Source organism: Antedon mediterranea, chromosome 5, assembly GCF_964355755.1.
Source record: "Antedon mediterranea chromosome 5, ecAntMedi1.1, whole genome shotgun sequence".
Taxonomy (NCBI): domain Eukaryota; kingdom Metazoa; phylum Echinodermata; class Crinoidea; order Comatulida; family Antedonidae; genus Antedon; species Antedon mediterranea.
The window spans coordinates 20442133-20514221 of record NC_092674.1 but is presented as its reverse complement, the minus strand read 5'-3'; the positions used below and the strand labels follow the sequence as shown (position 1 = coordinate 20514221).

At 33.5% G+C, this 72089-nt stretch overlaps 4 protein-coding genes and 2 long non-coding RNA genes across 6 annotated transcripts in view; 3 read left to right on the top strand and 3 right to left on the bottom strand.

The window, feature by feature from the left end:
* The window catches only part of LOC140049401 (lysosome-associated membrane glycoprotein 1-like), a 10643-nt gene extending 910 nt beyond the window's left edge, over positions 1 to 9733 (bottom strand). The window contains exons 1-8 of the mRNA XM_072094274.1: positions 9593 to 9733; positions 4517 to 4617; positions 3865 to 4081; positions 3227 to 3394; positions 2628 to 2926; positions 2123 to 2351; positions 1150 to 1308; positions 1 to 529 (exon numbers count right to left, since the gene is read on the bottom strand). The exon at positions 1 to 529 is cut by the window's left edge and continues 910 nt beyond it. Of these exons, the coding sequence (XP_071950375.1) occupies positions 384 to 529; positions 1150 to 1308; positions 2123 to 2351; positions 2628 to 2926; positions 3227 to 3394; positions 3865 to 4081; positions 4517 to 4617; positions 9593 to 9641 (1368 nt within the window). The 5' untranslated portion in view covers positions 9642 to 9733 and the 3' untranslated portion in view covers positions 1 to 383. The remainder of the gene's footprint in view (positions 530 to 1149; positions 1309 to 2122; positions 2352 to 2627; positions 2927 to 3226; positions 3395 to 3864; positions 4082 to 4516; positions 4618 to 9592) is intronic.
* Positions 9734 to 17829: 8096 nt separating this feature from the next.
* LOC140049398 (WD repeat-containing protein 44-like) lies at positions 17830 to 36394 on the bottom strand. Its single transcript, XM_072094272.1, has 16 exons — positions 36107 to 36394; positions 34890 to 35094; positions 34357 to 34440; positions 33144 to 33500; positions 32213 to 32416; positions 28600 to 28833; positions 27906 to 28042; positions 26760 to 26846; positions 26308 to 26434; positions 24912 to 25037; positions 23849 to 24130; positions 20954 to 21076; positions 20487 to 20780; positions 19779 to 19894; positions 19002 to 19129; positions 17830 to 18138 (listed from the first exon to the last, which is right to left on the bottom strand). The coding sequence occupies exons 1-16, from the start codon at positions 36175 to 36177 to the stop codon at positions 17834 to 17836; spliced, it is 2880 nt and encodes a 959-aa protein (XP_071950373.1). The 5' UTR covers positions 36178 to 36394; the 3' UTR covers positions 17830 to 17833.
* Positions 29904 to 31146, top strand: LOC140049399 (uncharacterized). The gene is made up of 2 exons (XR_011845246.1): positions 29904 to 30142; positions 30752 to 31146. It is a non-coding gene; the product is annotated as an uncharacterized lncRNA (long non-coding RNA).
* Positions 36395 to 39248: 2854 nt separating the features above from the next.
* LOC140049366 (uncharacterized) lies at positions 39249 to 41287 on the top strand. Its single transcript, XR_011845238.1, has 3 exons — positions 39249 to 39831; positions 40364 to 40574; positions 40680 to 41287. It is a non-coding gene; the product is annotated as an uncharacterized lncRNA (long non-coding RNA).
* A 12992-nt stretch (positions 41288 to 54279) lies between these two features.
* On the top strand, positions 54280 to 56075 carry LOC140048699 (F-box/SPRY domain-containing protein 1-like). The gene is made up of 2 exons (XM_072093469.1): positions 54280 to 54861; positions 55350 to 56075. Exons 1-2 carry the CDS (start codon positions 54280 to 54282, stop codon positions 55533 to 55535), a joined length of 768 nt encoding a protein of 255 aa, XP_071949570.1. The 3' UTR covers positions 55536 to 56075.
* A 13906-nt stretch (positions 56076 to 69981) lies between these two features.
* LOC140049469 (uncharacterized) overlaps positions 69982 to 72089 on the bottom strand; it is a 3473-nt gene continuing 1365 nt past the window's right edge. The window contains exons 2-3 of the mRNA XM_072094359.1: positions 71802 to 71940; positions 69982 to 70994 (exon numbers count right to left, since the gene is read on the bottom strand). Coding sequence (XP_071950460.1) covers positions 70538 to 70994; positions 71802 to 71940 — 596 coding nt within the window. The 3' untranslated portion in view covers positions 69982 to 70537. The remainder of the gene's footprint in view (positions 70995 to 71801; positions 71941 to 72089) is intronic.

Here is a 72089-nt window from a genome sequence, read left to right as displayed (position 1 = left end):
AAATCACACAACAAAAATATCTGAAAATCATTGAAAATAAAGATAAAAATGTAAATTCAGTTTCAAATGATTGTAATCTGCATGAGTTTTCTCAGTAACAATAAAATACAGATTTTAATGCATAGTGTTGAATATAATTATTGTATCTTTTAAATGTTTTATAACTTTTGTAAATTTCAAGTACTTTTGTAATATCAAGTGATTTGTTAAAAAGAAAGGTTAGAATTCAGTTGGTCTAAAAATGATTGGATCTATTTATTTTGTAAAAAAATAATAAACGACATTCAAATTTGATTAACGATCTTATAGACAATAAAAAAAATGTTTTTAATAATCTGAAATTTTTATTGCAAATTTGATGTACATGAAATCAATTGCTTTAATTAGACTGTCTGATAACCAACACTCTTTGTTCTCTTGCGGCCAATCAGGTATGCAATAAGTACAATAACGACAAGCCCAGCAAGGGCGCATCCAACAGCAATTGGTACAACGTTACTTGATTTGTCATCCAACTTGCAATCTTGGACTAAAAAAAATTATGGAACATGTTATGTTGTAAAAACCATTTAAGAAGAATACTATTTTGCAAATATTGGAGCACACCTGGAATGTTACACACTGTACCATCTGGTACGTTTGCACAACTAAGAAAAAAACAATATATTAGGTGCGTTAAAACAGAGAAAAACTTTGATAAAATAGTTATTTAAAATAGCATTTCTGAATTAATTTTAAATAAGTCTATGGAACTACAACTTCAAAGATCTGTAGACATAGAATTCAAATATTTAGCAGTCAGATACAGTAATTAAAACTGCATCTAAATGATTCAATTTATTGGGTTTCGGAATAATAAAATCACCCTGTGTCGTAATGTGGGTAGTAGTAGTTCAGCAGGTACTCTTAAAAGTTTATTAGCGAGATATTCGGGTGCTTTACCAAGCAAAGCTTTAAAAGCTATACACCCAACTTGATAGCTCATCCATTGGCTCACACACATTCAGGACATTACCTTCAGAATGTAAAGGCCGGAAGATGATGATGATGCTGATGATGACGATGATGACAGTTGGAAGAGGGAGAAAATTGACTTTAATAATAATTATGATAGCAACATAACAATGACTGATGATTGAAATAACTTACGTTCACCAGGATATGATTGACCTTTAGCAAATGGTTGGAATTTAACATCAGTAAATGTGACATTCATCATCTCCACCTCAATATTGTCATCTGCATCACATTTGTATGTCATGTTCACATTAGTTTTAAAGTGTGTTCTTGTAGTGTTAACCTCGTAATCTGTAAGTAAAAATAAAACTAAAAATGAAGACAGTTTCAGCCAATAAGATATTATTTGATAGCATTTGCGCAAATGGGAGCAGATTCAACAGTATCAAGTTGGAGCACCAGATTAAAAAAATGAAGCTGGATTCATTTGAGAAATTGGTGAATAAAATTAATACTGTATATACTGATTGTTTATTTTTTGATTGAGAATATAATTTAAGGATTTAAAGATTGACTGTTCTTTTTTTTCCTTCACGACGGGAACAACCTACCTTTATTATTTCCACTCTTTTTCTTTTTTTTTCATTACTTCTTACAAATAAGTTGACACCATTAATAAGAATGTGTTAAAATGATAAAAGGTCTAAATACTTAATTTATAAAAATTGTATTCCAAGTAATGATATTAGTAGCACACAAAAATACATATATACACAAAATTGACTTATCAACGATACAAATGGTAACCATAACTGTTCTATTTAAATGAGGTAGAGCCAAGTTGATACAAACATCAATTACCTACTGTCAACAAGTAAACTTTTATTCAATCGTTTATTCTAGACAAGCACTGAGTTAGGTTGGTTTTCACTCACATATCACAACAAGTTGGTTGTTGATTAGTACCATTGACTAACCATTGAATAGTAGAAACTACCCAACAGCACACGATGTTCGTGTTATACTTATCACTACCAAAGTATTGGTTTATGAAATAAAATTGTAAAAAGGGCAATTTTGTAGTTTTAATAAAGTTAATAACTTCCGTAAAAAAAACCTCAAAAATATAACTTAAGTTATTAAAGTATTACATTTAAAAACTTACTCATAGAAAGTGGATCAGTGTAGTTTACAAGTAATTCAGTCATTTGAAATGCATTGTACTGTCCATCTACTTGGGTGTAGTCCTTGGTGTTGAGCAAATCAAACACCATCTCCATCATCCATGTGTTGTTTGAATGTTCAAATTGCAACACAAATGTAGAACTGTTTTCACCACAAGTGGACATACTGGGATCAGCAGTAAATGGTAGCATAACAGTCTCGGTTTTAGTCTGAAACAAAACAATTAAATTAGTCACCAAATTTATAATCCAAAAATTCCTAGAATATGCGTTCATTGTGAGGGCGTTTGGCTTAGTGTGTTGGATTACTGGAGCAACAATAATTGTAATATTCTAAAAGTTCAATGCTTAACTTTTGTGTAACTTGCCCCATAAGAAATAAGCAGTTGTGATTTTGGCCATCATTTTTGTTTCTCAATGCTTATTGTGACAGAGTACTAAATAAAACAAAAAAGAAATTTAAAATAAAGAATAGTTTTCTGTTACCTTGTTTTTAGCATCTTGATAGGAGTAGCTGAAGTTAGCCTTAAAAGCCATGTTCATGCAGGGTTTGCCCTTACTGTCCTTAACAGTCCAGTTGCCTTCAGTTGGTGGCTTAGTGGTGGTAGCCATTGTTGTTGGGCTAGCCTTGGTGGTGACGGCGCCAGTTGTAGTATTTATGTCCATCACAGTGGTCAATATTTCAGTTGACATATTGGTCATAGACATATTGGTCATCATCATAGTAGTAACAGCTGTTGTAGGCATAGGTGTAGATTTGGCCAAATCAGCTGTGCAGACCGATTCTATAAAGTAACATTTAAAAAAAATTATTTTAATTAATTTAATCCTGGCTAGAAAACACTTGTGGCACAGTCAATTAGAAAAGTGAATCACCTATTCTTCAGTAATTATTGACTTCAAGTTTAAGTTAACGTGAAATATTTAATTAAGAGAAATAATTCACTTAAGTATGATTAGTGAGTGTACATGAACCAGTGATGGTAAACTTGCATGTAATACCACCAAGGTACAGTACCATAATGTACTGAACTATAAATTTAAACTAAACAAAGCAAAAACATAATCAAAAATGGATAAGTTACCGGCACTAAAGTTTCCCTTTGTGACATTAAATGGTTGAAGTTTAACATTGCTGAACGTCATCTTTAAGTCAGTGATGGTTGTGTCCATGTCTGGTGTGTTACACCTGTATGAGTGACCAACATGTGCCGTAAACAAAGTTAGCTTGCCAGATTTTGTCTTTGGTTTACCTAAAAGACAGAAATAATGTACTCATTTTTAGCAATATGTGAAATAAGCCTTTATATCCAATAATTTAATTTAGAAATTTAGTTTTAACAACCCAATTGGGTTACAACTTTAATTAAAAAGAAATTTCTAAAATTAATTTTAATATTACTGTACAAACAAGATGAGCATTTACTTATAATTTCCAGTCATTATTAATAATTGTATTTTTTGTCAACAAATTAAAATGTGAAACTTGGTTAAATCTGGACAGTTGTGACTTTTTAATAAAAAGGTTATTACAATTTTGGTATTGCTTCTGATATGTTTTATAAAACCTGGTTTCCTAAACGAATGAAAGAAATCACTTTTATAGGCAATTTACATGCAGTAGCTGTGTGCAAATTCTTCCAAATCAATGTTTCAGATATTAAAGCAGTCTATTGGCACGGTCTTAACAATTTAAAAATGTTTTTAATATACTGTACTGTACCTGTATCTTTTGCATCAGGAAATCTAGTTGTGTCTTCAATATAGTTGAAATTTACTTTTGAAAGTTGATAGGTTTTAGAAAGAACCTCAAATGTAAATGTGACTTTGTAGGTTTCTTCAAAGAAGGCTAGGGTAATGTTGGCTTCTGTTTCTCCACATGAGCTTCCAGTATCATCTACTGATGCATTACCTGGTAATTCAAAGTTTGATTGCTTTGTCTGAAAAATATATATATATATATAATTTGATAATTAATTTGAAACGATAAGATGAGGAAATCTGTGAGAATGAGAAAAAGTCGACTTAACTGAGATTCTAACCCTGAACCTTCTGCTTGATATGTTGATGTCCTAACTACTAGACCATGGTATTGTTCAAACCCGATTGGATAGCGACACTTTAACATTCTTGGCGTGGTACAGTGGAACAGCATTAGTCCCTTTTAATTGTACGCATGGTTCCGGTCCAGCAAATCAATGTTAATGTTTCATTTTCCCAACGCTCCACATGGCCATTGATATGTGCGTAGCTGCATGAAAATGAAACATTGACATTTTATTAGTTTTGCTGGTTCAGGACCGTAACAGGTGTGAAAAACCCTTTAGGAAAGATGCAGTGAGGGAATGTTGCATTGTATGACTGGTAGCACTTACTCCGGTTGCTGTAGCATAGCCAACCGTGAAATTAAGATCCATGTCTAACAAGATACATGCTTTATCATTTTCCATCACTTTCCATGTTCCAGCCATTGCCCCTAAAAATAGAAATATTAATAAATATATTAAATTGAACACACATCATTACTGCAATGATACAAAAATATCCTAAATATGTCCTACTTTATACTTGAACAAATGGTGCGGTACATTGAAATTATTATACAAAAATGAATCTCAATGAATGGAATGTTACAAATAATTTCATGTTAGTTAAAAGATGAAAATATAATAACAAATGTTCATCTATTCTAAGTTCACGAAAAAAAAACCTTATTTTATAAACACAACTACTTTTAAAACAAGAGGCTACCATAGAACATGGCCTAAACCATTTAAAAAGGCAGCACTGCAATAATGATTTAATTTCATTTATTTCGTCAGAAAAGAACAAAAACGTAACAAAACAAAAAAACAAAAAACAAAAAAAAGAGTTCAAAATCCAAAAGACTGGTTAACCAAAAAGCAAAATGAATCACTGTCAAGTGGCTCACCAAAATGGAAATTGAAAAGAGTTATTTATACATTATAATTAAAATACATTAAATTCTAATAAAAAATAGATGGCGCACACTACAGGTTAATCAAACATGATCAGTCAACAACAGCATACAGTAGCCTCTTGTCGCGGGTGGTGTGGTCAGTGAAGTATCAAATAATTATTTATTTTATTTTATTTCAAGTAAATTTAGCTAAACAAATATTTTTTTAAAAAAGAAGACGTTTTCTATGATCAGATTCAGAGGGACAATGCCATTATAGGAATATTAAGTCTACTATTAAACTGAGTCATGTAGCTGATCCAGATTTTGTGAGTGGGGAAGACATGCAGGAGTACTATCAAGAGCTCTAATTGAAAGTGTAAATATAGCCCGGCAAGTACCAAATTTACTTTGCAAATGACATTCTAAACATTGTTATTATGATAAATTACCAAAATGAGAGTGGGAAGAATTAAACATTGTTTAAAGAGAAGATGGGATTGAAAGCAGAATTTAGACTTGAGAAATTGCTTTCAATACGATGTGTACCTGGTTATCAGATCACTCTGACCGCCATTCATTCCGTCCGCCATTCATTCTTGCCGCCACCTCACGATATTTATTATTGTGCACGTCGCTATTTAATATTATATAACACCTAAATAAATTCCTGTCATTTGATTGGACAATTGTGGGTCACATGGCGTGCAATAGTACGCACTATTAAACGATCGTTTAATAGTACTTTTTAAAACATTTTTGTGTATGAAAAAAAAAACGTTTCGCGGATGAAAAAAATCTAGTATACAAAAAGTACTGTGAAATACAACAGCGCCACCTGTTGTCCTGCCTCTGTTTGTAAACACCACCGCGAGATATGCAACAGCAGCAGATTTTTGTGTACGATTTGGAGATATATGTACTAATTTCATTAAAAAAGGCATTTAAATTAGCTTTAGATCGTTTTTAGGAGTTTGATTAATTAATGGGGACATCCCTACAAGACGTGGAATCGTTGGAAAAACCATAATTAGATAAGTTCCAATTGTCTGTCGAAGTTTTGCCTTTCAGCCAAGCTAGTACAACTACCAGGTTTAGCCTAGCTAGGCCTGTTAGTATTAGGCTAAGCCTAGGCGTTTTAGTCTTGCTAGGCCTAGGATTGTTTGGGTGTTTGTTGACATAATTAACACTAAAATCCATATAAATATAAAATTTAATATAATATTAAAAACCAAATGTTACTGTTTTAATCAATGTGAATGAAATGTAGGCCTCTTGGCTAGGGATACCTTTTATTTGATTCAAATGACAGGAATCTATTTAGATGATTCAGTGATTACTATTAAACGTGGCTTCCTATGTACATAGTAAACAAATAATGAATGTTTTATATTCGTATAATGGTACAAATAATGGCATTTGGTGAATGATGAAAGGTTATATCAACTCGGCATTGCCTCGTTGATATAAGGTATAACCTTTCATCATTCACCTCATGCCATTATTTGTACCATTACACTCAAACATTCATTATTTGTATACTATGTACTTAGGAAGCCACGTTTAATAGTAATTACTGAACTGTACCTTTGTCTAAAGTGCACTAAGAAAACAATGCCATCCGAAATTTAAAACAATATAATCAGTCTACAATGATAATAAGGATTTTAAAAGGTACCTTGACTTATTAGAGGCCCGATTAGAGGCTACATAATTGCGGCCAGAGTGATCTGTATTCTGTATTTGCACCATGCAAATACTGTAAGATGAGTTGCGAGGTAATGAATACAAGATCCAGGATTTTGAAATACTGTAGGGCACCACTAGATGGTCAGAAATGGTACTCTTCTAGCACACACAACTTTGATAAATGGCACTGGCCGGAAATGACTCTTATGTAGCGTGTACTGTAGCAATCAGCAAAACAATCATATTTTTTTCTCTCGTTAAACACATTAGATGTATGCGTTGTGTGGGAACCACATATTGTTTTTAATTTTGAAAATTAATTCATTAATTAATTTAGAGGGCTCAAGGTCCATCCATTCTTGAATTCGCCCCTGGAATAAGTTATACGAGGTCTATTAATCTTTCCACTAGTGTAACATACAGTGACTGTGAAACTCACCAAGCCAATGTGGGGACAGTGGTGAAAATTTCCTTACCAGAAGTACAATCTCAGTATAAAGAGTCGGACAACATTCATCAAAATATAAAAGAGGGCCCGGCTTTAATATATAAATATTAATCTATCATCAATTATTATCAATGATGCAATTCAACACACTCTTGACAGCAAAAACCGGTTACATCTGAATGCTTTCATAATCGCTAATTGTTCAGGTTAGATTTACAAAATATGCATAAAAAAGGCATCATTTATCACTAGCATGCAATAGATTTAAATGCTTAGTAAAATTTCAACTCAACTAAAATTGACAGTTTTTAAAACATTTTGAAGTAATATATCCAGTATATGTAAGTGCAAAATGAAATGACTGCAAGTGCAATGGTGAGATTTGAGACCCTAGTTAAAAAATAGGTTTTTCTTTAAAAAAAAGTATTAATTACATGACAAGTTCTGAATACAGAACATTTTAAATTTATTATAATTATTTAATACAAAAACATTTTTTGGTTTTACTGCTATGGATAACACTTTTTTTCTTGAAACAATCACAAAAAGCCATAACAATTGACAATTCACAGCTCGTTTTCACAGCAAACATTGTATCCAGAAGAGTTGATATAATAGTAGCCAGCATAAACCACATGTTATTTTTGTGGAACTTGTTGCAGTAACATGCCATTAATCAAAACTATACAGAAAAGGTCTAACAACAAAATCCGTTGACATTTTATAAGAAAAATACAACAATCACATTCATTCATAATGTCATATTATTAGAAAACATGGACAGGTAATCTACTTATCAAGGTAGTTACATCATAATACTGAGTACCCAATTCCAACATACGGTCATGTAATATTGACACACCGATAATAAACAAGATCAAAGGTTATTATAGGCATAACAATACAAGAACTGGTGTTATGGCTTTTTTATATTTTATAAATTAATTTTGAATTTATATAGTTATTTTTCATAATATACTGTAGCTAGGGAGGCCTATTGTATGTTAGCATTGGGCTAGGCCTAGGTTTGCAAGGCTAGTCTAGACGGGGGGAGGGGGGGGGGGCCAACAGCATGCTTTATGAAATTTCTATTTTTAGAAATTGCCCAGACTAACCAGCAAAACCCTGGTGGAGAGAGTAGGACAAAAAACCTCCATCCCTCATCTTTTTTAGCTGGGGATAGGGTGTTAAAATAATAAAAATTTTTTATGGGACCTAATATAAAAGACCTATCTGTTCCCTGTTTCTGCACCAAGACATACGGTGGACGCTGCTTTTCTTTTGCTGCATCTTCTCTTTGGAACAAACTCGATCATTTTGTAAAATTTTTAGGAGCTACGATTTTAAAACATCGTGTCTGGAAATTCCCTGAAAACGATGTTGTATTTTATTACACTTGGCTGGTCACGATGATTGCCATCTCTGCAAGATGGCTTCCATTACCAGCACAAAAAATTGTGTATAATTAATATCATAGTGTTGATTTTATTAGTATTTTGACAGTTTTTTACATTACAAATTTCCCCAAATAAACAAAAAAAGTTACGATATACGGTACAATACAAAGGCTTGTCTTCGGAGCTCTCTCTATTTTTATACCTCCATGGTTAGGTTAGGGTTCGAAACTCGTTTTTGGTATTTTTTTTTTTTTACATTTTTGTTTTACTCACCATCTTCTTTGATGACTATCATCTTTTCTATCATTTTCCTAGAGGGATGTTTTTTTTTTCAGGTTACATGAGGGCCAGAGGCCCAAGAAAGAGGGCCTTCTTGGGCCTGGCCCGATCGGGTCAATAGGCGTAGAATTTAGGTTGGATCTACGACACTAGGCGTTTGTAGATGCAGCCACTGCGATGTGCAGTCTTCATTAACTAGCTAAGGGCCTACCTAGGCCTAGGTTATTTTTTCTTCAAAATAGGCAAGTTAATTTCAAAATAATGTTTTTTCTGAAAATGTTTATGGCTGTGTGAGAAATAGCCATGTGCGAGGCATAAAATTTACATTTTAGAGGCCTAGCTAGGCCCTAGATTTAACGCCTACTAGACTAGGGCCTAGCCTAGTGCAGTGGCGGAATATTCAGACTCTTTTACTTAGTCTTACTTAGTATTGACAATATATTATAATATGAAAAAGTAAATCGCTATCATTAGCCTACGCCTATCTAGTATACTTAACATCCGATCCAATAAACCAGTGCCGCGTAGGCCTGGCTAACTAAGTACCTAGGCTAGTTAGTAAGTGGGCCCCTACCTACCTGCCTGAGTTTGGGAGGAAGTTCATTTTTTGTTGTACAGTAGTAACTGTACTGTTGTTGTGTAGACTCTCCTCTAACTCAAAAAGGTTGCCCTTGCCTAGCTAGCCTATACTAGATATTAATTAAAACAAATGCCTTACCATATGCTAGTAAACTAGTCAGGGTAAATATTACAATATGAGTACGCATACTGAATTGTTTTAGGGTTAATTTACAAGCAAAATTCAAGACAGACACACAGAAAATGACTTCACACGCAATGAGTGCAAAAAAGAAATTACGAGGTCATTGCGAAAAGACATGTGACCATTTCTAAAGGAATATCACGTGAATGATATTTCCTGTTGTAGTGCCAATGCGCATGTGTGTGTACAACCATTACGTCATCAATCCTTTTTGTGGTCGGATTGCGTAATGCCGTAACAATTGATTTATCGTAAAAATAAATAAATAAATAATTTAATTACCTTTTATTCAACTTTGAGTAACAACCACAGTTTTTAATCAAGTTATTCACAAACAAAAATAGTATCTTTCACTCTAAAAAGACCAAATAAATACATGTGACAGACAATTTTTAATAAATCAAGTTTACAGATAATCCATTCAACATTTTTTAAAATTTTTTTTAACGGACTAGACCATGAAAAGACTATTAATACGGTTCCGGATCAGCTCCATCTGGACGAAGTGTGCTGCAGTCTCAGTGTCTTCATTTTATTATTTAATTATTTGGTCAAAGATTTGGACGAGAAGAAACCAGCTTTTCAACACTGATGCGACGGAGACGGATCAAAAAATGGATCGGACAATTCCAGTTTTGTGTATTGTCATTTTCTTCAACAACAATAACTATCTGAACATTCTGTACGTACATACTCATTATCTCACGACGTGTCGAGTACTGTACTGTAGTGCAAGTAGACGAGTTCCCCCGGGACTAAGATATTTGTTTTCCTTTGTTTAGGAAACATCATTATTTAATACAATATAGTCAAGTTTGATAGTGTTAAAAGCAAATATTTAAGACGAAAGCCCGGACGAAAGCCAACTCTATGGGCTTGTTTCTGCTGCAACTGCTCAAAATACGGTATAAAAATACGGTATAAAATACGGTATTTTTTATACCGTATTTTTTAGTACCCCGTTTCTGCTAACAATACTTCTTGGGTGGTCGTGTTAAATTTCATCTTTTTTACCCAAATTGCCATTCATTTATTTGATCGATAATTAAAAGTCGCAATAAAGGAAGTTTTACGTCTCACTTTCAACAGCCTAGCCCTAGTGATAGAGATGTTGTGAGAGCACAGAAAACATCGTAATGGGGACAATTAATTCGTTCCCTCCCCGAGTTATTGTATTTTGCAATGTTGTACTGCTTTCGCAGGCTCTTCAGCTTTGAGTTTACTTTTGGAGACAAGTTTATTCCATACTCCTGCTTTATTTTTTTAGAAATGTCTTTATAAATGTGGTTGTCCCTTTTATTACCTTTTAGTTGGTCAGACATTTTAGCTTCCCCACACACATTTATTTAGTAAAACTGTGACGTCTTCGCTCCACATTTTCGCCGAATATATCTATACATGTGTGTAAAGCAGCTAACAGCGACAGAAAATAAAAACACGAATGGTGACCTTTTGTCATGTAAAAAAAAAATACGGTATTTTTTATTGGCAGCAGAAACGGGTACAAAAAATACGGTATAAATTTGTAAATACCGTATTTTATCCACAAATTTTGTGGGGAAAATACGGTATACAAAATACGGTATATTTTTTATGAGCGCAGTTTCTGCTGCCAAAAATATACCGTATATATACGGTATTCAAAAAATACCGTATAATATACGGTATTTAGTTGGCAACAGAAACAGGGCCTATGATATCACCATCCAGCTCCCTTCTGATACAATCCTAGGCCTAAGAATAAAAGTCCATCAGTGGATAAAATTGAATAATTTAAAGATACATTTAAGATCATCATTTTTAATTTATGTTCCAAAAGTAAATGGCTATACATCTGGTTGTATACAAATAATAAAATAGCTACTTGGTTTGAATTGAAGAAAAGCCGCGTATTGTATTTTGTCCATTTTGACATCCCATACTCTCTCTGGTGGTGGTGGTTTGTGTGGTGGATCGATCATGAACAACTGAAAATAAACAAATTCTTCAGACAGATCTGCAGTATTCGTTATCTTATTTATCGTATAAAATGAAGCCAAATTCAGATGTCGTTGATGAAATGTTTCCTGAAGGTTCAGGCCCTTATGTGGATCTCGAAGAAGTAAGAATAAAATTTGAATATTTTACTTTTTACAGATGGCTAGCCTAGCTAGCACCGATACTATATCCAGACAGTCTGGCTTCGCTAGCTCGGACGTAGCGTATTGACTCGAGACGTTTCGACCTACTTTCTATATTTTTAGCGTTTGTATTACAGTCTCCCTTATCATATGAACCCCTCATTCTCAGGTTTATATAAATATGATTTTTAGTTGATTAAATTCTGAAAATAGGCCTACAATGTCAGTGAATAAGTTTAGAAATCCATTATAGGCCTATATACCCAATTCAAATTGAATTCTGCATAACCATAATAACATTCAATTCATTCATGCCTATAATTGGAGATCTTTCAAATAAAGTAATGATTCAAATTATGGATTAAACCAATTTAAAAACAAAAGGTTATTGGAAATTGTTTTATTCTAGGCTGGTGGTGCAACTGGACTGTTGATGGATCTTGCAGCTAATGAAAAGGCAGTACACTCTGACTTCTACAACGGTTAGTATACCTTTAAGTTTATTGAGACTTTATGGATTTTGAAAATAATAGTTATCTCAAAAGAGGGGTTTTATTTCTGAAAGTGTAAACACAGTAAAACCCCTTGTTTTAAACAAACAAGAACAAATACATCATTTTAACACTGTAATAGCCATCCCCTCTCTATTCAGGGGAAACTCCTATATAAAAGGACACTTTGGAAATGTGATAACTCTACCAGAAAAAGTATAGGCACACGTTTGATTTGAAATATATCTAAAAATGTATTAAAATATTCACTTTTTTCTTCTTTTTTTTTGAAGATTTTGATGACTTATTTGATGATGAAGATTTATCATAACTACTCAATACTTCTAAGTTCATTAAAAAAAAGGAATTATAGAAAATATAAATTTATACAGTTGTACAGTATTAAAAAAAACTGAAATGTGTTTATCAACTTAAATTATGAAAGTAATAGTGCATACGGTACTCAAAGAGTGTATTATTGATTTTGGTATTGATCATATACATACCTTAATACTTCTATAATCAAAAGTAGTGTGGGGAATGTATGTTGAAGAAAGGGAAAACATTCATTGCAGTGCCTTTGGACATGTTTGTTTCCTTTTAAAGGGTTAAAATGTACTATAACTTAAATGATGTAAGCAGTGAGTTTATTATTTAAAGGTTGATTCATATTCAGTAGCGTGTCCCTTTCCTGTACATTAATAATATTCAATTAAATTATATTTTCATTGCATAATCAAGAACACTTTATGACAATTTCTCAACAAGTAACCGCACTGTATAATATTAATAACTGTTAGATGATGTGTATAATATTTTTTACTTCAAACCATGATGGTGTTTTATTTTAAGCTAGAATCATAATTATCAAGAGATTAATATAAGATGGGTGTCATTGATAAAGGTCATGTGATACTAACAGCGTATTCTTTTGTATACAGTTTATTATTTTTTCACAAAAACTAAAACCATTGTAGTAAAGTTTGTACAGTGTTTGATATTTTTACAACATTAATTTGGAAACTTTTTGAAGATTTTAAATCATGAAGGTGCATCCAAAACAATGGTTTAAATTATACTGCAGTTGTTTAATTTTAAGAACGAAAGTTCTTAAATATATTTTCTAGTTCTACGTACCATAGTCAACCATGCCAACCATTAAGTGTTAATTGTAAACATTGTTAATTTTGAAGATTTATTGTGCCAAGAAAACTCAAATAAAACACTTTGTTTCATATAAATATATCGATAATATAATATCATGTAAAATGATATAAATTTACGAGGGAGAACATCATAAAAAACTACTACATACAGTAATTAATCACGATATGATATTAGAAATATATTTTTTAAGTAAATGCATACATTGAAGTAAACCTATACGTACTTTCGTGTACTGTATTTACTTATACAGTGTACAGTGTATTTATGTGTATGTATCTTATTCTTCAAATAGTACTGTTACAAGATATACATTGTGTAGGAATCGATATATTGCAAATGAAAACATACATCTCAAAGTATTGAGTTGCCACAAAATTGATTGGTATTTAATTTCTTAGTGATGTATACTTAATTGATTTCACCTTGTAATATAGCATCCAAGTAATTACAAAATGTAAACATCGTACAACAGCCTTAAATTTGGTTCGAATAACGAAATTTAAACTATTTAATGCCGGCCATTTTTTTTTCAAGATTTGCTCATTATTCAAAACAGTGATGTTGCATTATTTTCCATGCGTTCGACCTAAAGCTTGGTTCACACTAATACACAACGTAATGACTTAAGCGCAACTCAAGCGAGTTGACCAATGACAAGCGAAAGTTCGAATAATCCATCACTTGTGATTGGTCAAATTACTTGCGCTGCGTTTTACGTATTTGCGTTGCATCCATAGTAAGCAATGTGTATTAATTACTAATGATATAATAGCCTGAACTTGGAATAATATTTAAAAATAGTTGGCGTCATTAAAAATCGGGATTCAAATACTCATGGACTGATTAAGCCAAACTGTATCTAATGATGTAGTAGAATTATATTACTATAGGCATTGTTTATCTGTAATTAGGGGTTAATTTGTTTTTTTGTATGAATTACCCTAATATAATTGTTAATTGATGGAAGAGGGTTCAATTAAAATCCAACCAGTTAATGTAATATTATTTATCGGTGGTTTCAATTAATGATGTTAACCTATGTATCGTAAAGTACCCCTTAATTAGGCTCATTTTAATAAAAATATATAATTTCTATGCTAAACCAATTGTTTTTTTGCCGTAATTGTTCATCTTCTGGAGGATTAGATCTGAATGTATTATAATCAGTACATCATCAATTCGTCGTCACAGATCAAGTTAAACATCATTCGTTCTTCTTTTTCCTTTCCAAGTTAATGTTCTTCCGCCAGTGCGCGAGGAGAGGAAGGAAGCGGATTTTGACGACCGGCAGAAAAAAACACAAATTGAGAGCACCACACACCGTATTATTCATATAACGGTTTGCACAAATTAATGTTAATTATCATACTCAATTTAAATTACTTTAATGTACTCTGAGTAGGATCTCACAACCATGTCAGATTATGCTTCACATATGTAAATACTAGCTACGCGCGCAAGTTTGGCGCATGACGTTAACCCAATCCTTTCCTCGCGCGCGAGGCCTCCATATATAATTGCTATAATTGACACACTTCACAAATTACCTAGCAACTTGTTGTTTACGTGTGCGCGCGCATCCCTGGGTAACGTAACATATTTTGTTACGTTACACACATCATCAATGTACTACTACTAGGAGCGAGTAGTGTGTATATTGTACCCGCATCCATTCCAATAAGAGTCGAGTATTCACAAAACACACATTAACAAGCAACTTATTGTTTACGCTTGCGTAGCGTGCTCTCGATCCTATGAACAACAGAAAAGTATGCACGCGTACGCATTCTAAAAGTATATAATAGGCATTAACTTGACAACCGTCGAAACAAAACTGAAGGAACACAAAATGTATACTGTAAAAGCAAACAGGAATTAAAAGTAACAAAGTCGTATTCTTTATATTTACTCGTCACTAACTTGAAGTAAGGCTTGATATAATTATACAAAATGCAATGCCTATATTGTGGGATAAGACCGATCGAACTGAAAATATGATCCATCAATATAATATGGCGGGCCAAACTGTCATTTAATCATTAAGATATCTCTATTTAAAACTAAGATATCTCTATTTAAAACTAAGATATCTTAGTTAATTTTAAATAGAGATATCTTGTTAATAATTAAATGAAAGTTTGGCCCGCCATATAGATGGGTAAGTATAACTCCATGTCGAATCCAATCGGTTTTTAAATGTGTTAATGGTTTCAGAAATGATGACTTCGGTTGGCAAATTATTCCAATTTCTATGTAATTACTCGTTAGTTCCATACATTTCCTGGTATCCTATTATTACGTCCGCGTATGTTGCATTGTACTTGAAAGTCGTATCGGTTGGTACGGGATACTGTAGGCCTACAGTATCCGTGTTTAAAAATACTGTAAGCATAGACTTAAAACGTTGGTCGTGAGGTAATTTCCTGAAATGATCCTATCTCGTTTGGACAAATGAAAAATACTTCCGAATTAGGAGAGAGTATTTCTCGTTCATTCCATAATTGTCATCTCGGATTACGACATTTATTTTGATTTTGGTGGCAGGTGGTTGTGGGCATCTTCTTCTTTTCTCCAGTTCCATCACAAAAATTATCTTTTCTGCTTCAAAATCCTCACTCTTTCCTATAAGATCCCGGAAAATTCTTCAGACTTTGACTTCTTGGCAAGTTTCGAGAATTTGAGATAATCCTTCGAAAACATCTTCATAATGCCATTATCGTACGGCGAGACCCGAAGTAACGTTGACTCGACGGTGGTGCCTTCTGAGTTTAATCCCGACGAGATAGAGTCGGGCGTAGTTTTTAGGTCATCGGAAGAATATAAAACGTTTGATTTTCTCCGTACGTATTATATGGGCTTCGTGGTACGACGCTGTCGTGAGTTGGCCAGTTTCCACAATAAATCAGGATTTTATTTATCAAGATACTTTATTTCATTGGACATACATTATGAGAAGGTGTGGACATAATATAAATGACATATTATTTACTGCAATTGCATGCGGTGAAGATACGAAAAATGAACCATTTTCATTTGAAAAATTGTATTAGCAGTATAGTAGTTGATCATTTATTAGGTAGTCAGAAAAAGAAAGATACTGTACTGCATTTTATAAATTGGCAATGGTAGCTTTATATGGTAGCATTTTGCTACGTTACACTGATGAAAATGTTGCACGCAGCACACAAAACCTTATGGAAAGTGAAAGAAACGAACTTCTCCAATATAATCATGAGCCTATAAGTTAGATGACCTAATTTATAGATCCATGGTATTATGGGCCTATACTTTATATCGCCACAATGTTAATTAACCCACCAATTACCTATTGAAACATTAATTTGTATAGGTATAGTTGAATAAATAATAGTACAGTAATACATTTATACAAATCACAAACTTGTTAGATGGAAAATAGTAAACACGGTGTTAAATAAATATCTTCTGTGTCGTCTGCTAGCTATCTTTCTACTAAAGTAATCACACATCCTGTTGTGGGTGGTTAATTGTTCAAGATTACATTATTGATATTTGATAAATAGTACATTTATCAATACTGCATAATAGAGATCAGTTTAGATCAAATTACAGCATTGTTTATCATCATAGTTCAAATTAGAGCCTTTTGTTATTGTTAGTTTTATAACCTATATCCAGTAAATTACCAGTTTTAAAGGCAATGCAATTTTTAGGCTACCATTATAAGTTTGAATCTATTTGCCAAATTAATGAACAATTTACAGTTCAGAGTTTTTTTTAAATATATTGTGTTTTTTATAATAAATTATCCAATTAAATTTATAATCTTTTGAGATAAAACCAAATAAAAAAAAAATCTACATTCTCTGCCCTTATCGAATTTTGGATACTTGTGGTAGGTTCATTCAATACAATAAAAACGGTGCAGTGTAGAACGGTGGTGAATTAAATATCATCATTTTCAGTTTGTTAAAAAGATAGCTAATAAAAAAGTCCAAAAACCAATTTCAAATCAAGTAAAACTATTAAATTTATTTTTGTATTGGCCTAACTTATGGAAGCACATGGCTTCATTGCCTTTTGAAAATAAGTATAATGGGGATGCTGGGTATGTTCAGACTCTCAGCATAGTGGTAGCCTACAAATTTGCATCACAGGTTAGAACTAAATTAATACACATAGTAGTAGAACAAGCAGGAGAGGCCAGGGTAACCATGGATTAATAAACGCCTTTCGTAATTAATCAGTGATTTTGACACCAGCTAATGACCAAACAATTGTGATCAGTTATTTTTACCCTGGCCACAATCAATGATTTTGACAATGTCGATCAGTGATGAGAAAACTGTCATGGGTAGGAATTGCTGTGCCCGACATAGCTAAACAGTACACTTTGAGTTGGATAAACAAATATTAAGAACAATCGGAAGCAAACATTGTTATTGAGTTGCAATATTTATCTTGGCTGGTACTTTAGGATAGTTGATAAAAACTTTAATTTGTCCATTAAAATCAGCAGATACCAGTAATTCTCCTTTGTCCATTCTGTCCTTTTTTAGAGATCCACTCCTCGATGACCCTTCACCTTTTGTATCAATTTTTTCCGGCCGTTTGAGAGGGACTGATGGCGAACCTGGTGATACGTCACGCTTTTCCGTGACATCACTCAAGCTTTCTGATATCGGTGTGATAACCAGTGTTGGATTTGGTGAAAAAATGGCTGTAGTAACAACTGCACTGTGAGCTGTAGAAATAAAAATGCATAATAAATGTGATATTGTATATACTGTAACATATAACTACAGCAGGATGTGATTATTGAAGCTGTAATAGAAGCCATTAATATTATTACTGTACTATAAACAAATATATAAACTGAAAGACACACAAATTATGATAAATAAGTTAACAAACTTTTTATAAGTAAACAACTTTTTTTTTTATTAAATATGCAATATATTTTGTAATAACAACAATAACATAAAAAATATGCAGAAAATAATGTAAACATTAATAATATTTTTTTTTTTAAGTGTAGTAGACAAACCAAATATATACATTAAGAAAACATTGGGTACTACGTATAAAAATATTAAAAGTATTATTAATATTAAAGAGGATAAAAATAAGAAAATAACGAAAAAAATGTAGAAAATGCTTAGAGATTCTGTAATTGTTGTTTATGAAACATTGAATGAATAAAGGTGGTGGTTAACCACAAAAGATAAAAAAAAAGCCATTATTATTAAATATGTTTATCCTGCAAGGCTATTAAAAAATACTAAACTATCAGAAATAAATACACTATAACAGCAGCTTCTCCTTTTTAACATAACCTTATGAAAATATCTCTAATAAACAGATAATGCAAAGAAATCTTTGGAATTGATAAAATGCATTGATTTCTAAACAATGAATTAAAAAAAATCAAAATCTTTTTTTTGGGCTTCAGTTTTATCAAAAAATACACCAATGAGAAACATGAAAAACGGAATGAAGGAAATTAAAATATCCAGCTATCACACAGTAGTACTGTACATGTATGTTTAATCTGATTAAATAAATAAAATGTTACTTTTGTAATGACGTCTTTAAAATACTACATACCTTTGATGGCCTCCCAATAATCATTTCTATCTTTTCGAACAGATGAAAATTTACCAAAATCATAATTGGTCTTCCAGATATATATATTAAAATCTTCAGATCCACAAACAATGTACTTGCGATTATGGCTAAAGGAAAAATAATCATAAAATATAACCTTTTTGTACAGAACTGAACATACTAAAAAAAACTAAAAAAACACACAAGTGACAATAATGACAAAGGATAATGGTCATGGTGACAATAAATAGAAGATGGAATAATGATAACAATGAAAATAAAATCGCGATCTGGTAGTGACATTAATAAAAACATTCATAAAGATGGTGGTGATGGTGTAAATAAACAGAGGATGGAATAATGATAACAATGACATTAAAGATTGTGATGGCAGTGACAATAATAACAACATTGATAAAAGATGGTATTGATGGTGACAATAAACAGATGCTGGATTAATGATAACACTGACAATAAAGATCGTGATCAGTGACAATAATAACAAAATTGATAAAAGATGGTGGTGATGGTGACAATAAACAGATGATAGCACAATGATAACAATGACAATAAAGATCGTGAGCAATGACAATAATAACAACATTGATAAAAGATGGTATTAATGGTGACAATAAACAGATGATGGAATATTGATAACAATGACAATGGTGATGGTGACAAATGAATAAACATTGATGATATATATATATATATGATAATAATAACAATGATTGAGGTATCCGCAATTTATCACGGATGGTATTTATTATGGTATACCTGAAGGAAGCCTTGATCTGACTGCTAAGGTTTGAGCAGCCCCTGTATTTACATGAGATTGACAAGTCCCTCAAATCATATACCCTCAATCTTGAGTCATTTGATGTTACAAGGATCTATAACATAGTAAAATAACACTTTAATAGATAAGAAAAAAAATACAATACAGTCAAATCTCCCAATGCCAGACTCTCCAAAAACCGGAAACTCTCTCAAAACCAGACTTTTCTTTTCAAAACATTAATTTCTACTCAAAAACATTTTGAATACCAGACTTTCCAAGAAACCAGACATATCTGGCCAGTCCAAAGGTGTATGGTATTGGGAAAGTTGACTGAACTGTAAATACTGTAACTGTAATGCTTATATAGTATAGTTTCTCCTTTATAAATGGTAAAAAAATATCATTTCAACAATAAGTCAGACCTTGTCAAGTTGATGTGTTGTTTGTCTGTTTAAAGTTGTGCATAAGTACTTATATCTTATAAGATTAAATCAATTAAGATTATTCTGATCAATACGATAGAATAAATCGTCTTTTTACCTTTGATGAAGGTAATATAAAACAAAGTATTTGTTTTGCATTTATAGTATCAATTGTTTTCTTTAGTATCAATGCAATTATTTTTTTAAAAAGCAAATTATTAATTTAAAATAAGGAATACATTTAAAATAAAGTAATTTATGGTTTAAAAATCTGACACCTACCTTATCCTCACCAGGAAGTGGTTCAATCCCAGTGATTTTACGACCTTTTGCATTACGACCTCTCGTTGACCTGACATGAACTTGGCAATAATATTTTAGATGTTCTGTATCGTAAAAGATGCAACGGCCATCATAAGTACCAACAACTGAGAATCGGCCATTTTGAATGAAGTTGGCGGCAGTGATAAGCTTTGTCTGACCATCAATTTCATTCCAGAGGGCAACCTTTTTGTCCGGTATGTTCCACAGACGTAACTTGCCATCTAGTGACCCACTGAGAAAGTATCGATCATCCTAAATAAAGAATATTAAATATAAGTATCGTATAAGTTACATGATGTACACTAGCACTGAAATGTACAGTCCCACTTTAGGGAATCACCATTAATTTAAAAGTTTATAGATTTTGAATTTAATATAAAAAATATAAAAAAATTCAATAGCAAATTCACAAACAAATGTATTACCCTTGGATGAAATGCTATGGCTGTAACAAAGTCAATGTGTTGAAAGCAACATAGGCACTCGCTACGTGAAATATGCCATAGACGCACAGTCTTGTCCATAGATGATGATAGCATAAAATAATTCTGTAAAATTAACAATACAATATTAGATTTCATAACGTAATTTATAAAAAAAATAAAATAAAAATGTAATGTTGTTAACACGTTCACTGCCACGGCGTATTTATACGTCAAAAATTGCGTGTCGCTACTTGCCAAGACGTAATACTACGTCAAAATCGTAGCACTTTTGTATTGTATATAGAATCGCTGGCAGTGGTGATTGGAACAGGAATTATCGCATGGCAGTTTATGAATGATGTACGTAAACGATAATCTAAAAATAAATGTCATATGTTTGTTTGTGTTTATTCCCTCATGCATTGAATATGGCGCCCTCACACTCAATATAATCATCTCAAACGGGACTTGGCACTGGGACAGAAATTACGGAAAATGCCTTGGCAGTCAATGTGTTAATAGATAAATATTAAAATGTAGATGTGGAAGAAACAGGTTTTTCATTTCACTTTCTGTTTGTCTGTATACTGGTTAAGTGGTCCCCCAGTATAAAGAAGAAGTAAACAAAACAAGTAATTATTGATCTAAACTGATTGATTTTAAACCCTAAACCAGTATGAGAATACATATTTATATTGGTCCACAATTAATATTTCCTCCTCGGTTAAAGAACCAAAAATTAAAATAAAGAAAAATCATGTATAAATATAGACAAACGAAACAACGTTAATAGCATAATAAAAGTTGATATGTTTACAAGAAACTGAAATTTATAATTGTTTAGTTTATCTAATCAAATAGTGCAACTAAAACAAAACTGTACGAGCACTCAATTTAAGTAAATTGATAAAAGCATTACTAACTCAAAGTAGGCTGTGTTTATATGCACTAGAGTAAACACCATTCTATGCATGCTTAAGCTCATCCGAATTATATCTGAGACATCGAATGTAAGGGCATGTGATCAATAACTTGCAATAATTTGACTTTGATAGGTTTCAGAATGTAATATTAGACATTTTAAGTGCTATCAGATGTTTAACCAGTGCGGCCTAAGTTTTGTTGGTAAATGCAATATTGGCCTATATAACTATGATGTACTCCAGATAAAACTTCAGAGGTACATTAAATTTCATATTTATTTTCAATTAAAAATATTTAACCGGTGTATACAGCAATGTAACTCTGCTAGACCGCAATTTAACTGAGAAAAATATCTAGCGTGTAAATATACAGTATTATATCCATTATAACACCTCAAGACATTAAAACAGGAAGTGTTTTTATTTAACAAGATTATTATCTGAATTGCACACATTTAATAATGCTTTTCAAAACTACAAGTGGCTTTAAAGGGGTATTTTGGATTTAACATTTCTATTGTTAATTGTTAATTGTTAACACATGCTTTTTATGTTGAGCAGTAAAGCAGAACAAGAATTGTTATATTAGCAAACTATGCAACAAAAGAAAAAGCCAATAAACTTTATTAGGTTATGAAATTGTGTCAGAAATAATACACAGTAGAAACAACGAATAATTATGATTAGAATAGAAAGAATATTTTCATGAGATGGACAATATCATTTTTCAAACAATTCTCTAAATCTTAGGTAGGCACACTCATGGTGGGTGCTACTTGTCGACACTCATAATTTGATGATACCTGCCTTGTAAGTATTTCTCAATTAACACCATATATTCAGATTATTTATTCATAAAAAAGAAATCAATAATACAACGGCAGCCAAAAAGCTGAAAAGTAGTATTTTACAATATTTAATAAAAAGAATATAAATCCAAAGGCAAATTACTGAAAAAATGACAATGCTGTGAGTGAATTAGTGGCTGGATCTCAATGGAGATACAAAATAATAATAATAACGATAAATAAAACAGCCAGAAAAGTAAGCAGAGCTTTCGGGCAACACTAGCCCTTCATCAGTGCAAGTGAAGGAATTTGGATAACCTCATTGTATAAGAGCAGCTGGCAAGTGCTGCCTGGGTGGACAGGAATAAAAGAAATACAACAAAAGGAGGCAGGGTGGAGTCTGAATAAGAGTAGAAAACAAAGAAGGTAGCTTGGTAGAGATATAAACAATTTTGGAATGAAACTAAAAAACAGCTTAAATGGTGGTTAATATTGAAACTTAAATTTAGGTAGTCAATGGAATAATTTTAACGATCTAGGAGTATGTTCCTAATGTTAAGTCCAAAAAGGTTTTGTGGTTTTAAGTTGTAATTCCCAGTGGTTTTCTTTGTCTTTGCGAGTTTAGTTGCTCCATTTGACATTATGGTCTATTACTATAACTCTGAAATTTGAGTCGAGTGACCACCTGAATTAAAATGTTCGGCTACAGGTTGATCAAGCTTTAATGTTTTGATAGCTGATCTGTGTTGTGTCATTCTCATACGGAGTGTGTTTTTTGTTTCTCCGACGTACTGTTTGCCACAAATATTACAGTATATGAGATGAATGAAGTTTTTGGTTAGAAAATTAATTGATTGTATAAATAGTAAAACTTTTTTTTTTTTTTTAAATTAACACATTAATATTTGTCCACCGGTATGTTAAATAGTGCCAGCCTATTCAATATTCATTGAAACATCATCATTAATGAGTCGGACTAAGAAAGGGATTGGTGGAAGCCACCTCTTATGACACTGGACCATCCTTGTTACAAAGGCTGAATGTACTATGGCCGTTATGACGCTAACTACTGTATGTGATCTTGTTTTACGATATGAAAGCAGAACTATAAATCTGAACAGAAGCTAAGCCAAGACTTTACATAAAATATGGCCCAGGTGATGGCAGACCTTGAGTGTACTGACCTTTGACCAGGAAACATCCAACACATCTGCAGTATGACCTGTGTACACACAAAAGGGTGCTTTAGCAAATATTGCCAACTGATCGCTATCATCTTCATCGTTACCATCACCAGCTCCCGAGCTTGACACTGATTCCTTCTCAATGGCATCCAGTATGTCCTCTTGTGAAGGTGTGGGAGAGGACTGGGTGTCTGCATTGTACTTCTGTCTCATGTCACCAAAATACTGTTCATGGTTCTTAAGAACCCATACCCTGAGAAGGTGATCTTGTCCAGCAGTAGCCTAAACAACCAATGAAAAAAAGAAAAACATGGAATAAGAGCCTCAGTCAATAAAGTGTCAAATAAGCTCAGGGGTATGAAGAAAATGTATGTAATCAACTTCATATAATTAACTAAAACATACTTTATTACAATTTACTTTTTCTCCAGGGGAAAAATCTGGACAACTTATAATCTTTGGATGCCTGGGCTGGTAATCAATCTTTGTTCTTAAGTTAAGATACAGTAGTTACAAGTAATATGTGATTATCATAGAGATATTATAGCAAATTTATTTAAAATATTTATATTATAATTGCTTTATGTTACTATCAAACCAGTTATTTTTATCATTTAATACCCTTTTCACATCTGCAAAATATAACAACTTGTAAACCAGATTTGCATAGTGTGATAACAATTTTGTGGACAATCACCCGAGATTTTACAGGGGACCACTGATGAGAGGCCTGTTTTAGTTTTGAGATGTTCTGACACGTTATTGCCTTGTTAATAAATTTACCAATCATATTAATCAAATAGTGCGCAACTGTGCTTTTCCCCCGAAATTTCACAAGGTTCACATACTGTATGTGTGTGATAAGTCAAACCCGATTACAACTTGTTATAAGTTGTAACAATTTATGCAGGATATGTATTAGATAAAGACAACAAGTATGTACAAAGAATTTCCTAGGTTATTTTGAAAAACTGACTGCAAAGGTAGAACAAATTTGTTTGCAAAGCATGTTTGTTAAATCTGAACCAAGATCTCACTATGTCATAAAAAAATATAAACATACCAATAATCGACCACATAATGAAAACTTCATAGTCCAGATGGCGCCAGAGTTTTCACTGCCAAGTTCTTGAGCTAGTTTCAATTGATCAAAATCATATGGACCTTTGTGGCTTGATGACGCACGGAACTGTAGGACATAAAATAAAGTACATAAATTAATTATGGTATTTTGTTCTCACATAGTAAATCAGCTACTTCTGAAAAATCTGTACAAATTGTGAAAATGAAAAATGTAGCTGTAGCTGTGTGAAGGTGGAGTCAATTATTTTATCAGAGAAATTAAGTAAATTAAAAGAGTTCTCCCATGAGACAGTATCAGAGTATTTTAATTGGTCAGATGTTTGCCTTACTTGACAACGTAATTGTACATATATACTGTAATATGAGAATTATGTTATCAACTGTTCTTATCTTCATCATTATTGAGTCTAAATATCTATGTGCAAAAAAGTAATTATAAGTTTTATGAATAACGTTTTATTTTATTCAAAGTGATTTTACATAATACGGTTTATATCGATTGTGATAGGAAAAAAAGTACACATCAGAATATTAATTTTTTGCCAATAATTCTTAGGTGGGATTCCCACAAACAGATCACTAGCCTGCCACTCATACCCCTTGCACTAAATTCTGGATCAAGATCAATCAATACATATTGTTACATTCAAATGAAGTACTTGGCAAAATATTGCGCATGTTGATATTTAGGTCCGTGTTAAAAGAATACCAATTTTTGTCTTTTTTTTTCATTTCTGAAGTTATCAATGAACCAAGATAAGTACTAACTATAGCAAAATTATATTTTTCCAAGCAATTAAAAATTGTTTGTCTAAAATGTATCAATTAATGCTAGTTTTAAATATACTCAATGTGGTGACATGTTCGGCGCCCCATACCTAATGCGCCATCTTTGATCATTCGTATCACAGTTGTTGTTTATGTTATGCTGTTTACATTTAGTTGATTAAAACCTTACACAGGTACATAAAGACTATTCTCTTTATTACTAATCACACTACACTCAATTTGTAAGGGAATATTCGGTTGCAGTATTATAAAGTGAAAGAGAGGTTTGAATGTATCATCAAAATTATAAACTTTCAATAACTACAAAACAAACTATAAAAGATCAACAAATCATTTCTTAATTAGTAAAATTGTTTTAGTTTCATTTCTTCATAACTTTTCAGAAGAGCAATGAAGATACTAACTAAACTAAATCATTATTGGGTTTTCAATTCCACTAATTTATTACTAATAATTGTTATAACTGTAAGTAAATAGTAAATTAATCACTGTCCTACCTGGTAGTGATTAATTTAATATTGGTAATTCTTGGCCAGATGTGCATCAAGACATAAAAATAACTACAGTAAATTGAAATGAACTCTGACCTTAACTGTCTTTGTATCTGGTAATGATTCGTCATCACTGGAAGCTTGTTCTTCGTGTTTAAATGCGTCGCCAGCGACTGTCTTCACTTTTTGGGCCATCTTTTTGGTAAACTTCTTTAACTTGTTCCTAATCGCATTAAAAATTAATGTAAACCATATGTTTGAAAACTGATCAATGATAATTTCTTTTCCCCCCTTTCATACCACCTGCTTATTATTGTTTTATGGATAGAAGTTTGGGTAAACACATTTTTAAAACCTTTTTTTCATACAAAAGTGTGCCGTCTACAATTATGAAACAAGAATGTACCAATAATATAAAGTATTTTGTTTGCATAGGAATATGCTGTAAAAGGTTTGTATTTTTTTTAGTAGGATGCCTTACAAACAGATACCATATTTAAACCTTAAGATACAATAGTTAAAAGTGGATATAAAGAAGTATGACTAACGATTTAATTTTGAGTTGTTGTGCAACAGGTGAATCTTCCTTTTTCTGTTCCGTGTCACTTCCTTCCATCTTGTCCAAACTTCCATTACTAAATAGAATTAATGGCAAAATACCAGTAAATATCTATCTAGAATTTGTACAGTTGTTATCATACCATTTGTGTTATTGCACACATCTACTAATACACATGAATATCAAAAAGAACAGAATTGTGTTTGGAAGGTTCAATCTGCCATTTTGGATCCAATATAGCAGTCACATTCTCAAATTTGTCCCCACGTATGATGAGTCCATACACATAACCGTTAGTGGCCGAGTGGTCAAGACAGTGGAACCGTAATTACGTAGCCATAACATCAACAAGGGTTCAAGGCTCACTCACTCCATGGTTCTGGTGGAAGAACGAGTCTTCTCGGAAAAGGAATATAAACGGTCCAGTGTACACATCTAGCTCATGTGCACTTTAAAGAACCTAGTACATCTTTCAAGACAAGTAGGGAGTTACTCCAGTGTACTAGTCACAGCCACTTATGATAACTGGGCCCACTGGGAGACTAGTTTTTGACTGAAGAGGTCACCCAGTTGAAATAAATAATACAAAACCAACGAACAAAATCATAATTGGAAGATTTTAAAGTAAATTTGAAAAACTTGACATGTCTGCATGGTTAGGTCATGGTTGGTTGGAAGCTGTCATTTGACGGTAATGGAGTATCAAAATTACCGAATTGTACTGTGGAAGTTTTAAACTATAATAAATACAGACAGTCTTATTACATTATATTTATACAGGTGAGCACATGTGTTGCACGTTGGAGTACTGATTGCAAGATTGTGGGTTCGAATCCAACGCTCATCGCATTGCTTGTATCCTTAGGAATGACACTTACGTTTACCTCTCTCCAACCAGGTGTACAAATGGATACCTGGTATGGTCAAGAGATCAACTTTGCACTGATTACTAGCTGCATTATGGGAGTATAAAAAATGATGTAATGTAATACAGTAATATGTACAGTGCTATGCTAAGAGGTTTCACAAGGCGCTTTATAAATCCAGAATGTTATTATTCTTTGTCCTTTTATCACGGAAAGGAAAATACAGTTTGCTGGTGTAATGTGAATAAATATATAGTACATAAACAAACCTGACATATTCTGAAGTAAGTCTCATAATGTGAAGTGATAGTGGGTTGATACAAGCTGGTAGTTTATCTTCTGCTTGCAGTAGTGACACCTGTTCACCTGTATCTAGGTTCTTAACCATCACCTGAGATAGAACTTCCTGTTAAAGAAGAAAAACTTATGCTGTTAACATAATTATGATATTTCAATATTATGCCCTCTCGCTAGTCTAATGGTAAATTTATTCTTATGCAGTTGTACAGTATGCAGTAGCCACTGAGATGTAAAGTCCACTATAGGATATTGCATCTCTGGGTCAATTAACTCTTTAACACTTTTGTTGGCCTCTTATAAGGCAACACAGAAGAATTTGCCTCTTTTAAGGCAACACAAAGTTAGCCTCAAATAGTTATCAGGGATGACACAATTTTCAGTTGCAGTTAACTTAGTTTGTTCTATTTTTTACTACATAACAACAATTTCCATAACTTTCCAAAGACTTTTACAGAGCAAAAAATTTAAATTTCTCAAACCAAATATAAACAATTTATTTATTCAAATTTTACATTTTAAAATATTTCCAAAAACCTGTATAAACACTTTTTGTATTGCATACACAACTAATTAATTATTAATTAAATTAGCTTATACATTTTCCGAACAGGTGCCAAAGTTATCAGTTCTACAGTAGCTTAGAGGACTTTTCTACCAACTTACGTCATCTGTTAAGATGTCTCCAGTACGGCTCTGTCCCTGCATCAGTAAGTGATACCGCAAAAGTTTCTCCATTTCTGGTGTGCTGCTTTTAGCTTCGTCCCAATGTTCTATTGAGCTTTCGGGAGGTAAGCCAACATGTACACACTCAGGTGGCATGTCTCCTAGAATATCACTGGAAAGTCTTTCTGGAGGATCTTGCTCCAGTTTAGTAGTCTTTTCATTAAGTGATGATTCCTAAATGAAAATAAATAAAAGTATATTTAATTTATTTTTTACATGTTTACTACAGACTAGCCTACAACACGTTCATTGTTGTCGTTTCTCAATCAATAGTTTTAATGCATTAATGTTTTTCCTCAGTTCTTCTTGTAATACATTTCTGCACATTTAGGCTCTGATGATTCTTCTCATGCACCCCCAATCCCAGTATAGCTTTGTTATGAGCTGCATGCAAAGGGGTCAACGCAACAAGAACATCATCAATTGAGAAACAGAGTTAGTTGGTTGGCCACCTGTCCAGAATATCACTGGAAAGTCTTTTTGGAGTATCTTGCTCAAATTAAAGATGTATTGTCCCTTTGACTAATTCCAACAAACATTTTTTTTTTTAATTTCGAAAAAAAGTGGGTCATTTTGAAGTATCATAATAGTTATTAACTTTCACAAAAAATTAGTCAAAAAAAAATAATTTAACCGAAATACAGATGTTTTTTTGTTCAAAAAATAACTTTGACTTCCAGTCAAAGTTTTCAATCAAAACATATCCCATAATGCAATGCACTTGTTTAGCTACTCTGTATGCATAATCATAAAACTTCCTCGCGATCTGTGTGAAAACACCTTCTCAACCGTGATGAGTTCTGTAAACAATCCTAATTAGCATCATGCATAATGCATACTCATGGTTTGAAATCTTTGTTTATTTTCGCTTGCGACGATTTCTCAGACAAAATGTAATCTAATTAATTTACCTGTTAATTACGTAAACTGTTGTTTTTGGCTCGAATTTTCGACTTAAAGTGAATAACTTTAATATTACTTTGATATGGCCAATTTAAAATTAGAATATTTTTTTTTTCATTTTTTGTGTTTCAAGGGACAATACATCAAAGGCAAAGCATCAATTGAGAAAAAGAGTTAGTAGATTTTCGTTAGATGTTTATGGCATCACTATTTATTATGGAGCATTTGCAAAGCTGATGAAGCAAGCATTGTTGTTATGCTGTCATTAAGGAGTCATACTGCCTGGGCTTCATCCGATATATCATTTAAACAAACCATGTAGAGTGCACATTCATTTAGACTAGACAAAAAGTAGTGAGCCCTCTAGCGGTCATTTGTGATTTCTGAGATTCATCGAAGCGCGACAACATCACCCGGAAATGATGTGAATTTAAAATGTTAATAGGGTTAAACTCTTTTAACCAATTGAAAGCCTTAAATTATAGTTCCTTATGAATAATTCATGACAATAATTAAAGCAAGGGTTGAAGAAGCATGTGACTTGGTTTTTGGAACAGGATAGCAGTTATGATCGTGTCAGGTAATCATTGAATTTGCTCTTCTTTTTGTTAGATTTTATACGGTTTTTATCAATAATAATATTGTACATTTTTACGAGACCATAAAAAAATTCCTCAATTTTTGAGTAAACGAGTGACTAAATAAAAAGTTACTATGTAATGTAAATATTCGTTTGACAAAAAATGGGCATGTTGATATTTTCAGGTATTTTTTAAATGGCGATTGAAATAGGTAAACAAATCACATGTATAACGGTGGTTTGTGCGAAGCTGGGCCTAGCCTTGATGGTCCAACGCGTACTGTGTGTTAATCAATGCGTATAGATACACACGTAGTCGTTTAGGCCAGTTTTTTACATGTTTATTTATTAATATTAGGCCCCATTCTCATTTATTTTAATTAATGTACTGAATGTACCACACTTTACAACTCTATATAAATTAGATTTTGTACATGTATTAAATTCAAACGTTTTATGGGATTTAAAACAAATAAGCTAGGCCTTGTAGTAGGCCTAGGACCACATGTTAGGTTTTTCAGCCTAATTTATCATGCAGTATACCTCTAGCCCATCTTTCAAATACATATTTAAATTAAGATACTTTTTATATTTCTATATTTTTTATAGGATCTGACTCCAGAAAACATTTGCATCACTTGAAAGCGGCTATTTATGGACAGCATGTTGACATTCAAAAAAATTTGACCAGCTCTTATTAATTAAATGTCTTTTAAATTAAAGGTTTTCATTATAATGAAATGTACGGTGACAGAAATTTAAATGATTCTCATAATTGAGGTTTCTCATAGATTTAATATTGAAGGTAAATAAATAAAGCTGTTTGTTATTCTTGCCTTTAGAAATAAACATGTTGTTAGTACTATATTATTAGGCCTAGGCCATTATACAAATTAAAACTAAAAAATACAATAATCATATTTAAGGCCTACACAGCAGTACCTTACTTGATTTGATTTTTTTCAAATATTTAATTGATGAAATAAATGAGTTTGACTTTTCAATTAGTTGCCATTTTATTAGTTTCTGTGTGTTTTTATTTATATTCTTAAAATAATTGTATACAACAACTTTAAAGTATTGCGAAGAAGTGATCAAATTATAGTAGGCCTATTTGTATGTTATTGTCGCTTAAAATTATGCAGTTAAAGTATTTGATTTTAGGGTGACAGAAACGGTTAGGCAAGAAACGAAATAAATTTGGGAATTTTGTTATGCGGTAAAAACAATTAAACATAATTTACCCCTAATGCATGTAAATGTAGAAAACATTGCTTATGTTAGCGCGACCGAAACTCGCTACTGGGAATAGAACCTGCAAAAGCGACGCGTACACACCTACTCGGGCACCGGCGGAGCGCGATCGATAGTAAATATACCCGATTTCAAATGATCATAAAATTCTTTTAAAAAATATCAACATTTTGATTTTTTGAGGATTAAAAGTAAAGATATTGAAATTTAACATGCTATTTACAAATATGTATTTAAAAATTCGGAAACAATTTTAGCGTGATATTAAAACAAACTTTTTAGAGTTCCGCGATTTCCTACGCAGGATTTGTTTGTTTTCATTGTTAATGGGCGAATGTTACCTAAACTAGAATCGTTATAAATCTTTTAAATTTGTATTATAAGTAATTTCTTTAGTATTCTTAGTAACATTGAATGTCTCTAATTAACTAGCAGTTATTTATACTAACTATTGTTCAATAATAAGCGTGTATGAAGTGAAAATCTATAGTAATAATGTTCTTAGTCAGTTCGTCTCGCTCGCGTGAAGTCTTCGGGTTTCTCAATACAATTCTCAGCGGTAAGATAGGCTTGCGCTAATGTTTAAATCAAAAGCGCTCTCAAAACACTTTTTGTCCAAAATTCGCAATATGACGTGAGTGTGAGTGAGTGATGACCCACAATTGTCCAATAAAATGACAGGAATCTATTTAGGTGTTATATAAAGGGTGCTATCTTTATAACTAAAGGTATTGGTTTGGTCAAGCCACAACTGTTTGTACCATAACCATTACTTTTTATAATAATTAAAACATTTTTTAAAAAGAATGGACTTACATGATGCCTAACATGTGAGTGACCACGGGAAGCACTCTCCAGATCTAAAGAATGTTCCAACTCTTTAGTGATACTAGCGATGGTTGTGGTTGGTGTTAAAATGCCACTCCCTGGACGACTACCACTACTAAGATCCAATGGCAAACCACCAACTACTACTGGTATATCATCGAGTCCTTCTGTTGTATCCATTCCATCTGATATCTAAAAGCAACAGAAACATACTGTTGAAGAAAGCAATTGCTATGCAAATTTAAATTAGTTAAAATACTGACTATCATTAGTGAGCTTTTGCAACAGGACAGTAGACGATAAATATGAAAAGATACAGTAATTTATACAAAATATTAATCTGTTCATGCGTGTAAGCCCAGTATACTCTATTCCACTCGTATCAGGATTATAATTGGTCAACTTAACGTTGGGTCCCGATAGATGGAGCAAAATTTATGACATCATCAGTACAAAGTGCATGTAGACGGTCGGCCCAAATTTCTCAATTTTAGTTTGAAAATTAGCTAAAACATATTTTATATATTATAATAGTATGTGTAGACTGTGAATTCACTTTGATTCTTCTAGATTCATGTTTAAAAAATATGCAGAAACTTTTCAAACACACACACCGAGCCTTACATACATGGTCTACATATACAGGGGTCTACGGATTATGTGATGAGGGGGCCAAATGCCATCGCTTCTGTCTTGAAATATTCATCAAACTCTAGTAAATTATCGTCCCCTTCGTTTACCGTCCAAATGCGAAACCTCCCAAAGGTCAAATGTTATAGAAAAGATGAACGTGCACTGAATCACCGAATTGCCAGGATGGATACCGATGTCATATGTGATATACATAACCAACCAACCAAATGGCAAGGATATACTAAGGTGCATTATAATTATTGCATTACAATGTAACATTATTAACCTTTTGTTCTGCACTCTTTGGATTCTTTTGTTTTTTCTTGCGTCGAGGAGGAGCCACAGGTGGTGCAGCTGGAGGCGGCATCTCCTGTGCAGCAGAATCCAGTGGCAAAACTGCCGGTCGTCCCGTTGTACTGGCAACAACATCTGGAATGGTGCTGGTTTTATGTTGTTCTACCTCTGGTTCTGCATCACTAGGTTCATCATTGGCAGGTATTTCAACTGGTGCTCGAGTTTCATCAGCAACAGGTTGTTGGCTTTCAGAGTCACTATCTTCATCCAATCCACTTTCTTCTTTTCTCCGTCGTTCTTCAAGTTTTTTCCTACGTTTTTCTGCCTCAATTCTTCGTTTTTCGGCTTCCTGTATTGTCAAAGTATATCATTTAGTTTTCATAATTTTTAGTCGCGTGGAAGCGACTCTATAGTTCACTATGTCGGTTGGTCGGTCTGTCGGTCTGTCGGTCCGGTATCACTATGCGTTTTATCGCTTTCTGACCTTATCTTGATATCAGTTTAATCTAGCTAGGTCAATTTTTCACAGTATATTCCTTATGGCCAGGAATCGATGTGGTTATGTTTTCACGGTGCGCAATAAAAAATTACGCGGTCTACGCATGATTTAACGAAATCACGTTTGTAATCATATCTTCACAACCATGAATCACAATTAAATAAAATTTGGTACTCATAAATTTCAGGGCATAAATCATCATATGGCAATACAATTACCGTAACGCATGCGTACGCGCGCTTAAAATTTTCAAAATTTATTTTCGATGAAATAAGAGTACATTTCAGGCAATTTTAAGCGTTTACAAAATTGCCATGAGTGCGCATATTTTTGCGCGCGCACTACGCGTTAAATGTTATTGCGCACTCTTTTTGCCCGATTTCTGTTTTCTTGACTTACTTTTCAACTCGAAATTACGTTATACAAGCACGTCAAAAGTGACAGGCTACGCACGTGTAAATTTAAAAAATATAAATGTTTTTAAACATTTCAACATTTTTAAACATGTTTAGTAATTTCGGTCAGTATAGTTCACTATGTCGGTCGGTCGGTCTGTCTGTCGGTCTGTCTGTCGGTCCGGTATCACTATGCATTGTAGCATGCGACTTAATGGCTGTTGGCCTTGTTTAATCGAGGAGCGATTATTAATTATAATATTGGTAAAAATCATAATAACTGTGGTATTGTTAGGAGTTTAAAATCGTACCTGTTTTTGTTTTTTCCATTCTTCTTCCTCTTTCTGCCTTCGTTCATCTTCTTTCAATCGCAATATCTGTTCCTCCAATAATTTCTAAAAGAATTTAAAAAAAAATTAATTTCAAATGCAAAATTTTTATAATCTTTAAAATAAACTGCAATCAATCAATCAACCTAAGTTGTATGGTCACCATGCATTTCTTGTGCAGTTATGGATAGAATAATACTTTAAAATTAGAAGACCTCAGAAAATAACAAAGTCTGAACCATCCACTGATTCTGAATTCATTGGTAAATTATTAGCAAATTATTATGATGATTATTATTTTTTTCTGTCCTAAATAATTGAACCAATCTAATCTATTTTTTTTTTCAAATGAATTACATTGTATATAGTAACTACACTATTTCATCTACATTATTAATTCTCTTGTCATAATGCAATAGTAACAGAAGGGTTTCATTTTCAGACAATATTATTATTGATTACAAAATAGGCTTCTTGTAAATAATACATTATAATTAAAATAATTTTAATTAAACCTTCTCTTCTTTTCTTTTTTTATCAGCTAGTTCATTTAATTTCCGTTGCATTTCTTCATCTTCATGTTTTCGCTTTTCATCCTCCTCTCTTCGTTTTATGGCAGCTTCAATACGTTCCTTTTCTAGTTGTTGAATTTCATGTTTGTAGGCATCAACTATAGGAGGGGCCTTGATTTCTTTAACTGGTATGGTTTCTTTGCTTCTCCTTTTCAGTGTAATGTAAAACAAAATGTATTTACTTTTTAATTGAAAAAGAGGTTTCAGTATGTAGGTTAGGGCTAAGGGTATTGTAGACGTAGTAAGTTAGAACTGTAGTGTAGTAGAATCGTGAGAGGTCTTTTCAGTCATACTTAATCTTCGCCCGGTACGCCCTCTAGGGCTCGGTATCGCCAAGTAGGGGCCTGGAATTGCCTGGTACTATAGGGTTATTTCATATAAATTGATGTCAAGTACATCTTAAAGATGCTTTAGTCGTATATATTTTTCTTTCCAGATACAGTACAAGTTAAAATCATTTAAAATATTGTTAAAACTTTTCATTCGTGTGTAAAACCATCTCTAATGAAATGTACAATTAAAATAATTCAATATCACAATAGCATTAAATTATCTTAGTTAGCAGTTTTTTAACATTTTATATCATCGATAATGGGCCTACCGGGTCAAGATTAGCACGACCCAGTCTTTTTTCAACATTTTAAAAAAGTTAACAAAGTACAGTTACGAATATTATAATAATAGGCATAGTAGGCTAGCTAGGCTAGGCATATTGATAATAAATACCGTATAGCCTACTAGATAGTAGCAGTAGGCCTATTATTTAATAATATAGGCCTAGGCCCATTATTATATTTATTTATTATCAATATCATTAATTTTAATGTAGGCTAGGCCTAGCCTACTAGCTAGCTAGGCCTAGGCCTATTGTTGTTGTAAGTAATGCTTCTGTCAGATTAGAGTGCCTACCAAGAGAGGCTAAAATACAATACACCCATGACCATGTCATCAAACTAAAATCTGCAAAGTTTACAAAAGCTACTAAAAATATATTTTACGCTGCTAGGCCCTTTCCAGTCCACTTAAGCGGAGAGAAGGGGACAAAGGCAGGCTACTGCGCGCTGCTGACATTTGACAATGACAACAATCAACCGTATAAAGTGGGTGAGGTCAGCCTAGCCTAGCTAGCCAGTTTCAATTACACTTTTAAATAGTAATACCTTCCTGGACTTGTAACCCCGACATCTTCAGTAGCATCAAAGAATTCTTCTGAGTCACTTTCTGAAGACATACCAGCGTTGTATATCTATTGCATGAAAAGGGCCATCATGATTTCACTTTCACAACATCATCGGCGTAAAATGGCTGATGTTTAGATACAAATTGCCTTCACAAAACAATGAAGATGGTCTCGAAACACCTCGCTGAGTGAGTTTAGCCCTCTCGATTTCTTGTTGATGAAAAAAGAGTTGACATTGTTTTATATGATGCTTTTCGTGTCGCTCCTTTAGGCATTAGCCGTGCATTATAGGCATATTATAGTTTAAAGTTGTACAAAAATAGGTAAATTCGGACTGGGCATGCGCACACCCCAGGGCACGTCTGGGAAAAGAGAGTCTATGAAAACATTTGCTGATAAAAAATGAGTAGAGATATGCATATGCAATGACTTCGTTTTGGCTGTTAACCTCTAGGCCGGAATTATAATAAGTCTCTGTCAGATTAGTCATTGAATATTGGTCGAGTCCAAAACGACAGTCCTTCCGTCCGATCCTCTTTGGTCATTTTTTATTTATCGTCGTCAGATTGTGCATTTTTGCATCAGCAGTAGGCCTAAAATCCCATCAAAAAAAAAAAAACAAAAAAAAAAGCAGAAATTATTGGAAAAAAAAATTAAAATAATTGTTTTTACTTTATATGAATATAATATGGAAAGCAAGAAGAACAATTCTTAAAATTATTTCGTCCGATCCGTCGAGTGGCTTTTTTATAAGAAAGGCTATTCTATTTAATAATGATTTATAATAAATTATTTTTGTAAAAAAAATCACTGTAGTAAACATGTTGTGAGGTAAAACTAACTATAAACGGGTATATTAAATACTTTATATAACATAAATGTTTTGAGATTGTGTAAATTCGGATTTAATTTAGTTTTCAATCTGTAGTTTAAGCTTATCAATCAATTAATCAATCAAATAATAATAATAATAATAAATAACATTTATAAAGCGCAAGAGACAAAGGTTTCAAAGCGCTGTGTTTTCCAAGATCAGTGCAAGTAGTAGCGTGCGATTATGCTTCTCTGAAGAGATGAGTTTTGAGTTTAGTTTTAAATGTGAAAACAGATTTTGATGAGCGTATTTCGAGTGGTAGAGTGTTCCAGAGTTTTGGGGCTGCGACAGCGAAAGCACGATCACCTTAAAACCGAGTTCTGGAACGGGGTCCAGGTTTTAGAAGAAGTCTGCTGGATGAACGAAGCGAAGAGTTGGTTGACGGAGTAATGATGTCACATATGTAGGCTGGAGCACATCCGTTGATGACCTTATATGTCAGCAACAGGATTTTAAAACGAATGCGCTGATCAACAGGCAACCAGTGTAAGTCACGTAAAACGGGAGAAATATGTTCATGTCGTTTAGTGCCAGTGATAAGTCTTGCGGCGGAATTTTGGATTCGTTGAAGAGGAGACAGATAAGAAGTTGGTAGGCCGTACAGAAGCGAGTTATTACAGTCCAGACGAGATGAAACAAAAGCATGAACAAGACGTTCAGTTGATGTTTTGTCAAGGTACTTACGAATCTGGCCGATCTGGTAAATTCCAAAGGAAGCACCACGGCAAACATTACGAATGTGTTCTTTTAAACCGAGGCTGTTGTCTAGTTGGACGCCTAGATTTCTGGCTGAGCTGGAGGTAGAGACACTAGTATCTCCGATATGGACCAAAGGAAATGATGATGCCTCACGGAACTTTGAATGAAAATGGATCATTTCAGTCTTGGAGTCGTTGAGCATGAGTTTATTTTGAATGGCCCATGACCGAACATCTGCAATGCATGATTCAAGGCTGTTAACAGATTCAGAGTGATGTGTAGGTTTCATGATTAAATATAGTTGAGTGTCATCTGCATAGATCATAGGACGAACTTCCGGGTGGGAATCAATGATGTTGCTGAGTGGTCCAGTGTATAAGATGAAATCGAGTGGACCTTTTACGGATCCCTGTGGTACACCCCAGGGTAGAGCGAACTCATCAGACATCGAATCACCCACAATGATTGCTTGTCTACGATTCTCAAAATATGAAATAAACCATTTCAATGCGGTTCCGCTTATGCCGTATCTTTTATCAGTGGTGGCGCCAGCGGGGGGGCTAAGGGGGCTCTAGCCCCCTCGTCGGGGAGCCTAGCCCCCCCGTCGGGGAACACGGGTACTTTTTGTCGGGGAATATAATATACAGTAAAAAGCGTTCGCGTTCACTTCGTAGCTAGCTTCAGCGCCTAGAAAACCGCGACGTTTGATTGACCGTGAGAGTACGTCAGAGTGATATTATGCATTCATTATTGCCAGCGATCTAACTTACTACTAAACAATAGTTAGTTCGCACTTGTCTGGCGGTATCCCTTTGTACGAATCGTTCAACGTTGGGTCGAGACGCGTGATATCAAGTTCCATCCAGGGACCAAAGTGTGTAATGTAGTTATTTTCCAGGCGAAGGTTACCGAAGGGAACACGGGTACTTTTTGTCGGGGAATATAATATACAGTAAAAAGCGTTCGCGTTTACTTCGTAGCTAGCTTCAGCGCCTAGAAAACCGCGACGTTTCATTGACTGTGAGAGTACGTCAGAGTGATATTATGCATTTTCTATGCATCCATTATTGCCAGCGATCTAACTTACTACTAAACAATAGCTAGGTTCGCACTTGTCTGGCGGTATCCCTTTGTACGAATCGTTCAACGTTGGGTCGAGACGCGTGATATCATGTTCCATCCAGGGACCAAAAATGTGTACTGTAGTTATTTTCCAGGCGAAGTTTACTGACGGTTACGTCGTGTACTGCGTCGACGTACGCTACACTACACACTTAAAACTAAAGGTGCAATAAAAGGTGCAAACCTATAAAAGGGTGCTAATTTGCGCCTTTTTCTCATAAAATGGTGCAGAGTTCATAAAAGGTTTATTTTTGCACCTTTTATATCGCAAAATGCAGACAAGTATAAAAAGGTGCAGAACTGCACCGCAAAGGCCCAAGTAGGCCATGGTGACTGTGTGACAAATAAGACCTATTAGATTAATGAACGCTTCTTGATATGTTTAACTTAGGGCTTCTAAAAGCTTAAAAGGTGATAATAAGGACAATTTTTTTAGAATGACATTATTGTGGTAAGTTAAAACAAAAATAAGAAAGATTAATAATAATATAGATAGGTTTGTGGGGACAGCTATCGGAATTCGAACAAATCTTTTTTTTACGGAACATTAGAAAGTCGCTGGCTTGTAACTGAAAATTAAAGTTTAATACCTTTAACATGATAAATTCAAAGGTTCAACTGGGCACCCTATAAGGTTTAACATCAGTTAAAAGGTGCATAATAGCACCTTTTTGTACAATTTTTGTACAATTTTCGTACCGTATGCGCACGCAAGATGTCTGTAAACAATTGTTAAAATATTGAATTTCAGAGGTTATTTACTCTGGTTTGCTTAAGTCTAGAATAAGTAAACTTTTCTTTCATATTTAACAATATTATTAGAATATCTAATATCATAATGTAGGCATCTGTTCTAAATTTATTTGAAACAGGAATTGAACAATAATTTTAAGCGCGTGCGGTTGTTAAACATGCAGTTTGAATTGAGGAGTTTGCGCCCAAAAAATCAGGCTATAAAATTAAACTAGGCCTAGCTCCCACACCTCTCCAGTGTAGGATAGCTGTTAAAAGTAAGTAACGAAGCTTTATATAGGCATGTAGTTTGGTTGTTTTTATTAGATTAATTATTGTATAGGCCTATAAGCCTAGGCTAGGCCTAAAACTTAAAAATGATAGCTAAATAAATAAATAAATATGGCTAGCTAGAGGCCTCCTACCTATCTAGGCGGCCTCTATTAGGCCTAGGCTAGGTTAAGCCTAAAGTAGGCAGTCTAGAGGCCTACTTAGCCTACAGTAGCCTTTCGGGTGGGGGATAGTCCTAGACCAGGCCTAGCCTACTTACCTGGGTCTAGCTAGTAGGTTAGGCATAAATAGGCTAGCTATGCCTAAAAGGTTACTAGGCCTAGGTAGGCCTAGACCTTAAACTTATTAAAAGCAGTCCTACCTAGGCCTAGCTAGCCGGCTAGGCCTATAATTAATAATAGGCCTAGCTAGGCAGGCCAGGGGCCTAGTTATTAATATTAGTTATTACAGTAGCTGGGTATTATTAGGCCTAGGCCTATATTAAATTCTTATACACATTATCATTATTTTTAATTATAGTTACAGCCTACATGATGTCATGGAGGGATAAAATAAGTTTAAAACATGAAAGAGCACCTCTGCTCTAATCAGCAGCAATAAAGATGTTCAGAAAAGGAGAAAGAAATGTGACCACATGTACTGTAATACTCTAGTATATAGGGCCTACTATACTACGAGCTGAGGAAAGGGAGAGGAACATACTTTAAAGTATGTAAAGCATGTGGTCAAGGTAATTTGACTTTAAAAATCAGAACAATGTCAATAATGTATTGTATGATGTTGTCATATTAATGATAATATATAATAGTTTCCCTTCCTATTTCATGCTTTTTAGGAAAGTACATAATCAGGTGAAAATGTTCGGAAAAGGTGAACCAGACATCAAGAACACTGTTTCAGATATATGGGGATAAGAAGAGAATACTGCCAAAGATGTCATCATTAGATAATTTTAACAATAGGCCTATTGTTGGTTTGAGAAGAGATGGCCACACTCTATTTAAGGTGCAGAGACTGGTAATTGCCATCCATTAATTCAGCAGTTGAATTGAATAATGTAATGTTTTAAAGTTGAATAAAATTATACAAAGCTTAATCAATATTTTTTGTATTTTAGTGATTTTTATTTGTGCACCTTTTTAACAGAAATTTGAATCTTAGAGGAGCATTATTGAACCTTTTATTAGGGTGTAAAGTTGCACCTTTATTTAGAGGTTGAATTTTGCTCCTTTGGGGAGCTGCTATTGTTGCATTTAGTTTGCACCTTTTAGGGTAGAAAATTACACCTTATATGGTGCAAATGTGAACTCCAAAGGAGCATTATAGCACCCTTTATCAGGGTTCAAAATTGCACCTTCCGTCAAAGGTGCAGTTGTGCACCTTAAAGGGAGCTGCTATTGTTGCATCGGTTTGCACCTTTTTAGGTAGAGATTTGCACCTTTTTTTTTTAGTGTGTACAGCAAAAACGAATTATGTTAATTGTTCGTATGTTCACCAATTTTTTAATTTACAAGCAACCTTCTCTACCGTGGGGCACCTAAAATAAATTTTTCATCCATTACTAAACAAAAAAACATGCCATTTTCGCTTAGCCAACATCTTATTATAGCTAAGTTATTACATTTTCAATGTCATGTATGTCATGAATTTCTCACCACTCGGAAGTCCAGATGGTGGTACGCACGCATACACTTGGGAGGAATAAATTTATTTCCCCGACTGAAAAAGGTCTACGCTTGCTTTTTTAAGCCTCTAGGCCTGATGTTTCCAAAGTATAAAATGCAATTTTTTGAAGACCTGCAGCTCTAGTTTTAAACAGTTTCTTAGCTCAGCCCCAATAATAAAGCTGGTCATATTTCGTACAAGTACAAGAAGTGCATTTTCCGGGACCTAACATCTCTATTTTTCAAACATTTCTTAGCTCAGTCACAACCATGATAGGGACTTATATATTTTGTTTCATGTTTTGAAGTATAATAAGTCCAATTTCCGGGACCTCCAACTCTATTTTTCTAAATTTTCTTTGAACTTTTATTTTTTAAATTGAAAAATGTGGATTGAAACAGTCATCGCGCATCGTTTTTTTGCACGCAGTATTTTATTTATGCATTATAAAATGTGGAAAAAATGGCTACCCTAAATCTGATTAAAATGACCTCAAATGACGCTAGAACGCGTTGCTTCCGGGGGCCCTTGGCGGCCCCCTGGCCCCCAGCCTAGTGATGCTCGCTTCGCTCGCATAGCCCCCTCGTCGGGGAATGTAGCCCCCGCGTCGGGAAGATCCTGGCGCCACCCCTGTCTTTTATGAAGACGTTGAAATAATAAATCATGATTGATAGTGTCAAATGCTGCGGAGTAGTCGAGTAGAATAAGTACCGCTTCATTACCTTTGTCTAAAGCAAGTAGTAGATCGTTTGTAACACGTAATAAAGCGGTTTCAGTTGAGTGGAAGCGGCGGTAGGCTGATTGGACTTTTGAAAACAGGAAATGTTCATCCATATATGCTTTTATCTGAGCAGTTGCAATTCTTTCCAAGACTTTAAAAAGGAAGGGAAGATTTGCTATTGGTCTATAATTTTGTAGGACGTTGGAGTCGAGATTTTGCTTTTTCAACAGTGGCATAACGAGGGACAATTTAAATGCAGATGGTACAGTACCTGATGACAGCGACATGTTGACGATTTTAGTGATATGCGGTAGTAGAGCGTCAATGCAGTTTTTTAGTAACCGTGTTGGAATTGGGTCAAGTCTACTGGACTTAGATGCGCTTTCAGCGATGACTTTGCGTACCGTATCTTCTGATATTTGCTCAAATTCAGCGAAACTACTATTACATGACTCGTCGACGTTGACAGTTATTAGTGGAGTGTTTATGGAGTTAAGTTTCTTGCAAATTTTCAGAATCTTTTCATTAAAGAAACAGCCAAACTGGTTTGCGAGATCCATTGAAGATGTGTGTTTTGGCAGAACAGGAGAAGAATCGACCGAGTACAGTTTACTTATGATGCGGAAAAGGTTCTTGTCATCCGCATTAGCGATTTCATTGCGATGATAATTGCATTTTGCTAGATCTAGCATATCTTTATATGCTTTGCATTCCAACTTGTAAATAATAATAATAATGAACCTTTTTCAAGTCCGTGGCCTACTGTGTATAGAACAAAAAACATAACATGCATATTCCGGGTATATAGTAGGAGCAATACTTTCTAAGGTTTGAGTGACCCACTCATACCCAAGTCAACAAAAATGATAATTTCCCACGAACCTCCGTCGTCGTACAACAGCCGTCAACAAACGTACGTACTAACTAATCTAACAATTCTTCATCAATATGCCTACGAGCTGGATGCTTCGCATTTTCCTATCTATCTATCTCCTACGATAATTGTTTTTAATGGATGAAAACCGGTTGAACAGCTCGAGTACAGCATCGTAATATTAAAGACAGGCCGATTTTCTTTAAAAAATACTATTTTGATAGATTTAATATTCGTTTATACAAATGTATTGATTTGCGATAAATGGAAGTACATTCCTAATTATTTGGTTTAACCATTGAGTATACCTCCATGGTTTAACACAAGTATGTACATTTATGGGAATAAACTTAAAACCTTAAGATATAGTATTGCAATACTACCATACAATACTGTGGTTGCCTTTTGAATCGCAAATTTCTTACTGTGAGTGTTGGTAGTATCTGTTAGATATATTATAAACATATAAACTGTATTACTGTGAGTGTTGGAGGCCCCACTGTTAGATTATAAACACATAATATACAAATAAACTATATTATTTATTGTTTCTCAACGTTTGTGCTAATTAATCATTACCAAAAATATAAACGTCGTAGTGGTGTATCGTCACAATATGTACTTTACTATTTCAATCGACTATGACAGTGACAGTTAACAAAGTATTAAATCGCAAATGTTTTACTGTATTTAGTGGTATATTATTTATAGGCCTATAAAACATGAAAACAATATTTCGTTGCTGAGTGGATAAAGAATATATTTTAAAATGGTTCCTCTTTATACCTTCCCTCAACGTTTATGTTATGAACAAAACACAAATTGGATTTGTTTAAATGAGTCCAAAAATAAAAAATGGGGTTTCTCTTTTGGAAGTAATTCCCAGGGTGCTATTAGTTGACTGCATAAATAATTGTGTCTATTTATTCAATCAATGACAATTATGTATTATAGTCGTGTGGTACACATTTGACATCGCCAGTTTTTTTACGCTGAAATTACTGTGTATTCGAGATATACGTCCATCTGTGGGCATGACCTAAATGGTACGCTCGCTTCGCTCATGTACCATCTAATATTATTTAATTTAATAATATTTATTTGCAAGCTAGAAATAGGGAAAATGCGAGCCCGTTGGTTGGGATCGGTTAAGCGTGATGCTGTTAGCCATCTTTGGTATCATTTTGTGTTGATAACAACGATGTTGACACCAGTCTACCACGATGAGGTAGCATCTCCGACTTCAGACTGGAAATTTTGTTTTTCTTTCCAAATTGGCCAAATTAGTGGAATAATATTTGAAAAGAACTGTAGGCTTACTTTGGTAATTTGAAATGTGATCATTTTACAGTAAGTAAAACAACATCAGATAATTATAAACAATAATTATATGCGATTATTAGTAGGCCTAATCTATAATCTCGAAAAGTAAAATTTACTATTCGTTAGTATAGTAAGATCTAATTAAATATGTTATCATTATACTACAGTATATGTCTACTCGCATGTCTATTATCAAGAGGTAGTAGGTTTTCTAGTGTACTGTACAGATAAAAGTGTGTTTCCAATTCAGGATTTAGTTGCCTTGCTTTTACGTAGCAAAAGATTTCAAATAAATGTTAAAACCTACACGTGGGTGTATACCATCCTTACAGGATACGCCTACTACTACCTAGTGAATATAACATGCCTTAATGTCTGCCAATGAATTTAGATCTATAAGAACTAAATATCCTTCTCATATTTATGTTCGTTATGTTGTTTTAAAATTCTTCCGTAGTTCAATTAGCCACTGATATTGCACCTTAACTAAACATGTAGACTTACTGTATCAAACTACTTACGCAATGGAAACTTTCTTGTGCAAATCCGATCAGCATCATAAAGTATTACATCATGTCTAGTAGAGTTATGTATGATCGTTGGTGTTATGACGGTACTACAGCTCTCTCTTTTCTACGCAGTGGCACTTTTCTTTGACGACTCCGATCAGCATAAAAAATGTCGTCAATTGATGGTAGCTCTTGTGTGTCGTGAATGTTAAAACACACTCGTTTAAATTTCCTAGTTGAGCTGCTATACAGGAGTGTTGGTAACATGATGGTACTGCAGCTTCTATTGGACCTCTTACGCAGTGACAACTTTCTCCTGCAACTCTGATCAGCATTATCAAGCATTTCATCAACTGACGGTAGGTCTGGCGTGTCACGAGTGCTGAAACATACCCGTTTGGATCTCCTGGTATGGCTAATAGAAGCTGTTGACTGCCTAACATTGTTTTCATTACAGAGTCTATCAATGTTTATACCTACTTCTTGGGTTTCCGACTTGCAGTTAGGAGATGCATACTTACCAGCTATACTTTCAGAATTAAACTTAGCAATGTCTTTAATACTACTCAGAAATGTACGTATGAACTTTCTGTTTGGTTTGGCACCAGCCACGGTACGGTTAGTTAGTCTTTAAACATTTCCTAGACTTCTGGATAGAGTGGATGGTTCTATCGTATCGTTTCTTGCAACGCGAAGCTCGAGAGAGTGGCGATAGAGATCTGTAATAAAAAGTAAGATGAACTATATTTGTAATTATTATATCTTTTTTTACATTCAAATTTTTACCATCATGAAGACTCTTAGCTGGTGAACGAGAGGATGCACATAAATTGGTATCACTTCCGTCGCTGTAGACAAAACTCGGCCTCTCCTCATGGATACCTAAAATAAACACAATTTTGAAAAATGGCATTTTGGTCTTTAAAAAAGTTACACATGAGAGACGAGATTAAATTAGGGCTTACAAACAAAACATCCTCAATTGCCATGATTGAAAAAGAAGTGTTGGCTGTTTATTGTTTTGATTTATTTAACGTTTTGCTTATATTATTATTTTGTAGCTCCATCATTGAGATCAAGCCACTGATACCCACAGCATTGTCATTATTATAAGTAATTTGCCTTTGGATTGATTATATATACACTATATACAGAGAAGAGTGAACGTTTTCACTCTTCCCTGGTTATACAGAAATACAGTTTACATTATAAGACTGTACTGTAACTTACTGTCAGAAAGTTGTGGAAAGTGGTCAATCTTAGAAGCTGCGCGGTACATCTTTAATGTTTCTTCAACAACATGACTTATAGATTCATTTTTCTACAATAAAATTTCTTTATATTTTTCCTGTTTTTTCTATTGTATTTTCTATGTATTGATAAATAACCTATAAATAAATTAACTAATAAGACATATTACAAAAAGTATAAGAAAGTATTGAAAAGAACACAAAAATGTACAGTGTATAACCTTATCTTAAACTGCTGTCCACATTTTGAAACAATCCTACTGTATGTCTACTGTACAATCTTTCTATAAAATGCAATGCTAAAAACCACTCACCTTCAGTGTAGTTGTTGAACTTCTCAGTTCATTAGTAATATTGATTTCCCGCCATGGCCGCTTGATTTTGATTGGACCTTTGTGGCTTATGACTGATGTTAATGACTTCAAGTTTCGCCATTTTCGCTTCTTTCTGTTGTCATTAATAGAATGGGACTTTCCGTCATCCGTTGAACGAACATTGCGGAATTCTCCAGAATCTATCACATGTCAATATATCATATGTTTAGTATTAATGTTTAGGATTAGTTATAACGTTGGCCAGGCTAATTAAAAATGTAATTCATAATTAGACGTGACTGAAACCCCAAACTTCGAATGAATAATCAATGACAATACAAACAATGCGAATTGGCCTAGGCCTAATATTAATATAATTAATGATACAAATTTTGAGTAATTTTGGTATGCATAATATATAGTAGGGTATAGGCCTATACAACACAAATTTGGGTGGGCGAGAATATGGCGGCTGTGGACGATGCCGATGGTGTATTTTATTTGGTGTGAGCGTAAGTTTGGTCTGTCAACACCCGAAAGGCCATTTTTGTGCCGCGGTACTTATGAACCGATTTTGGAAATCATATCAGCGGTGGTGGCTTAATAAGAAAAGTGTGTAATAAAATTTGCAATTTAAGATATTGTTCACTACCTTTTGAAGTAATTGTACCATTAAAGATGTTCTTGACCTTTTCCTTGTTACTTCCGATCATATTTCTTAGTATGATATTATAAATGTATCGGTATTATTCAAATAATTTACGAGCTTTTTTGAAAGGAGCTTCTGTGAGAAATATCAAACAGAAAATGGCGTCTGTTTATTCTACGCTCTACCATAGATATAGAATAAACGTCACAATAATACATTGTTTACGCGAGCGTAAGTGTGCCTTATTGCTATGGTAATGATATCTTATATACAATGCGCCTTTCCATAAAATCGCTACACGACAGAGCGTAGCGATTCTATGGAAACGCTAGAATTTATTGGGGATCAATTACGCGAGCGCTAAATATTCTTTGGAACGCGTATACGATTCATCGCCGACACAATCGGCAAAGTTGCCGATTTGACTGCAATGAATCGCGGGGAGCCTTCCCGATTGCGTCGGCGACAACTGCGCGTGTAGCGATTTTAATGGAAACGCTGTAGCGATTTTAATGGAAACCAGGCTTAATTTTCTTTATTTCAAGCATTTCAATAATTCACCGACCGAAAACGTCCAACAAGACAAAACATTCTTTTAAAATCTTTTTACTCGAGTCATTCCGAGAACCATCGTTACTAGTTAAGCCTGGTTTCTATTAAAATCGCTACAGCGTTTCCATTAAAATCGCTACACGCGCAGATGTCGCCGACGCAATCGGGAAGGCTCCCGATTCATCGCAGTCAAATCGGCAAAGTTCAACCATGTTCAACTTTGCCGATTTTGTCGGCGATGAATCGTATAAGCGTACCAAAGAATATTTAGCACTCGCGTACTAGATCCCCGATACACATTCTAGCGTTTCCATAGAATCGCTACGCTCTGTCGTGTAGCGATTTTATGGAAACCAGGCTTTACTTATAGGCCTAATCATGTTTCTATGATTAAGAATTATTTCTCTTTTTCAACATTTTTTGTTCTGCAAGGAATTCAAAATATAGGCATAAATTATATTTATGTAAAGTAAACAAAAAGAAACAGTCCTTGTTTGATAATGGGTTAAGCGTGATGCTGTTAGCCATCCTTGGTACCATTTTGTGTTGATGCCAATGATGTTGACACGTACCAGTCTACCACGATTAGGTAGCATCTCCGACTTCAGACTGGAAATGTTATTTTTTAAATTGGCCAAATTAATGATATAGAATTTGGAAAGAACTGTTATGCATACTTTTGCAATTTGAAATGTGATCATTTAATGATATTTAAACAAATTTTATTTTACAGAAAGTAAAAAACACTTACAATATGGTATTAAGCCTAGACTTTGTCGTAAATGTAAGACCAGGTATACTTTATCAACAGACCTATTATACTCTACTCGAATGTTTATTATACTTATATCACAAATAGACCGGCAGCCCAGAGACATTTGGTTAGATGAGCTAGGTACCAATATCTGACTATTTGAGTGTGTTGGGGGTCACTTGAAGTGAATGAAAATGGGAGTCTGTCGGGTACCCCCTGCTGCGTCTAGACCGGGGGGACTCCGAAACGTGCTAAAAAATCGGCACAGGTTAGATGAGAGAGATACCACCTAATTTTACCACCATGGGATGCCCATTGGCATCCTTATAACAGTATCACAAACGACAGACTTTTTCTCTGCTGCAAAAGGCCCGCCAGACCCCCCGAGGGAGGGCCTAAAATGGGGTTAGCATAGATGAGTGAGGTACCACTCAAAATCAATTCCAAACGAACAAGTTGTGTTCATACAATACTAAATGGATAACAACAGACTAATTGTCTGCTGCACCGCAAGTGCCAGACACCCTAAAGTTAGACTACAGGCCCCCCTTCCCCCAACTAACCCAGCTTAGATATTGTAGATACCACCAGCAACCAATGTTATATGATTTAGCACATGTAGGCAATACCAAATGACCTATAATTACAGACTATCTGAACACTGCCCTGGCCCTGGCAGACCCCTCTAAAGTTAGACTAGAGACCCCTCTTTCCCCAACTAGCCCAGCTTAGATATTGTAGATACCACCAGCAACCAATGTTATATGATTTAGCACATTGTAAGCAATCACCAAATGACCTATTACAAACTATCTGTACACTGCCTTGGCCCTGGCAGACCCCTCTAAAGTTCGACTAGAGACTCCATTCCCCCAACTGGCCTAGCTTAGATCTTGTAGATACCACCAGCAACCAATGTTATAATTATGATTTAGCACATTGTAAGCAATACCAAATGACCTATAACAGACTATCTGTACACTGCCTTGGCACTGGCAGACCCCTCTAAAGTTTCCCCATTTACCCCAAGTATATAGCTTACCTTAGATATTGTAGATACCACCAGCAGCAAAAAAAAAACCACCCAAAACAACATATTTAATTGAATAAAGTTTAACTTTAACCGAACTAACACAAAACAATTGAAAATATATCACATCAATGACGATAAAATGACCATTACCATTTTAAAGGGAAAAATAGTTTAAGAGTTTCACTTCAAACTTATATAAGCCAAATATAAACAAGTACGGATTCGAGTAAATTTAGCATTCCTGCGAAGAATTGTGAGGATCTGGAATTCCTTGCCTTTGAATGTCAAAGATACATTCGTCTGTAACTCTTGCACCTATTTTAAGAGAAAGCTTAGTAATCACCTTAATCAAATTCAGGATTGTAGTAACTTAATCCAAAGTGATTTGATTAATTAATAGTTGGTAATTTTAAATGCTGTATATTATAATCTTAATCCTCTATATATATTTATATATATAAATCCAAAGGCAAATAACTGAAAAAATGACAATGCTGTGGGTATCAGTGGCTGAATCTCAATGGAGATACAAAAAAAAAAGTGAAAAGCTAAATCAAAAGGATAAAGTAAAACAGCCAGAAACGTTAGCAGAGCTTTCGGGCAACACTAGCCCTTCATCATTGCAAGTGAAGGATAAGAGCTGGCAAGTGCTGCCTGGGTGGACAGGAATAAAAGAAATACAACAAAAGGAGACAGGGTGGAGTCTGAATAAGAGTAGAAAACAAAGAAGGTAGCTTGGTAGAGATACAGTATAAACAATTTTGGAATGAAACTAAACATGGCCAACAGCCATAAGTCGCGTGCTAAAACGCATAGTGATACCGGACCGACAGACAGACCGACAGACCGACCGACCGCCGACATAGTGAACTATAGAGTCGCGTCCACGCGACTAAAAACAGCTTAAATGGTGGTTAATAGTGAAACTTAAATTTAGGTAGACAATGGAATAATTTTACCAACCTGGGAGTATGTTTCTAATGTTAAGTACAAAAGGTTTTGTGGGTTTAAGTTGTAATTCCCAGTGGTTTTCCTTGTCTTTGCAAGTTTTGTCGCTCCATTTGACACATGGAATATTGCAATAACTCTGAAATTTGTGACCAGATGAATTAAAATGTTCGGCTACAGGTTGAACAAGCTTTAATGTGTTGATAGCTGATCTGTGTTGTGTCATTCTCATACGGAGAGTGTTTTTTGTTTCTCCGACGTACTGTTTGCCACAAATATTGAGATAAATGACGTTTTTGGTTAGACAATTAATTGATTGTCTTATCCGAAAAATGCGGCCAGTTTGGTTACTCCTAAATTTTTCAGTAGAATCAACCAATGAACAAGTTTTGCAAGATTTGCCGCAAAGGTGACTGCCCAAATTTTGACTGTCATGAGAGTTAATTTCACTCTTACATTTGGATCTGACTAATATATCACGAAGGTTGGGAGGTCTACGAAATGCAATAATGGGTGGTTCCGGAAAAACAGTCCTGAGACGTTCTGTGGACTGTAGAATGGGCATATGTTTCTCAATAAATTAATAGCCCCGTAATGGAGGCAACCTAGGTTGATAGGTTTGTAATTTCTACTCCGGAGATGTCCGGTTAGTTCTTCGGTACGATTCTGAAAATCTAAATCTGAAGAACAGATACGTCTGATAGGTAATGCTTTACTGTTCGGTATGTTTTTAGTACAATGTTGGGGATGACAACTGCTAGGGAGCAGGTACATATTTTTATCAGTGGATTTACGGAATAGGTCAGTTTTGAGAGTACCATTTTCTATGGTCACTATAGTGTCCACAAAATCAACGCTACTAGTGGATTTGGTAACTGTAAATCTTAGGATCGATGGAGTGTTTTTTTTTACCATCACAGAAACAGATTTTGCCACCTTATCCGCAATTTCCGGGGTGGGTTCCGTTGTGAGTTTACGATATATAATGAAGCTGTCTTAAGGATTCCTCTTAATAAAATTTGATGTCCATAGCAACAGTGGCAGAACCTTTATCAGCGGGTTTAATGATGATATCATTACGCTGACGCAATTTGGCAATGGCCTGCCTCTCTTGTTTTGAGATTGTCACGTTTATCTGGACTCGGGGCGTAGTTTTGTACATCCTCCTCAATAGCCTGGATAAATGTTTCTAAAGCTGGACAACGATTTTTAGGTGGATTCCAGGAACTTTTTGGTTTAAACTTGTTAACGTTGCCTTCGTTTTGCGTGGTGCTGCTGTCTGAATCAGCAAAATATTCACGTAATCGTAATCTTCTAGAAAAAGACTCTATATCCAAAGATAGTTGTTGTCCGCCGACCTGCCTTGGTTTTGGGCAGAATTTAAGTCCTCGGGAAGGAAGTTTTTTCTCTCCTTCGGAAAGTCGACAATTAATTTCAACAACTGAATCAGAGGTGTTGCTCTGATTCTTGTTATATGTCCCAACGAACCTTCTGCAGGGTTTCCTAAAAGCCCTGAAGTCATCCGAAGGTAGAGTCATTTGTGTTGAAATGACCAAGTCTGCATGGTAGACCAAATTTGTGATGTTCCCTTCGGGCCATTACCGTTGATTGTTTACGGCAGTCATTGGCGATAATCCTGAATTTGTTTTGAAACTAGGATCGATGCAGGAAGTTCTCTTTTCAACTTCTTAGTTCTAGAGTGAATTTCAACGTCAAACTCAGTGAGGATTTTGCGGCAATTGTCAATTTGGATCTCATTGAGATCTCTAATTTTGTTCAAATACCTTTTTTAATAGATACAGTACTACATATCTACATAAATAAAGTACATAAAAAAAAATTATATATATTTATAATTTTTTTTTTTATATTTTTTTCGATCGAGATACGGTATTGTTCAGTCTATCTGAAGATCGTTTAACGTGAAACACCGTGTAATAGACGTCCGTGTTCCATCTACTTTATAAAAATATATATTCGCTCTTGATTCCAATTGAGCACGTTTGCAGCCTCAACGCATCTATATAAGACTTGCACTGATGAAGGGCTAGTGTTGCGCGAAAGCTCTGCTAACTTTTCTGGCGTTTTACTTTATCGTTTTGATTTAGCTTTTCGCTTTTTTTTGTATCTCCATTGAGATCCAGCCACTGATACCCACAGCATTGTCATTTTTTCAGTAATTTGCCTTTGGATTTATAAATATATATATATACATATGAATACAGGATTAAGATTATAATATACAGCATTTAAAATTACCCACTATTAATTAATCAAATCACTTAAGATTAAGTTACTACAATCCTGAATTTGATTAGGGTGATTACTAAGCTTTCTCTCAAAATATGTCCAAGAGTTACAGACGGATGTATCTTTGACATCCAAAGGAAAGGAATTCTAAATTTACCCGAATCCATACTTGTTATATATATTTGGCTTATAATATATAAGTTTTAATTGAAACTCTTAAACTATTTTCCCCTTTAGAATGGTAATGGTCATTTTATCGTCATTGATGTGATATATTTTCAATTGTTTTGTGTTAGTTCGATTAAAGTTAAACTTTATTCAATTAAACATGTTGTTTTGGGTGGTTATTTTTTTGCTGCTGGTGGTATCTACAATATCTAAGGTAGGCTATATACTTGGGGTAAATGGGGGAACTTTAGAGGGGTCTGCCAGTGCCAAGGCAGTGTACAGATAGTCTGTTATAGGTCATTTTGTATTGCTTACAATGTGCTAAATCATAATTATAACATTGGTTGCTGGTGGTATCAACAATATCTAAGCTAGGCCAGTTGGGGGAATGGAGTCTCTAGTCGAACTTTAGAGGGGTCTGCCAGGGTCAAGGCAGTGTACAGATAGTTTGTAATAGGTCATTTGGTGATTGCTTACAATGTGCTAAATCATATAACATTGGTTGCTGGTGGTATCTACAATATCTAAGCTGGGCTAGTTGGGGAAAGAGGGTCTCTAGTCTAACTTTAGAGGGGTCTGCCAGGGCCAGGGCAGTGTTCAGATAGTCTGTAATAGGTCATTTGGTATTGCTTACAATGTGCTAAATCATATAACATTGGTTGCTGGTGGTATCTACAATATCTAAGCTGGGTTAGTTGGGGGAAGGGGGGCCTCTAGTCTAACTTTAGGGTGTCTGGCACTTGCGGTGCAGCAGACAATTAGTCTGTTGTTATCCATTTAGTGTTGTATGAACACAACTTGTTCGTTTGGAATTGATTTTGAGTGGTACCTCACTCATCTATGCTAACCCCATTTTAGGCCCTCCCCCGGGGGGTCTGGCGGGCCTTTTGCAGCAGAGAAAAAGTCTGTCGTTTGTGATACTGTTATAAGGATGCCAATGGGCATCCCATGGTGGTAAAATTAGGTGGTATCTCTCTCATCTAACCTGTGCCGATTTTTTAGCACGTTTCGGGGTCCCCCCGGTCTAGACGCAGCAGGGGGTACCCGACAGACTCCCATTTTCATTCACTTCAAGTGACCCCCAACACACTCAAATAGTCAGATATTGGTACCTAGCTCATCTAACCAAATGTCTCTGGGCTGCCGGTCTAAAACAATGATTTGCAAACATTCATCGAATGCAATATAAATGTGTGTGTAAATTGAAATACAGCTGAATAAAACAAAATATTTATATTTTTATCTGTGTGGTATTGTTTGAGAAATGACTATCAACAACTATCAATGAATCTATAATACTGTACTCTGTACCTCGAAAAAAGGAAATGACAGAGAGGGAGGCATTGATACAAATATTTTATCGCCCTCTATTGTTTTGAAAATGTATGAAGTTTTGTTGAGTGACCTTTTTTGGGTCAATTCAAGATGGCTGTATCCTCATGGGCGGATCTTCCTAAAACTTGCTTAGAAATAATCTTTTCTCTACTGGATTTACCAGATCTTTTAAATGTTTCGCTTGTTTGTAAACACTGGCACAATCATCTAAATGATGAAGACAGTATGATCTGGCGGGTGCAATGTCTAAAAAGACTCGCAGAAGATGTTTTGAACGGAGACTTTCTGTCAAACGTCCCGACGTACAAATCTAAACTTCGAGCGCTCTACTACACTTGGAACCCGAACGATTGCTCACAAAATGTATTTGTAAAAAAGAATGGGTTTGTATTACATAGAAGTCCAGTTGCACAAAGTACAGATGGTGCAAGGGGAAAACGTGGCTTTGAAACGGGTCGACACACTTGGGAAATTTGGTGGGAAGGTCCACTTGGAACGGTAGCTGTTGTCGGCATTGCAACCAAAGATGCCCCGATGCAATGTCCTGGCTACACAGGATTACTTGGTAGCAATGACAAAAGCTGGGGCTGGAATCTTGTGGACAATTTTCTTTTACACAATGGTGACCAACAAGGAAATTTCCCCCAGTGCAATAATCCACCGAAATATGAGGTATGAAGCCCATTTATTATTTCTTTAATCGCTGTTCTTAATAATAAAACTTGTTTGTAGCCTAGTTCAAATTACAGGGTTTAGGATTGTTCGCATATATTTTGGTTTGTGATCAAATTAAAATTTTATTACTTTTTATTTGTTTTGTACACATTGTATATGGAGCGCAAAAAAGATAATGAATTGTGGGGAAAGCCAGGCTAACCCTCAAAACTCAAGAAAACACAGAAAATAATAAAGTTACACACAGTACCGGTACATAAACATACATAGAAAGAATGTATATTAATGGGGAACCTTCCCTTAAAGAACCTAACTGTAAACCTCTCGAATCCTGAACCTTCCTTTCCACTCACAAGAAAGGAAATCAAACAAAGTGACTGTCCTATCCAGTTAACATCATCCTATGTCCTGTTAATTACCAGTCATTATAAAATGTTATACAGTCACTATGAATACAGATTAAAACTGGAAATTATTTTCCTCAGGTTGGAGAACGAATACGGGTTATACTGGATATGGAAGACAATTACTTAGCATTTGAACGAGGGTATGAATTTATGGGAGTTGCATTCCGCGGCCTTCCAAATGAAACTCTCTACCCAGCCATATCGGCTGTGTATGGCAACACAGAAGTAGCCATGGTATATTTAGGAGAACCTGTAGATGGATGATGCATTGTTTATTGTACCATGAACTTATTCCCAGTCTCAGGAATAACTTTTAAGTAAAAATGGAAAAGTATTATGGACATTGATCCATAACAATTGATGTTGGGCCAAATAAACTTGTTCATCATATCAATCATGTAAAATATGACCGGAAAGAAGATTTAAAATGTATTGATCTGTAGGAACAATTTTAATTGCAAAATACCAGAAATTGAAAAAAAAAAAAACCTTGTTAATGCTGAATTAAAAGTCCTATGAGTTTAGAGTTTGTCAGCACTCTTGGGAGTTCAGAGGACAAAGCAGCGCTATAATATAACGCGGATATGACTAAAAGAAGAATCAATCCAATGACCTTGCAAACATTGATAGAACAGCAACCACAGTATCGCTTTAAACATGCATGTGAAAAGGTAGGCCTACAGTACTGCAGTGGAGGGTTAAATTCTAAAAGGATGTTGTGTGCCCTGTTTTCACAACCTAAGACAATTTTTCATGGGTTTTGAAATTGTCTTTGATATTTTCAGTGGTTTATTTAACATTTGAATATCAGTTTTATTGTCTTCATATAAATTTCTAGTATAGATTTACACATTATACAATAAAAAAAACATTACAAAATGAATCTAGGTTGCAGTCTAAAATGGTTTCGAAATGAGAATTATGTACTTATGTAATTCTTAAGTACAACAACACCTTGTCCAGCTTTATCCTTTTATAGAGAATATACACACTAATGCTTCCTGCCAAAACAATATACCATTCGGTAGATTTCCTGACGCACTCTGTATTAATATTAAGTTACCTGTCAGGTTCCGCTGGCTGTATCATACTGTAGGGCCTGTTTAGTGTTCGCCCAAAAATCAAGTCCGGCAAATTAAGCAAAGTACCGAATTATTGATATACAGTATGTCAACTAATCTAAGTACAGAAAAGTCCAGCAATGTCTGGTCTATGATTTTAATGGCTAGGCCTATTCTACTACTCATACTACGTATTTATTTTATGTATAATTTTCTTGCCCCAATCTTGCTGGCAAAATCGGTGTGTAATATTTTTCACTCTGCGACCTAATTTATGGATAACTGTGACAGATGACTGTATTATCCACAGAGTGTACACTAGTTATGTTCTAGCTATTCATCAAGGCCTGACATGAGGTCAAATTGAGACTGGTTGCGTTTTGAAATGGTTTTTGGTGATCAAGATCAGTTCTTTTTTGATTACCCATTTCTACATTATTGGAAAGAATTACAATCTTGAAAAATGGGTTTTAAATAGAATAGTTCCCATTGCAAGGATCCTTGTTGAATTATTATTTAATATAAGGTTTTTTTTAATTATAGATTATGGCCTAATTAAGTTAAATGTTGATGCTAATAGTAATACAGTACAGTATCATGATACTGTACTTAAAAGTCAACAAACATTTTTTACAACAGTTACAGTATGTTGACAAAACAAATTTGAATATTTCCAAAAGCGATCACAGTTTCAATTAAATTAGGCGCTTAGTTTAACTGACATTGCATTGGATTTTTAATGGTAAAAAAAACTAAAATAAAATTTATTGTTCAGATTAAAGTATAAATAGAATGGATTAATATATTTTTTAAGGTACAAACAGTTAATTGATTTTTGAAATTATGTACTTAGGATTCAAATTCAAATTCAAATATTCTTTATTCATCCTCTATCATGAAAATATACAACAACAATATATGAGAACATAAAAAAGATGAAAAGGAAACACATAAAAACTCAAAAGAGCTTGATTAGTTGTGTCCCCCTATGTCCCTAACTAGCCTAAAAAACTAAAACATAAATAATAAAAAAGCTAAATCCTGCAACAAGTATAATTTTTAAAATTATTTGTAAAATGATAATAAATGTTCTTTAAACAATGATTTAAATATATATATTGATTTGGTACTTTGTAGTTCGTAATTCAAGTCATTCCACAATTTGGGTCCCACACATGACACAGTATGCGTTTACAACTTAATTCTGGAGACATTCCCAGATTTAACTCTGTCATTAATCAGTTCTTAGTTTTTAATTGCTGTCTGCCTGATTTTAACGGAGCTTTTGAGACTAGAGTTTACCTGGCAAATTTGCAGGATACTGTAATGGGCAATTCCATGGTCACTCGCATTACACATTACAGTCATTTTTGTTAGTCTAAGCTTTGTACTTTCTATACTAATTGGATTTTTAAGTCAATGTTTTATATGAACATACTTTAGGTGCAAGTCTTTAATAAAATACTATAAAAAAAATTGTATGTCTTTTACTTCGACAATGACGCCATTGCGAAATTCTGTCACACGCATTACACAAAAAGGACACAACAAAAATTTGATTAGATTTGATAAGAACGTGTCCTTAAACTAAAAATATATGAATCAAAAGATCTTATATTTTTAATTGCTGTACTTTCAAAGTATAAAATAGGATAATAAAAAAATTCAACATTACATAGATTTTAAAAATATTTTACATTTTAACAAAAAAGTCCCGTCACTCGCATTACTGTCACTCGCATTACCGTAAGAAGTGAACTTAGTATTTACTAAGCAAAGCAGAAAGAAAAGTAGACAATAATTAAATAATGCAACATTAAACCACTCAAAGAATGTTATATCAATTTTCAAGTAAAAACTTTTATTTCAACTCATTTGGATGAAGTTCTAAAGGACATCATCTATTTTGAACACTAACAGAACATCTTGATTTTTTACAAACACAGTAACAGAACACTTATACGGTCACTAAAAATGAAAATAGAAAATTCAAACAGCCATTTTACAAATTATGGAACTCAAAGTTCTTCGCAAACCAGCATCAAGCATTCTTTTTGCCCTGGTAGTGGCTTTAGCAAAGCCATAGCACTTCTAAAAGGTGATGGCCCGTCTGATGCCAAAGCAGCCTTCTTTGCTCTGAACTAATAGCCACACGTTTTCTATTAGCAACTTTAAGAGCATCAATCTTCTGCTTCTTCAAAGCTGGTGGCAGAGCTAGAATTTTCTCTTTTCTTTTACTTTTTTACTTCTTTTCGAAATTTCATTTTGTTTGTTTCTGTATGAGGTGTATTTTCCCTCGGCTTTCAGTTTTTCTAGGTACTTTCTCTGTCGTTCGGCCATTTCTAAAGGCAGGATGCAAATGTGAATGATAATTTAAAATTATTTTTAAATAATAAGCAATTATATATTTTGTTTTTAAAACTACAATGCTTTAGACCTGGTGGTTTAAAATATGCCTAGTAAATAATAATATATAAATAATAATATATAAATAAATTATTATAGCCTTAGGCCTATGCGGTGTTTTCAAATTATAGAATTTGAAATAATTAACACTAACAATATAAGAAAAAAAAACTTAAAAATTGTGATTAAATATAAATGTATACTTATTCTTACCTTCTTATCTTCACAAAAGATTGTACCAAATTTGTTAAATCTCACCAGATTTAGTGTTTTTTATTTAATGAGCTCTTATAATGATTTGATTTTTCAAATGATTTAACTGCAAAAAGGTCGTTGCTAGGGATTGTGCCCTCAACAAACCTAATGCTATAATTATTATACTGTAGTGCCTCCAAATAAGGGCCAAATCACACATTGTATTATGAAATTAATGTATATACTAATTCTGGGACTAATTCATAACTAATGATAGATTAATTACTATTTTACTTTACAAAAAAAAGAGTTTTAGTAATGTCACTCGCATTACATTGTCCATTTTTTAACGTCACTCGCATTACATGTCACTCGCATTTCACTTTTCAATGTCTCAACAATTTTGTATTTACGGGGATTTTTTATTTTTATTTGTCAAATTTTAATTGTTCAAAGTAGTATAGCTAAATTATAAAATTTCATTAAAAAAAATTATCATCATGATGGTATAAAAAAAAAAAATCATTTTTTTTGTCACTCGCATTACATACCCTAATATATAACAGAATATACACAGCACTCCTATATGGGATATTCAACATTTGTAGTTATATCATATTTTCCATATATCTTAAGTGTACTACCGTATTACTTAGACATGTTACTTTATAAATATTGCTTTGTTGGGAAAATAATAATCAGTTAACGTAATTACCTATTTTTCACACCTAAAAAAAAATATATATTCAACATTGAATAAACGTAATTTTTTGGCTGCAAAAAGTCATAAATGAATTGAAAAAGTTAAAAACCTAGTTCCCACATATTCAAAGAGTAACATAAACACAAATTTTGAGCTGACTAATTAATTTGAATTTTTTTGGTCATGTCCATGTTTGCATGGAATTGCCCTAATGGTACATATGATCATTTGATACTGCTAACTGTAGTGTCCTTTCAGATGTTAAAGAAAGAATCAAATTATGTTACTTTTCTCAACAAATTTCACCGCAACAAATTATTACGGTATCCAATGCCTTGTTTTTCGTACTGTACTGTACGTAAAGATTGAATAAGGCATTTTGTTCTTTTTAGTTTTTTTTTAATCGGCATGTTTTTGTAAACACAACCATTACAATATTCTACAAAGTGTCAAGTTTTTTGCAACTTTGTTTCTGTTCAGTATGTTTTTTATTAAGAGAATTAATTACTCATCTCATTACAATTATTAAATATTCCGGTAAATAATCCTTCATATCTTCTTTTGCATTAAGATAAATACTCGGCTGTCATTAGGATTGTGCACTTGATTTCAAATCATTCAATTTGTATTGACTACTGTATGTTCAAATGTTGTACTGTATTTCTTCAATACCATAAAATGTGATTTAGTGTGTATTTTTTACTACATTTTATTAGTGTACAATTACGTCTGTCTGTCACCGTACAGTTAGTACTTTTCTCTCAACTGTTTCAAATCTATTTCAATCTACACACAAACTATACACATCCCATCCCACAGGATTTAAATGAAACATTATAAATTGCAGTCATCGTGTACTGTACATAGCTTCACTTCTGTCACTATCACATAATTTGTATTCTGGACGCCTACATACTGAAATGCATGTCATACTAAATTGATTTTCTCTGCCTGCAGTACTTTTGTATACAAATGTATTATTTCCAACAATTGTAATTGCTTGCATGCGACATGTTTTGATTTTATATTTCCAATGAATTTTTGTTTTCTATAGAAATATTTTCAAGTGGGCCAAATATGTAAATTAAATTCCATTTTTGTAAATGCTTGTGTAGAACACTTAGATTTTACTTAGTGACTTTGTAATGACTGTTATTATGAATGCAACAGTGCATTGTAGGCCTACAGACTTACAGTACTTTAGTATTAAATTGTAATGTAATAGTAGTGCACACTTATAGGCTGTGGTCGGACGTAAAATCAGTTACATGTGTAATCAGTGATTGTTCGGAAGAACAATTTACACGTGGAAAATACCCAGCAGGGTCATATTTCATGCATCTCTTTACACTATTTAAAGGTAAAATTGCTCCTTATCTTGCGGTAAATCAGCTTGCGGTTTAAGGTGTAATTGAAAAATCCACCTCATGAGGTGGATTTTTGAAACAGCAGATTTATTTCAAATTGTACACCACACGCAACCATTACACACGGGATGTTAGATTATTTTAATGTTCAAACATGGTTTGTAGAGCATTTGCCGATCTTCAACATTTAGCTCTGTGGTAAAACTCAGAATATGTTTTATATTAAAAGACAATGCAGTCTTGAAAATGTTAGAAAAATCATCGTCAACTAGTAATTGAACATTATTTGTATCCAAATTTACATTAGGATGAAATTGAACTATTTAGCCCCAATTTATAAATTCGAAGATATAAGATTTCAAACAGTTTATTCCCCATAACGTCACCATACAGGTGTAACTATTCCAATGTTACAATGCATTGCAACAGCAATTTAAATATGATGATGCATCTTCAGTACCCTGTAAAAGGATCTGGAATAACAAATTTAATTGTTGAGGTACTTTGGTGTTGGTTATTAAACTTAAATTACTGTACCCATAATTTTATTGAATAATATTTTTCATAAAAAAAATACTCCTAACTTTAAAATGTATATTTTTTTCTACTAATGTTTTAGTCATGTTTGATTGTGAATTGACCTTTGCCCTACATTAATTCACCCTTGTATTTGATTCAAGATCTACTTTACCTGGATTTTGATGTGTTTTTGAATTTACAGTAATACATACAGTAGAGTAGTATGCAACTTGGAGCCATTGGAATTAGGATTTTAAACCAATTTAGGTGTATTGATTCTTATTCAATTTAAATATGATAAGAGCACTTAGTGTCAAGAAAAGGTGTTTACAGTTAATCATATTCTTGACCGTTGCAGCTCAAGTAATATATGATTTTTCATTATGGAAGGATTTTATCGTGGATATTATGTCTTTAATTCTTTTTTTCCCATAATAATATTTTTTCATAATCATAAGCCCCCAGATGTACTGTAATGTTAGTCAGCGGTATTGCGATACTGTAATTCATGATAACTGGCTTTAATGTTTGGAAGAGAGTCGTGCTTTCTGTTATTTTTGTCTGATAGTGGTACAGTATCTTAAAATACAGCACACACAATCAACAAGTTCAGTTTAGATCACCCAAACTTATGTAAATGCTTACTCTACTACTTATGCAGATAAATAATCAAGGTCAAAGTTTAAAAAGAGATGTAAATTTGCAAATTCTAAATTAATGTTAGTACTGTACAATAATGTAGACAACTGGTTCATGTCTGCAATCTTAACATTTCAGTACAGATATATAAATTAATTTTTTATTTACACAATTTCCGTTAAATTTGCCTTATTCATCGTTGAATACCCATTGGAATGGAAGATCAATGAATTATTCAAAATGTTTGCATGTTTCCCTTCTGGGCAACAAACAGATAGTTGTAATTATTGTCTTCAGGCATTTTAGTTTTTGCTATGCATGTCACTGAGTGTAGACTAGTGGACTGTAACATTTCTTATTAACAGCAAACCATGTACTCTGTATTGTGAGCAGTATTAAGATGACAATGTTACTGTACTTAAATTATACTGTACTTCTTTTCAAGGTTTTACAGTAAGTATGCATCAATACCTGTATAAACATATTAAGAGATTGCTTTCTATCTAAATCAATGATTATCCCACAACCACATACTGTATTTTAATGAATTCATATTAGGAACATTGTAAGATGAACTAACACCTAAATAAAATATTAGTTTAATGTAAAAGATGCATTAATTGAGCTTTTCTCCTTACTACAGTAAACTACAGTAAACTGTAGGTGGTCTATAATTTTTTCCATTTAAAATTATCCATTCATATAGTATTGAAATGTACAGTAAAATTAAGTCAATACACAAGCAATCCTGTTGCATGTTTGTGACATCAAGCAAAGTGAGAGGGGACATGCAAAACATCTGTATTAGATATCATTTTGAAGTTTATTGTAATCGCTAAAGAAATTTGTCCACTAAATTGAATGTAAATTATTTATAGTTGCACATTAAATATCTTGTTTGAAGGGATTAAGGCATATAAAGCAGTTCTTAACTATGACGACAACAGCAGAACATGAAATAAGCTAGACATTTTTATTACATGTCTTTTAACAAATTTAGAAATAAAATGTCTGTTTTATACGGTAACCATAGAACCATATTATAAAATGGGTATACAGTATAAGGCTACTAAAATATATTACTGAACTATCCTAGAAATTCTGAAATATCTGAATTATTTATTATGTCATGATCATCGAATACCACTAGATTGTACTGTAATCATGCGAAAATAGATTTATTAATATTATTATAAAATTAATGAAATAGTAGTACAGTAGGTGACTTAATTATTAAATGGAATTAGAAGATTGGTTGGTCATAGATCAGGTCTTTCAAACACATTCCCAAGAAATATTTCATACAAAATTGAGATACAAAATTCAATTGGCAATCTAATTAATTGCAAGTTCACCGAACCACTGATTTCCAAAATCAATGGCGTGTGATTGATTGTATATTTTCTATTTACTGTACTGTATCACACATTCCTGGCTGTATGCTATAAAGGCTGGCATCCTAATTTTTATGGTAAAATTGAAGTTTTTCATCTTTCTCACAGTATTTGAGATTTTTGTTATTTGTTATTTCTTTTATTTTGATAACTGAATAAAATAAAATGCTGTTATTCTTGCCAATGCTGTATAATCAGTATACCCATTCAGTCCAGACATCTACATACATAGTGGCCAAATCTGGCATAATTATGCCGTCCGGCATAATTTTGACCCATCTGGCATTTATGCTAGGCATAATTTTAGGAAATCTGGCATAATCTGGCATAATTCGAAAAACGCAAACATACAACATATTTACCACGATTTAGCATATTATCTGGCATAATTGCGAAAAAAATCTGGCATAATTTGTACACAATCTAGCATAATTTGGCTGAAAACCAGAAGAGCTTTTTTTGTTTTTTTTTTTGTTTTTTTTTTTTTTTGGCTTCCCACCTTTGTGGTACATAAAACATACACATAAACCGCCCTCTTATTCACTGTTTTGGTGCACTTTTAGCCTTAATTGTGTCTGGCATAATCTGGCATAATTTTGTGCTGCCACCTAGCATAATTTCATTTCGCTCGCTGGCCACACTGTCTACATATACATTAGATGAGTTTCTATAATTTCCTTATTTGACTTAGACATTTGTATTAATTAATTTTACTACATTGAATACTACATTCTCTATACAGTACTGTAGTTGTATTTACCGGTGACATACCCATTTGATCAGTGTCAATATCCCTTTGATTCCTCTGTTACAAGGTCAATCTAATACCTGTAGGTACAAATTTAACTATTGGTCCACTTTGAAATGGAAATTGATTTTGCTTGGCATTATTAAGACAATAAAACAAAAACAATCAAATTTCAAAAGGCAATGTTAAAAGACTATACTGTAGGCCTACACATGTTAAAAAACTGTTAAAATATTATTTAAAATGCAGATTGCCAAAACGGCATACCGGTAGGTGCCATAGAATAACCAGATCAAGAAATTTCAAAATTCAACTACTGATAGTAATGGTCAATTTCCTCCTTTGGAATACACCCCTATTCAGAGGCCAGTGCTGAAGGTGTCCCCTGCACACTTGTTTAGGACACCTGGGAATACCTGTAACTGTATTGTTGTAGCTTACAAAATAAATTTAATTTGGTTTACATAAAATTTAATGTGCTGAATTGATAAGCATATTCTTCAACCCAACAGGTATCAATTCCTAGGATTTATAGTCTGCATACAGAGGTCACATGACCATTGCCCATGCTGATTAAAGTATTGCTTTTTAGGATTGTTGGATTTTAGTATTAAATTAGTGAATAATTTATGTAATAAAATATACACAGTATTTCACTTTTATTAAAATACTCATTTGTGATCGCCTTTTTTAAAATGAAATTTCAGAACGTTTTTGTTGACTAAAAATTGTTTGTTGGTTGACTAAATATTGTTTATTTGTTGATTAAACAATTTGGTTTTTTTTTTCACCAAACACTGTCTATTTTTTCAACAAACATGGTTTATTTTTTCACCCAACAATCTTTATTTTTTCACCCAACACTCTTTATTTTTTCACCCAACACTCTTTATTTGCTGACAAAACACACATTTTTTAATTATGCAGATGATCGGGATGTGTGGTTACAAATTAAAGGTCTCCCATTGAGAATCAGTATTTCATAAGTGTGAAAGAAAATTTTAAATAAAGAGTTAAATTTATATCAAAGAAACGTACTTGAGATTCTAACCTAACGATTTGAGGCTTCTTGCAACTCTGCTGCTAAGAATTGTGCATTTTGGCAAACAATTCCTTTAGGCACCAAACTGACAGTTTAATGGTGTATTTAATTCAGTAATGTAGTCATCTAATTCTGTTGCAAGAAAAGGTATAAAAAGTGAACATGACAGTTAACTGTAAATGTTAGCATTACAGTACACACACATTTGTACTACTATTTTATGCACTGTGTATATTGTGATGTGTTTTTATTAGGGTACATAGGAAGGTGGGCAGCAGTGCTGTGATCCACCTGCTGCAATCTCCTTTCTCAAACTAGGCATATATAAGATGTATTGTCCCCTGAAAAATATTTTTTAAATTAAATAAATGCGATTTTAATCTTATATTATAGTCTAAACAAAATTTATTTACCTAAAAAAACTGTAATTTTAAAGTCGGATTCAATTAATCTTCATTTTTCATGTTTTTGGGGACAACACATCTTTAAACAGTATCTAGAGTATTAATATCAGGGAGGAGTTGAATTGTTTTCACTTTTCCTTGCTATTATCTAATGTACTCTCGACCACTTTGTTTGTTCATTTGATAACTTCTGCATTATTTAATGTACAGTACAGTATTGATATTGTTAACTATTTTTTTATATGACATGGAAATGTAAAATTAAAAACTGTAGATTTATTTTGTCCCATACAAGTTAAAAGATATTTTTGGTTGGGTATCAACTGAAACTATGCAAAAGAAAAGAGTTTGAATGACTGTGTATTAGGGTAGAAGAAGAGAAATCGGGTAAAAGGTTGTATTGTAAGTACTGTCAAATCTAAAATATTTGATTATTCATAAAAGATATGTACAAAATATTATATAATTATTCATGATTATGATTCACAGCTTTAGAGAGAATTGCATAATAAACCAAATATTACATTAGATGAAGAAACACAGTTATTATTAATGTTGCATAAATACTATTATTACCATTTGTATGTGTATGTTAAATCTTCTATTGTGTGTGATATTAATACTGTAATATTACATTAAATTTACTATTAATTATTTTCATAGATATTATTACTGAAATTGTAATATTGTAATTATTATTGTAATATTAATGAATAATGATTTTTTTAACATCATGAAATTGTTGATATTCTTGTTAATTAAAAATTTACTATTAAAATGCACAATATTACTGTATATAGGTTCTGATTTATTATTATTACTGATAATTATTAAATTTTCTCTCTAAATTCTTGTACTGTAAAATTATAATGTAAAGGTTAAATCATGTGTTGCATAATTATTATTAAATGTTAATTCTTAAATTGTATAATTGTAGTTTAATAGTTATTTGTTGGGTATTTATACTGTAGACTGATAACAAACAAGCATCTTAAGGACAGTAAACAAGTGACTTAACTTTCTATCTGTAATAAATTTTATATCTGATGTACTGTACTAGAGAAGCACAGTGGGACAATACATTATACTTGCTAAATGTAATACAGTGAAACTCCTAATGGAGCACCCCTACAGTAAAGGAATAGAATGAGGAGAAATTATATGTTTTAACACTTACGCTAACCTCTCTTCAAATGGCTTCCCATGTCACTATATGGTTGGGTCATGGAGGTGTCCCCATGAGGTGTACTACTGTATCCACCCAGTGGGTTAAACTAGAAGAAGCCCCTTTCTCAATGAATCTCCTACTGCAGTCGTATGTTACAAAGAGTTTAACTAAGGAAAGTTTAAACAAAAACACAGTGGGCATTTAGCAAACACCTTTCTCAATGAATCTCCTACTGCAGTCGTATGTTAAGTCTAAGAGTTTTACTAAGGAAGGTTGAAACAAAAACACAGTGGGCATTTAGCAAACACCTTTCTCAATGAATCTACTACTGCAGTCGTATGTTAAGTCTAAGAGTTTTACTAAGGAAGGTTCAAACAAAAACACAGTTAGCATTTTAGCAAATGAAGGTTAAAACGGAAAGAAAGATAAATTTATTATTCATTTTGCCCTTAAGTAGTACTGTAAATTGCAAATGTAATGTCAAAATAATCTTTTAAAAAAATCCCAGGGTGTTATTTAATATGTGTCTTTTAAAGATTATTATTATAATCTTTTACTTATTGTATATTCTTGTTGTATTCTTTTTATCAATAGTTTAAAATGTGTTTAGTTATTAATTAATAATAATTGTACAGTTGTAGAATACTCTAAAAGAAATTATAAATGATCTGTATATTTTGGCTACATTTACAGTGGTTTACAGATTATTTTTCACAAATTGTAAGCAGGATATTAAATAGATATTATAAGGTAATTCTGTTTGTGTAGTGTTGATATTTTTGTCTTATTGTTCTTTTGTTTAGTACAATGTGATGCACCTTGAAATTAATATTGATTTTGAATGAAGTTAATTACTGACAGTGTGGTTGACCTTTTCAATATCATAAATTGTTGTGCCCCCTCTATAGTTCATGAATTATCTGTGTTGTCCAAATCCGGCTACTACGTCCTTATGCTAGGATGAATGCTACCTTGGTCGTTTATGATAGACCTAAACTAACCAATTGACATTCATTGTTGTGAATACAAAATATCTCCTTCCAATTGAGACCACTGTACCGCAGACCCATGATCGCCTATCGTTTACATTAATTTGCTGTATCTATTTAAAGATGTATTGTCCCCCTGATAAAATAATTCTTAACAAAATGTTTGATGAATATGCCATTTTAATGTAACATAATAGTTATCCACTTCGACCAAAATTGGATCGGAAAAAAATGTATTTACCTGTAAAAACTGTTATTTAAAGCAAAAAATGGTCAAATTGGCTGCCAGCCAATAGGTTTTTGGTTGAATTTAACCATTTATCTTGTCATCTTGTAAATGAAAACATATTTTTTTTTTTCTACGGAAGTGATAACCTTTATTAAAACTACAAATAACATATTCAACGTCTGATTTAATTAATCTTAATTTTTCATGTTTTGAGGGACAATACATCTTTAAAGACTCCCTCTAATTATAGAACAAAGGCCGGATTGGGATAAACTCAATTTAACATTTTCCTTCATATTTTTTCCTCCTCCAATTAAAGATCATAAATTTGTATAATTGATCCATATTAGGTAGAACAGCCATATAGGAATTTTGAAAAAAAAATGCAGTTTAAATCCACACAAACGGACAGGACACGACATGTAATTCCCCTTTAAATAATAATTAAACAAGCACTTAGTGTCGGTCTTTAGTTGGAGGAGACCAAAGCTACTACAGACTATTAAAACCTGGGTCCCAAAAGTGGTCTGTATAATATTTTTATTTTTGTAAAAATAAAATCAAATTTTACTGTGCTAAGTCATTTTCCGTTAAAATATCTGATTATTAAATAAGTGATAGCCTACTTAAATTAACTTTAATTGAATAACGTTGTTGAAAACGAAGTTAGTAATGTTTATTTCTCTTATTACCATCTGAATACGTTTATTTTAACATTCGATGAATTAATGATAGCTCAGTAAACCCCGGCAAAAGCAATGTTAAGAAGAGAATCTATATAATTGCATAGCATTCTGGCGCCTCTGTGCACTCTATCGCCCTGCTTTGAATGAAGAGTAGACAATTTAAAATTCCTTATTGAATGGAAAGCCAGACTTGACATACAAACCTGTCGTCTTATTAATGTACCGTCAACATAAATTTTCTACACCGTTGCTCTCTGCTTCATAAACAAGACAAGTAAGAAGAATTAAGAAACCTAGAAAATGATTTGACCGTCTGTAATGATTATGACCTATGAGCATTATTTATAAATGCAAATTATGAAAACAAATTAAGATAGCCGAGAGTGCCATCGATTCACAGAATCACAGAATAAATACACATACATTATAGGTTATCATGATTATTATCATAATCTTTGTAAAATGTCATTAATTATATGACGTCATCATCATTTTAATTCCTCCTGTTTTCTCCTCCCTGACGTCACCGTCAACACCCAAATCACCATAAATGGACGTGCCATCATTTGGTAAAAATCATTATTTTCACCGCCATCACCAGAATTATCATCATCACTATACCACCATTTCTTTTGATCGTCGAGATCATTGGTATCGCATTGCAGGGCCGTAGCCACCAGTGCGGGTTGTTGTGTGACAAGACAAACTCATAGAATATTAATATATATATATATTATATATCAACGGAAATGTCACGAGTCTAAAAAGAAGAAACGGAGCGGAGGAGTGAACTAATAGTGAACTAGTCCACCGCGTGCACTTAATTACCCGTCCCATATAACCACCGGCCCTGAAGGGTTGTCACCATTTTCGTTGGCCAGTATCATCATAATCATCATCATCATCATCAACATTATCAGCAATAAGCATAATATAACCGTTCTTTATCGGCGACTTCAACAGGCCACTACCAGAATGCAAACATCATAATCACCGTATTTTTTTCATTTAGTTCAGACAAACAACGAAACAAATATAATACATAGGGCAAGTTTAGGTCGCCACCGTTGACAACATCATCATCAGAATAAAAATTGTAATAAACAATAATATAAAAAGAAACTCAAATACACATGTGTTCTATTCTAGTTAGCTATTTTTTTATATTACCGAGTTGTATTTTACATATTTTCAATTACCATGTTGGTTGAAAGAAAGTTCATCGTGAAAATTTTCTAATTAAAGAAAAGTCAAGCATTGACCAAACACGCAAGTTTAAAGATCATCTCCTCATAGGCGCGCCTAAGGTCTATTCTTTTTTTAAATTAAAAGAAGCTAAAGAAATGAAAAACTAGAACCCCTATTAAAGGGACACTTTCCTTTGAGTAAAATATCTTTCCAACACTACGGTAAAATCCCATTTAAGAGGACACATCATTGGGTCCCGAGGAAAGGCGTACATCCGTTAAATAGTTCTATTAATTATAATATACTTTTATGATTTATTCTCGAAAGTCCGTTGAATACTGAGTGTTCTCATTTACCAGCCGGTTTGCTCTATTTCAAATTTATAAAGATTACGGTGGTACATTTGCATTATTAATAATACAAATAATAATAGTAAATATACACATTTCTAATAAAGAGACAGAACACATTTTTGAGAATTCGACAGTATTACGAGAAAAATAAAATTTAAAAAAAACACTTTAATATTCAAAGACTGTCCTTGTCGTAATGAACATTATGACTAAAAATCAATCTCATTCGGCGTTTAATGGCATCGCCTACAGTAACTAATTCCGATTCTTGTTCGGCAATTTCCGCCGGATTACCGAGTTCATTTCTAATTTCTACTATTTGTGTATCAATATCCCTTTCAATCTTCTGTAATTCTTCTTCGCGTTCGCTGTCATTTTTTAGGCTTTCTTTCGCGGCAAGTGCCCTCTTTTGAAACTCCCACGTCATCCGTTTTAACTCGATTTCCAACTTGGGTTCTAGGTTGTCAAAAACGTAACCTTGTTTCTTCGTTTCAGGCTCATCTTCTGCAGCAATACTGAGTATCTGACGATTTAGAAACGTAAGAAATGATTCCTCGGGCTTTCCGTCAACTAATAACTGTCTATCTTCACTTCCTGGCGCCAACAATTTTTGCCCCGCTGCATTATTTTCACTGAAATGGATGGTGTATCAGATTTAATAAAACATGATTAAACAGGTATACGCTAAACTTCAATTGGCTATGCAGCTATATTTTTTTTGGAAGGAAACTCATCATTGAGTTATATAGCATTTTACATTACAAATTCAACGTTTAGAAGGATAATTTCATGTATATTATACAACTAGGTATAATTACATTAGATTTTTCTAAATCTTTTTTTCCCACCTGGGCTCACGAAAGAACGTAAAGGGCAACGCAGGACGTGATTTGACCAATCACAAGTGATGGATTATAAAAAAATAACGCAGTAAAAATGTGTATGATGAATAGTCGTTGTCATTGGTCAACTCGCTTGCGTTGTGTCTTGTCCTGGCAAGTTTTTAACCAAGCTTAGTCTACCCTGTGCATGATATATTAAGTTATTTATTAACAATTTTTTAATTTCTACACAATAAACATAATAACTATAATATTAATCTAAAAAATGTGTGAAAATCGTAAACCATTGTTTTTATTTATTTTATTTTTTTGCCTTTGTTGTGTCAAATATTCATCAATACAGACAAGAGTGTACACTACGACACTATTCTGATTTCGTTGTTGATTTCCTTCCCCTTTTAAAATGGGTTCCTTAACCATTGTACTATCTATAACATAATTTGTGATCCATGATTTAACCATCCCAGATGATGGCAAAATTCGACAATTTACAACCACATATTGTGAAAATGGTTCATCCAAATAACATTATACAACTGAATGCAATCAATAAGATGAAAATAACCCCGGAAAATAACGAAGACGGCAGCAACTTACATTGTTTGTTCCTTGGGATTTTTACCAACTCGGATATATTTGCTGACGCCCTCGATCTCATGGAATCCAACAACGCCACTGTCCATGTAAAACTCCGCGTTTACAGATGAACCAGAGTTACCGTCTGGGATCCTTGGGCCTGCAATTCATATTTATTCATTCATATTATAATTTTAAGTTTAAGTTTCATAATATTGATTTACATACTTTGAAATGAAGAATAATAATATGCAGCTGAAATTTAATAAAGTCACAGAATTAAGGCAGATGGCCGAAAAGATAAAAAAA

Bases quoted from the DNA above. Each gene is read 5' to 3' on its own strand.
- LOC140049398 (XM_072094272.1), bottom strand. From the start codon at position 36,177: ATGTCTTCAGAAAGTGACTCAGAAGAATTCTTTGATGCTACTGAAGAT. The intron at 28,834-32,212 runs GTAAGTCCATTC...ATTTTCATTTAG, and splicing joins ACTCACATGTTAGGCATCAT to GAATCATCACTTAATGAAAA. The intron at 25,038-26,307 runs GTCAGAGTTCAT...TATGTCCTACAG, and splicing joins CAGATACAAAGACAGTTAAG to TTCCGTGCGTCATCAAGCCA.
- LOC140048699 (XM_072093469.1), top strand. From the start codon at position 54,280: ATGGCTGTATCCTCATGGGCGGATCTTCCTAAAACTTGCTTAGAAATA. The intron at 54,862-55,349 runs GTATGAAGCCCA...TATTTTCCTCAG, and splicing joins ATAATCCACCGAAATATGAG to GTTGGAGAACGAATACGGGT.